This window comes from Phoca vitulina, unplaced genomic scaffold (assembly GCF_004348235.1).
Source record: "Phoca vitulina isolate PV1807 unplaced genomic scaffold, GSC_HSeal_1.0 scaffold2, whole genome shotgun sequence".
In the NCBI taxonomy this organism is placed as follows: Eukaryota; Metazoa; Chordata; class Mammalia; order Carnivora; family Phocidae; genus Phoca; species Phoca vitulina.
Window position 1 is genome coordinate 35,986,720 of NW_022589705.1, and position 72,089 is coordinate 36,058,808.

At 34.9% G+C, this 72,089-nt stretch overlaps 1 pseudogene; it reads left to right on the forward strand.

Moving 5' to 3' along the window:
• Positions 1-36,791: 36,791 nt before the first annotated feature.
• On the forward strand, positions 36,792-36,946 carry LOC116627323 (annotated as a pseudogene).
• The last annotated feature ends 35,143 nt before the right edge of the window (positions 36,947-72,089 follow it).

Below are 72,089 nucleotides of genomic sequence, written 5' to 3' on the forward strand. Positions count from 1 at the left end.
ATACAGGAAACAGTGTATGTCTAAAAATTCAAGTACTTGAAGAATAGAGAAACAGGAAAATTTTGCATAAGCAAATGGAGCGGGATATAATGAGTAAGCTAATATGCAAATCTTATGATAACCAATGATGGTAAAATGTCACCCAAAGTATACTTCTTATTCAAAATCATTTGTTTTATTCGGGTCTTATAAGTATAGAAAACTGAATATAGAGGTATTTCTAAAATTATCAACAGATCACTAATTACCTTTTTGTAGAGTTAGAATGGTATTTTCCACATTCTTTGTGTTTAGAAAACAGATATACTTGGGACAATGTGACATGGTAAGTGACATTCTTTATGCCTAAATTGCTTTAAATTAAACTATTATTTGCTCCAAAATGAGAGGTACCTCAGGTAATAAACATCAAACAACAACAACTACTACAACAACAAACAACCCTCACGTCTACCCTTCTCCTCTCTGCCCTGTTAAAATATGTTTATTCCTCCACATCTCAGCACATTCATCTCTTGCTCTGATTTTTCTGGGAGAACAGTGAGTTTAACTCAAGCATTGTAAATGGCTTTGAGGACCTGAGTTTTTGTCTATGCTTTCTACTGTATTGTTCACACTTTTTACCTGGGAGGGTGGATTTTCATTTATAATCCCAAATTAAAGAAAATGAACTTAGAGGTTAAAAATCATGAGGAAACACTGAATCTTCTTAAAGCAAAAAGAGAGGGGAAAATATTAACAGAGATTAATTTTTGTATTATTTTTTCTGAGTGTTCAAACCAATGGTTTTAAATTAATATGTGCCATATACAATGATGTATGTGTAAATAGTCAACTTACTCTGCCTCCCTCAAGTGAAGCAAAAAGCCTTTTAGAGTGATGCCCTAGACTAACTCTGAAGCATACATTTACTGGAATAGGGCTTATTCTAAATATGATTGAGAGCAAAATGTCACTATTATTCCTAATGTTTGTAAAATATTACCATTTCTTATTAAAATGTCCAAAGATTTACATAATTTTTCGTGCATTCACATTTATACATCATAATCAGAAAGAAACTATTTCCTAGTAGTATTGATCATTCCCATCTCTATTCCAAAAGAGGTCATTCTCAGCAGATCCCTAATATTTCTCTGTCTTTAAATGAATCCCTTCTTTACATTTTAACTTAATGTATTTTGCAGAGAAGAATCCAAAGCTATCCAATATTTCTAAAAAATCATAGTGGAAAAAGCACAGCATACCTAAGTGTGTGTGTGTGTGTGCGTGCGCGTGTGACTGAGTATGTATGTATACACATATGAGAGAGAAGAAAGAGAGACAGACAAATGGAGAGGGGAACCCTTTTTACTTTGCTAGTAGGTGGATTTTAAAGATGCCATATCAAAGTAAGTTGACCTTTTTCATTGTCACTCCAAGCTTACATCCTGAATCTATGATGGTCCGACTCTATGAGGGTTATGAGTTATCCCTGAGGTTGTGATAACACTGAGGGTATATCATGGAAGCAACAACTACCATTTGAATAAGAAAAAAAAAAAAAATCATCTCAAGTCTGCATTTACACCAGAGCCTGCTCCATTGTAGTCCTAGGGATTTGTATATTTAACTAAACCTTTCTAGACTTGGACAGTTGAAATATTCAGGGAATAACTCAATTTTACCTGAAGAATCTTTGTGGGGTAATAACAGCTACCATATATTCACAACTTACTACCTGTACTCAGTGCTGCATGCACTCTTTCCAACAAGCCATTTAATTACAGATACATATATTCATTTTATATACAAAAAATCCTGAAGTTCAGAGCAGATAATAATCTACCCAAGATCACTCACCTAGTGAGTAACAGAGGTGGGACACTAACCCAGGTTCTTCTGAGTCCAAGATTTGTGCTATAAAAACAAATTCTATGCAGAAATGCATAAAGGAGATACCAGTAACTGTTCAGGGTATTTTCTTAAAGATCTTTTCATTTATCTGTAACTTTGGGAATTGGTATGAGGAAACAACAGCAACAATAATAATACCTAAAACCTACCATGTGCCAGACTTTTCTAAATGATGTATATATATAAATTTATTGAATTCTCCCCAAAACCTTTTGAAGTAGGTCCCATTTTGACCCCCATTTTAAAGATGAGCAAACTGAAAAGAAAAATGTCAACACTCAAATAGTACGAATTTTTAGTCTTCAATATAGAAGCAGAAATTTGCATTGATTTAATCAGGGTGCTATGTTTGCGTATGATTTGTCTAAAATATGTCATGAAACAAAACATAACTATACTGTAGGTAGAATAACTGTGTCTCCCTTAGTAAGACAAAGTAGTAAGTTAGAGCCAATAGCGAAATCCCCTTACTCTACTAGAACTATGGGAAGAAATTAAGCTAATGTAAATTAGGAGTCTCTATTCCAGTTCTAATCTGATAGTAGTGTGAGCAGGTTTTCTTTGGTGGATAGAAGGTGGGAGTGGAGGAGAAGAGGAGAAAAACATAAAAAAATCTGAGCTCTGTAGTTTCATTTCCATTTGTCATGTTAGATTCATGTCCTGTGGTACAGAACTACAAGTCTGTCTCTCCCTGAGACAAGAAATGTGAAGATCTGAGGCTCTCCAGGGTCAACAACTCCAGGCCCACATGACCTTGTGGACCTGGAGCAGAATAATCCTATGATCATGAGGATCTTAACGCTTATATCAAAGAAGGAAGCATGGCCAGTGCTGGGTAATTGAAGCCATTTCTATCTTTCATTTTTTCCAGGTAACCAAAGAATGGGTCTCTTTACATTGCATACATGCTAGGTGTTAAAAAGCACTGAATTACTTGAATGATGTGAATGAATTAGGCAGACATGGGATATAAATCACAAAAGTTATCCTAGAAATCATTCTACAATAGAATATAAATGTCAGGACTAAAATTAGAGAAAATAGCAGATGTTCTTCAGTCCAATGATTTTAAAATGGTAGGTGAATATTGGTAGGGCCCAGCGGCTAGTCATCAAGACAGGGCTGGAATTTCTTTTCCTTTTCTTAATTTTTTTTAATTTTAAATAAGTATCTAGGAGTCATCACTAGTTAGCAAAATAACTAAACAAGTTCTAATTTACAAGCCAGTTCTTGGCACATGAAAAGAGAGTAAGGAAAAAAAATAAATAAGCCAAAGTGAAAAACAGACAAGAACCCGAAAGGTATGAATTTCAGAAAAATCTACCTTCAGGACAAGGTGGATTATTCCAAATGCAAACAAACAACAACAACAGCAACAATAACAAAATCCCCACCTCATGTACGTGAATTATTCTCAAGATCTTTGGTCCTGACCTCTCTTCCAGAAAGAATTTACTCAAAGTCTTCAGGGCCCCTTCTGGTCACACTAAACCCTGGGGCCACCCACAGGCAGTTGGTGTTATAAAACAGGGCAGAGATCAAACATCCATGCAAGAGAACCAGAGCTCATCTATCTCATGCTTTAAAATGCGCCCCCCACCCTTTTTCCTCTGACTTCCCCAGACTCGAATCTTGCTTGTTCTCACTGCAACTGATTTCACAACTCAAATTTGCCTAGGGCAATGTTACCTGCTCTCCTTTGAGTCCTGCGTCAGCCTCCAGAATGCAATGTTCACTTCTTCCTTCCCACCCATCTTTACTTTCTATGTAATAAGACACGATTTCCATGAAGACAGAGACTACTTCAAGGTGTTCCACAAATATTCATATTGACTGAATGTATTCAGTCATGTATTTGGGAAATACTTTTTGCACACTTAAACCCTCTGTGCTTTACTTTTTCCCCTCCATATAAAAAGGGATATAATTGAGGTGACCCAGGGTTGTTGTGAAAATTAATTGAAATAAAATAAATGAAGAGATTAGCACAAGGTAATCATTATGGAAGTTTGCCATCATATAATTATCCCTGGATTTAATCAATCAAATGGATACTGAAACCCCAAATGCAGCCCGCGATCTTGCTACAGTCCCATTTCTCACCCTTATTGATCTGTCATGCAGACCCATAGGAACTGAGGGAGGCTGGTTGAGTGAGGGGGCTGATATCCAGTCCCTTCATAAGAAAGCACCTTTATCACTGAGACAGGATTTTGTCTGTTTGCTTGACTTTCTTTTTGGCCACAAGCTCAAAGGTTGAAGATCGTGTCTGTGAATGCAAGAAGCAATCCCAGCGTGCTCTGCCTGGCAGAACTGGTAATTGAGAACACCTGACTCAGGTGGAGGGCAGAAATATGTGCAGAGGAAAACAGCTGTTTCCAGCAGGCAGCCCCCAATGTTGGTAACATGAAGTTAGGCCTAGTCGAACTATTCCTAAAGCTATTCCTATAATGTGCCCAATCCTCCTTCCCACTTCATGTTGCCCTGCATTCCAACTGTTATTTTCCTCTGAATTTTTTGGTTTCGACTGTGTGTAAGACTGGTACAAGAGAGGAGAATTCTCACTTGGCAAAATTCATTGCTTCAGTGCTGACAACTGAGACACAAGACATCATGTTTTTTTTTTCCACTCTGACTCAGAGATCCCTACAGGATTTTGGCTTAAGAGCCCATTCCTGAAACCATGAGCAATTCTTTGGCTTGTCCTGATTACAGTTAACTCACCTCTGCTTCACTTCCCTGTTGGGTCCAAGCCCCTGCTCTTTTTCATTCCTGTAATGCTGAGCTGGAGCAACTCACCTGCTCCATCTTAGGCGACTTAGACAAAAATTTCAAACATTACCTTGCCGTGACACCTGCACTATCATATACGAGAATTGAGGATGAATAATTTAATTAATGGACAAACCAAGAAATCACAGAAAGGACGTAGGGAAAGAAAGTGAGTGTAAACAACATAAATGATTTAGACATTTACAAGATAAAAAAAATTTGTATTGGTGGTTACTATGGAATTTATAATTGCATAGCAGTATAATTACATAGGAATTCAATTTTTGCTTGGTGGAGATATTGGTACTTAGAAATGTCACTAAAAAACCCAGAGATCTATTAAAGTAAGAAAACAAGAGAGGAAGGGGATAAATTTCTGACCATTTCACATATGGGAAATTCTAAAAAGAGCGAAGCAAAAAGAGTGACTTTCGACTAGCCTCTTTGTCTGACTGAGGAGTTCTTAAGTGTGAAAATAACTTCTGCATTTCCTTCTAAATGCTTTCATATTGAGGATGAGGTGCCTCTGAGTGGGGAAAGAGTTTAAAGTCTCAGGTCTCTGATAGAGAAAGCTTTCCCCCATCTTGAGAGCTTAACCTTAGGAGCAAGATGTTATAACCCTGTGCCTCATAAAACATAAGCACTAAATGTAGTGCTAGCTGGGCTTGGACAGACTCCCATCCCTCCCCATCCAAGGATTTCGTCTAAAATGGAGTCCAAATTATATCTTCAGCAATTGTAGGAAATGGAAGGGAGAAAGGCTATTTGACCTGATCCTTTGAGTGAGATAGAAACAAATCTCTTCTTTCAAACTGCATTAACTCATGTCAAGTACCCAGAATCCGTTTAATAAATTGCTTTTTTCTAGTGACCAGAAAGAGTTAAGATACTTCTAAATGGCAAGCAGTTCTTGACCTTCTGGGCAGCAGGATGTGAGATGAGTTATTAAGAGAATTATGAAGTACAGAAGTTAATAAAGAAGAGGGGTGATTATCCAACAAATTCCTATTATGAATACCGCCTCCTAAGATGTACTTATTAAATAAAACAATAATGGACACACAGATAACCACACAAAGGGATCTGGAAACATAAAACAAGAGTGAGAGTAATTATGAAAAATAAAGTGAGATCATGAGAAGAGCTCTAACAAAATCCACACATGCATTTCCATTACAGTACGGTTGGAATTTATGCACACTCATTTCTTTGATCTCCCTCGCGGTGCCCCTTCCACTCCTTTGAAATCTTATTGAGGTCAAAGGAGACCTGGAGACAGTTCCTGTCTTAGGAGGAATAGAGGAAGAGAGGTCATTGATGGTCGACTCTGTGAACACAACCTAAACAGTGATTCTACCCTTTGGTGATCTTCCTCCTTCCTAATATACCTGAAATGATTAACTGTGATGACATTCAATTACATTTTGAATATATCAGGTCCTTTCTACAAACCCATCTTCTCCATAAAAAAAAAAAAAAAAAAACCCTAAGACTTTGTCAAAAGCAATCTACAAAATAGCCATAAACTATTTTATAATATATGTTTATCATATTCATTTTTCATCCCAATTAACCTAGGTAAATTTTATGTAATATGTAAGCCAAATTAAAGAGAGTAATCATTATTGTGTTCAGTTAAGTTAGGCTTTTGTGGTATCGTTTATATCGCAAGATAGGAAATTTGCATTCTGATTAAAAATATTTTTAATAATAATCATTATTTAATATTGTTAGTATAACATATCTATGCATTGATACAAATATTTATTGAGACATTTTATCAAGGATTTCACAAAGTGTTAAATATGGAACTATATCTTCAACTGTATTATTAATGCACCAATTTCTAGCAAATGAGACTAATGGATGCTATTGAACACCTACTGCCTACTTCTGGCATAGAGTACATGTTCAATAATCATAGCTCTTTCATACGACACTTATTGGTAAGAATTAATCTTTCTTTTATTCCCTCATTGTACGTAATATAGTTTTCTCATATTAGCCAATTTTACACATGTCTTTACTATTCTGAAATTTGGATGACCCTTGAGGGCAAGTGCCACTTGTATCATTCAAAAGAATATTTCAAATCTTCAGAAAGATAGCCATGCACAGGTTAAGATTTTTAATAAATGATACTTGAATTGAGTAAAGGACTCATCAAGCAGATTTCAAATGCTTAACGTTTCAGCATCTTTAGCCATCATACACCCGGAAGATATCTACTGGCCCTATATTAACTAATTGATTAATTAGAAAATATTTGAAGCCTCTTAAGAGATATTGGAGTAAAATAATGTACAAAGGTATTAACTATAATCCAAAAGTATAGTTTTATTTCTGGGTAAAATTTGCAAACAAAAATACAACTCCTTTTCCTTTGGAGTTGTATTTCATAGAAATGTCATATCTGATATCTTTTAAAATTTAGCTTTAGTTCATCTTTAAAATGTGTTTTAAATATTCACATTGTCCCAGACATGGAACTCTGTATCAGTGTTTGATGTGAAGAAGTAGGGGGGGAAAATGAAGAGCTCAGGGAATTATCGTTATTATTACAACTGTTATTATTATTTTTCTGAACATGAACAAGGTAATACCATGCATTTCCACCCAAGTGGTTATCAAAATTTCATTCTAAAATTGGGGAGTATGAAGGAGCTACACTATGGAGGGCTGCGTTAGGTCTTTTGTTTTTTATATTTTTATAAGATGATCTAAAGATGTTAATTACTATGTTTGTATGTTAATCTACCTATCCATAATTCCCTTTACTATGCCTTTAGCGAGTCTTGGGGACCATTTTATTTTCTTCAGTGAGCCTCTGAATATTTGATTTGTTCAGCACTGGCCCTGTAAACTATCACCATGTTGTATAGTAGTATTAGTGAAGTATATTCCACTGTGGTGCTGTTCTGGGCTCTCCAGTAAATACTGTGGATTATTTAAGCAGTTTTTATATATTACACAGATTTGTACATTTTTATGGTGGCTATACATATTTATAAGTTTTTAAAAGAATCATTTTGTTTACTTGTACAGTTCAAGTTTATTGGAAAATATATATTTATGAATGTTTTAAAGCATGTTATGGATTACATGAATACTCATTTAGTTACTTAGCCCCAAACTCTTGAAAATTTCTTTGCCCCAATCATTGTACATTTTATTTATGATAACTACTTTGCAGAGATCACTTTGAACATTTTCTCTTTTCAAATAACAATAATAAGAATCGCTAAGGGATAATTTATATTTTGTTTTTAGAAGTCATTTGGGAACTTTCTAAAAAAAGCACATAGGATAGTGATAAAATAATTTCTAATTAGAAGTAATTCAAAACTACTGGAAGGCAGGAACTTCTAAGATGTTCTGTCTACTCTTTAAAACATAAGCAGAATGCTGAGCTTCATTCAATCACGCAAATGTTTAGTGCCTACTTTGCTGCAGCTAACTCTGTTGGACAAAAATGGGGATACAAAACTGAAAATGATATTCCTCATTCTCCTGTTGTTTACATTTAAATATTATTAAAATTACCTATTAAAATCATTCCTATCAGTGTTACATGTTAAGTTATGACACCTATAAATACTCTATTATTTGATATTTCATTATGATTTGGCAAAGTCTAGAGGAATGTGCACCTCCAGTTAACATTCTATTTTTTCTCTTCATAGCCAAAATTTTAAATGGATTCTCATTCCTCATTATTTTCATTGCCTCGCGTCCCATTTACAAGTCAACATACTATTATCTGAGTTCCACTTAACACTTCATCAAAACAACTTCAACTAAAGTTTCCAAGAACTTCTAGGTTACTTAACCCAAGGACATTTACCATCTCTCATCTGCCTCAGCATATTGGCAGCCTTTGGTACAACTTCTTGAAACATTGTCTTCCCCTGGATTCTATCACATCACCCTATCCAGGTTTTCTTTCCTCTTCTTTAAATGCTAATACTATTTCCTTTGCATTTTTGCCATATTCTCCCAACAGCTGAAATAGCGGTGTTCCTCAAGTCTTAGTCTGAGGTAGGTCCTTTTAGTTTTTCATCAACATCATTGTCTCCCTCAATTCTATGACTCAGTGGCAAATCAAACAGTAGATCAAGAAGAACTATTACCCCCACCATCATACCACACCAAAACTGGTCATCTTCCTGTATTTTTTACCCTGGGAAATGGCACCATCATTCATCCAGTTGTTTTTTACTCAGAAATCTATGAACCAACAGACACATGAAAAGATGTTCAACCTTACTCATCATCAGGAAAATACAAACCCAAACTACAATGAGATATCACCTCATACCAGTCAAAATGGCTAAAATTAACAACACAGGAAACAACAGATGTTGGCAAGGATGCGGGGAGAGGGGAACACTCTTATGCTGTCGGTGTGAATGCAAACCAGTGCAACCACTCTGGAAAACAGTATGGAGGTTCTTCAAAAAGGTAAAAATAAAATTACCCTATGATCCAGCAATTGCACTGCTGGGTATTTACCCAAGGACACAAAAATACTAATTCAAAGGGATACATACACCCCAGTGTTTATAGCAGCATTATCAACAATAGCCAAATTATGGAAACAGCCCAAGTGTCCATTGAGAGATGAATGGATAAAGATGATGTAGGTATGTACACACACACACACACACACACACACACACACACACACACACAGGAATATTACTCAGCCATAAAAAAGAATGAAATCTTGTCATTTGCAAAGCATGGATGGAGCTAGAGAGTATCATCCTAAACAAAAAAAGTGAGTCAGAGGAAGACAAATACCATATTACTTCACTCATGTGTGGAATTTAAGAAACAAAACTAATGAGCATATGGAAAAAAAGAAACAGAGGCAAACCAAGAAACAGACTCTTAACTGTAGAGAATGTACTGATGGTTACCAGAGGGGAGTTGGGTGGGAGAATAGGTGAAATAGGTGATGGGGATTAAGGAGTGCACTTGTGATGAGCACTGGGTGTTGTATGAAAGTGCTGAATCACTATATTGCATATCAGAATCTAATATAACACTATACGTCAACTAACTGGAAGTACAATAAAAACTTTTAAAAAAGAAATATATGAGCCTTTCTTATCACCTAACTCTCCCTCACTCTCATTTCTAATTCATCTCCAAATCCTAAAATGGAATATCGCTAAATATTAGAATATCTCTAAATTGACCACTTTCCCCTATCTTCAGCATGACCACCTTAATAAACACTACCATTATCTCTCATTATGACTACTGTAATGCTGTACCATGTGATCTCCCCATATCCCATCTTCCAAACCCTTTCCCATTTTAGACAAAGTAAGCTTTCTATAAAGCATTCTGAACGTGTGTCATTTCCTTGTATTTACACTGTCCCTCACTCTCCACAGAGAATTAAAATTTGCTGGTTACTTTCTGATGATCTTTGGATAAAGATCAAAATCGTTAACCCAACCCATGAAGCAGAGTTTGGTCCTTATTTCTGTCTTCAGTGTCATCTCACAACACACTTCCTTTCCTTATCTGTTATCCCCCTGAGCATCTATCACCACATGGGGGAGGCCCTATTTCTTCTCACTGCAGGGCCTTTGGATCTACCACTCACTGTGTTCTGAATGCCTTTCATAATTTTCTTTCTCTGGTTAAATTTTTCCTACAGATGACTCTTCCTTAAGGCACACTCTAGAATGAGTTTCTTTGTTAAATATTCTCAGAGAGCTATGTTCCTTTTCCTAAGGCCATTATTTCAGTTTGCCTGATTGTATTGGATCCTGGCTCTGTCCTTGATTTACTGCGTGATCATGAGCAAGTTACTTAACCTCTTTTTCCCTATGTTTTCTCTGTTCTAAAATAGATAATGATAATAACATCTTTTTCACCACCATGTTTTAGGGATTAAACAAAATAATATATTTAAAACACTTATGAAAGTGTCTGGGGCGCCTGGGTGGCTCAGTTGGTTAAGCGACTGCCTTCGGCTCAGGTCATGATCCTGGAGTCCCTGGATCGAGTCCCGCATCAGGCTCCCTGCTCGGCGGGGTGTCTGCTTCTCCCTCTGACCCTCCCCCCTCTCATGTGCTCTCTCTCATTCTCTCTCTCTCAAATAAATAAATAAAATCTTAAAAAAAAAAAAAAAAAAAAAGAAAGTGTCTGACACACAATAAGTTTGATATATTTATATTAGCTCTTATTTGCTTTCACATTCATTACTGTGATTATCTGATCAACATCTCCCTCTCTAAATAGGTATGTAAGTTCTATAAGATAAGAATCACATTATATCCCTTACAAATGACTATGATTTTTGACACATAAGAATCACTCAATATAGATTTGTTGAATGAATGGATTAAAAGAACTACTAATGATAGTAATTGCATAGAGTCAAAATGCAAAAATGAAATGGTCATTACTGTACATAATCCAAAAACATGCATATACTACATTTAAATATACACATATATATGTTACATACATATATACATATACATAAACACATGTATTTGATGTGTATACATACATACACTAAGAAACTACATCAAATCTAAGAGAAAATCTTAGATATATTTTCACAAAATTCAGAAACAAGACAAAACTACCCACTATCAATTAGATCACTTAACACGTTTTTGAAAGTTCTTGATGATGTACTTTGCAAAGGAAATTGGAAAAAAAAAACTGAAGAAAGAGGATAAATAATTATTTGCTGATGATATACTCGCTTCTTAAAACTAACCATGAAATTCCCCTTGAAACAATTATAATATACAGAATTGTCCTCAATTCCAAGATGCAAAGTTTTTTTATACATTAATGCTTTCAAAATTGGAAATATTCCAAATGATTCCACAATTGGAATGTGCCTTAAAATTTATGTGTAATTATGATGCAATAGATTTTTTCTTTCTTCATTTTTAAATGTTTCTCATAAAAGTAGTTATCAAACCAATAATGCACTTTAAAAGGTATAACATCTTAAATATAAGATATATGATTGCTTTGTAAGATAACTGATTACAAAACAAATCATATTCAATAGTTTTCATCTATATCAAGAATAACCCGCTAATAAATATAGCAAAAACCTCAAAAATCCAATTTCCGTAATTCAAGTATGTATAACAAATTAGAATAAAATTAATAAAAAATGGTATATTACAAGAATAATGGAAACCACACAACTTTACACAGGAACAAAAAATATTGTAGTAAATGAGGAGATGTTTTATAAAAATCCTGGTTAAAGTAAAAAGAAATTTTTAAAATTCAGGATGTCTCAAGTAAACCAGTTAATACTATGGCTTCAGGAAGAAATGAAACAGGAATCTTCTCTCATTGTATATTCCTAGATATAATCATCCTTTAGAATTATAGCTTGTGCTTAGTTTCTCAATTTCTTTCTGAGTTTCTCAAAGATTATGTGCTAAACAATTTGAGATATATATATATATATATATATATTCAGAGAGAGAAAGAGGAAGAGAGAGAGGGAATGAGTTAAGGAATGAGAAGAGAATTCACTATAACTCTTAAAAGGTCACTTGATGTATGTGGGCAAATACAAATTCTTAGGCCCCATCCCAGCATCTTATATATCTTAAGTTTTTCTGTGTTTTTTTTTTTCTTTTAATTTAATTATCTTACATCTAGTGAACCCAGTCTCTGGGAAGTTAACAAAAACTTTCAGGAAATTAGACTAGATGGGTATATAGATTTATGTTCCCTCATTTTTAAGTTAATTTAATGCATCATATGAGCCTAAAGGGATTTCTAGCAAGATCTAAGCATATCATTATTCTATAAACTTATAGATGTTCATGTAAACTATGCTAATTAAAGTCATTTGATATTGATGAGATTTTTTTAATTGGCCATCTTGATGAAAAAAATTTAGATAATCTAAAATCATACTACTTGGTTCCTAGTAGCTGGATGAGAAAACCTTGAATATTGTAATATAAGTCATTTCATAAAAGGATGAGAGTAGAGTATTTCAGAAGTCTCAGGATACTATTAGTTCTGCCTAATTTGCTGTTAGAAGTGGGCACAGAACAGTGATGCTTAAGAAAAAAATGTGTAATCATTTATTTGGGATTTGGGGGGAAATAGCCATTGGACCTTCTCCCTTTTACTTGCTGCTACCTCTAATGCTTTTTAAAATTGCAAAATAAAATGCAGAAAACACAAAATTAAGTGTGCAGTTTAATGAATTATTATTATACCTTTTTATTTACTATCCAGATCAAGAAATAGAATTTTGCCAATCATTCCAGAAGCCTCTTGCAAGTACCTGGTTCCAATTGCAAAGTGCCTTAATCTCCCCTCTCCCTAAGTGATCACCATTTATAGCAATGACCTTCTTACATTACTTTATAGCTTTATTACCCAAAACTTCTTGCTTGGACACTATAGCTTAGCCTTTATCATTAAAAAGGTGCAAATTGTCCTCTCATTGGCCAGTGGAGCTTCAAGTTGTCTTGAATTCTTCTGACATGACCTTAATGGCATTTGAAACTTTCCTTATTGTCTACTATCACACAACCTTCTCCAGGCTTAGTTAGTGCATCTCCTGCCCCAGATCTAGAGCCAACAATTTCTCTAAGAAGCTATAATTACTTTTAGTGCAATATGATATTTTAAGATCACAATCTGCTCACTAGGGGTGTTCCCCGTTACTAAGCTGGTCACTGGGTCTAGACTTTCTCAGTAAGTAGAACAAAAGTTGATAAACATTTAAATCTTTTTTTTTAGATTTATTTTTTTATTTTTATTTATTCGACAGAGAGACAGCAAGAGAGGGAACACAAGCAGGGGGAGTGGGAGAAGGAGAACAGGCTTCCCACTGAGCAGGGAGCCAGATGCTGGGTTCGATCCCAGGACCCTGGGACCATGACCTGAGCCAAAGGCAGATGCTTAAGGACTGAGCCACCCAGGCGCCCCTGATATACATTTAAGATGGAATCCTTCATGAGCTCCTATTGACACCTCCATTTCAAATAGAGTTTTTACTTAATCTATTCTTTAACATACAGATAATATCTGTATCTCCTTCTTCCAACAGCAGAATATAGTCTCAAAATAACCCTACAAACACTACCATCAATATTATTACTGGAAATGTTAAAAAAAAATGCCTGTTTTCTCCATTCTCACTCCCCTTTTTTATACTGTACTCTCTATATAGTTAGAGTATAATCATTATGCACTGTACTCATACATGGTAAGTATGCACTGTACTATTTCTCTCTTAACACTTGCTTATTTATATTCTACAGGGAACTACATAGTTAATGCTCACCACCTGTCCTTTTGTATATGTCTGTAGTCATTTCACTTTTATGAATACCATTCTCTAGTAGATTTTTCAGGAAGGAAATAAAATATTCTGAGTTCTTGCATGTTATAACAGTTTATCTCTGCCCTTTTAAACATGGCTCACAGATTCTTTCCTTAGAAATTTTAATACGTTACTCATTTTATTCCAGAGCTGTCTAGAAATGGAAGATAATCTAATTTTCTTTGCTTTGTAGTCATGTGATTTTTTTTGTTTTTGATGCCCAAATAAATTTTTTTTTTCCTTTAAGGTACACTGACTCTACCAGAATGTGTCTTGGTTTTGTTCATTTGGGGTCACATTCTTAGGTCTAGTATGTTCTTTCATGTGTAGGGTTTTTTTTTTTTTAATTTTTTAAAAGTATATTTTAGGTATAGTTTTTAGAATTTCTTTTACTTCCCTGGTTTATTTTCTTTTTCAGTGACTCCTTTTATCAGTATTTTGGATCTTCTTTTGCCTGTCTTTAGCATTTGCCTGTTACTTTCAAGCTTGCAAAATTTTTCCTTCAGTTTTGTTTTTCTTTCTATTCATTTTTCCTTCATTTTAAATTTTTATCTGATATATCTCATAAGTTATAATCTATGTTGTTTATTCCTTTGGTTTTTCCTTCTAATTTTGTCTTCATTTCCAAAATAATTTCCCTTTATTTCTAATTATTTCCTGAATTATAATTATGATAATTATGTAATTATCTCCATTTACTCGTGTCTTATATCCCTGTTTTGGTTTGAATTGTATCTCCTAAAGATGTTTTGAATCCTAACCCCTGATACCTGTGAATAGGATTTTAACTGGCACTAGTATCTTTGCAGATTTAATCAAGTTAAGATCAGATCATACTGGATTAGAGCGGGCCCAAATCCAATCACTGGTGTCCTTATAAGGTGAGAATTTGGACAGAGACTCACAGAGCAGAGAATGCCATGTGAAGACGCAGAGATAGAGACACAGAAAAGGTGATGTGAAGATCAGGCAGAGATTACAGTGATGGGTCTACAAGCCAAAGATAGTGAGCAACCATCAGAACCTAGAAGAGTCAAGGAAGAGTTCTTCCCTAGAGCCTTCAGAGGGATCATAAACCTACTAATACATTAACATTAGACTTATTAGTCTTCAAAATGGTGAGAATAAATTGGGTTGTTTTAAGCCACTTGTTTGTGGTACTTAGTTATAGCAGCCCCACTAGGTTACAATTTTATTTTGTGGGTATGTCTTTTGGGGGTATTTTTATTGTTATGTTTATCTTATCCTTTTTTGTGTCATTTTAATTTACTTTTTCTTGAATTTTTGGAGTTGATATTCAGGATTTTTTATTCCTTTTTTTTTTTTTCCATTTCACAACATTCTCATCTATTGCTTTTGAATAGTGTTCCAATATATGGTGAACTTTTCTCCTGGGTTTTCTGAGTTCTCCTTGCCCATTTTAGTCTGGAGCTCCCTTTTCCTCATCTTTGTTGTCCCTGTCTTCTACAGTTTTGATTCCACTCTCAGAGTTTCTCCTCAAGTATGGAGCCTTGAAACATAAATGAGCCTTGACTCCTCAGTTTTGAGGCTGCTTCAGCTCCTTCAGATTTTCTTACTATCCGCCCTTGTACTCATCTACTTAGCATGGGGAAAATTCCCCCTAATTTTGACGACTCTTCATGTAGAACTACTGTGATCTCCAGCAAATATATATTAGCTCTTTGGGACTCTACCCTTGTCAGGACAGTCAGTTGCCACCTGCTACTTTCTTCTTTTTCATCCGGAGATGACATCAACAGCATGTAGGTCATGCAGCTATGGGTGATTTGTCCTCACTCTCTTGTGTTTTGAGATCCACTGGGACACACTGCCACTTAGTTTTATTATAAATGCTGTCTAAGAGCATTGGCTTTAAAATTCCAGAAATGAGAATCCACGCTGCCACCATTATCTTCCTAGAATCTGTACGTAGTACCTTTCTCAATAGTCACTGACTAACATTTATTGTGCACTTTCTATATGTCCGTCACCCAGCTAAGAGATTCACATACATTTTGTCAGTTAGTTCTCACAGTGGCCTTATCAAGCCGGTATTGTTAACAGCTGAATTTTACTGATCATTATACAAACATGTTAGCAATAAATAATTTACCAAATGTCACACAGCTACAGGTAGCTAAAACCGACTTCTAACTTAGAAAGTCTGATTCCAGGCTTCACACCCCTAGCAAATGTAATATGCTTTTTAAACAAACACAGAAACAAATAAACATGTAAATGAAAGGAAAAAGTTCTGAGGCTAAAGTAATGAAAAAGTCAAGAGAACTGGTCAAAATAGCATACAAGTGGAAGTGCCTAATACTGCAAAAAAAGACTCCTGTGGGATCAGATCTTAATGGCCTAGAAGAGTATTAAGACACTGAGCACAGGAAAAGTACAAATGAGGAAGAAACAGTGAATGCCAAGTAAGTTCACTTTTTCCTTTTGTGACAGACATACCCGGTCCCTATCCTACAAGACCTTGTAACTGAGACAGAGAACCAAAACTTCAACAAAGAAAGTAACAAAGTACACTGCAAATACAAATTCCAACAGCTGACCTTTCAAAAACAGCTGCGCTGACTCAGAGAGTCACTGTGTCCTGTGCTATACAAGGAGGGATCATTCATTTGGCATATTTCCTTCCCTCAGAGATGTTTCAATTTAGTAAGAAAGATAAGATGGGTTTATGAATAATTTAAGATAGTAAAAACTAAGAACCATTTATTGCTACAAATAATAAAAGCTTTAGGAGTTTAGAAGAAGGACAGAGCACATGAGACTCGGATAGTAATGGGCATGTAAATCAGAGCTCAAGGTTAAGTGAGACCTAAAAAGAAAATTAGAACCAGAAAGAGAGGCATAAATAGAACAGGGTTGGAACTATGAGATGATAGTAGTGAGTGGATGTCTTCAGGACAACAACAAAAAAAAAAAAAAAAAAAGGAAAGAAAGAAACAAAAGATCCTACAGGACTTGCTAAACATTTTAAAGAGTTTATCCTGATTTCATAGATCAAGGAACAGAAGATGTTTTAAATAGAGGGGAAAAAAGATAAAGGCTGTTACTTACATTTAAGAGTGGAGGAGTCTGAGGAGGAAAAGGGGAAAAAAAAAATAAAGACAAAAAGATTAGTAGGAGACTTTGGACAATAGCTTCCAGGAGGCTGGGATGGTGGAGAGTCATATGGTGCATAGAAGCTCCGGAGGGTATACCCAAGGGCTGGATAGATTACATCCATTTGCATATTCATAAGAATTACGAAAAGAGATGAATTAGATTTCCAGACATTCACAGTGACCTATGTGTTCCTTAAGCTTCCCCATAGTACAAGATTTTCAGTGTCCTTTAGCAAACTGTTCTTTACTGATCATCTGCCACCGATCATATTTGAAGCCAAGCTGCCCTGGGGGTTACTCTTTGAGGTATATTAATCAGGGCTGATATCAGATAAGATGGCTTGACAGTTCTGAATCTCAGAAATGGCCTCAGTAATAGAGACATAAAGCTCCATTTTAATGCTAATAAACACAATTCTGCTGTCATAAATCTCAGAAAAGTTATAAAAGAAAGGATTCAGGTTACTGAAAGAATGAGCGATATCAGATCCAGGAAGGTAACCCTAGACCCCATTTTAATATCATTTTGCACAGGAAACAATTCTACAAAGTAGAAAAGTTATAACGTTGCCTTCAAGTAAAAGAAAAAAGGGGAAAATGACCCTTGTGCTGTTATTTCAACTGGAAGCTTAAGCTATTTTGACCACAGATGCTAACCACAGAAAACACGTCCTCACTTTCTCTAATCTAATGAAAGTTTCGGTCTCTGGAGAGTTAAAGTGAATTATTTTTCAAAAAGATATTTTAAAATTTACATCCTCATAAAATGCAGTTACGGTGTTTTAAGGATGTCCATTTACATAGATTCTTGCACATTCATTGTGCATTTGCTGAAATGCATGAATGTGTACACATTTTATATACTCTTTAAATACAATTAAAGCAAATGTAGAAACCACTCAGAACCTTAAAATTAGTTTTATATTCAATAACTGACCAAAAAAGTAAAATGTCAATCATGTTTTCTAGCTCTATGCTATAATTCCAATCAAAAGAAATTGCTGTTTCACAATTTGATTTTAAGAGAGTACTAGATCAATGTTATTGACTTAAGAGATTCATTCATTATTTATTTTAAATTTCATTTATTACCCAAGTTTCATATAGAGACTAATTATTTAGATGGGAAACTGCAACTGTCTAAATTAATATTAGGAAAATTGAGCATTTACCCTGAGGCAGCAAAATTGGACTTTGTCAGGAAGCCGATCTGAGGAGGTAGTATGCTACAAAATGCTTAAAATTGGCCATTAAAGGGAAAGAGTCTACAGCCATTATTTCCCACTAGAGCATAATTAAATACAAATAATAAGGGCTGCATTGTCTCTTAAGTTTCACACTTTCCATTTGCAGAAAATGGATCCATGAATGGTAGCTGTCAGAGGGGTTGGGCTTCCTAACACTAACCACTGGAAGGGTTCTAATTGTGTAGTCCTAAAGAAATGGCACTTTTTACAATGGGATCACCTTTGACGAAAGCAGAGAATTCTGTGACCACGGCCAGTGGCAACTTAACAAAAATGCAGCTTTGAAACGCAACTAGATAAACAAAGACTCTAGACAAAGAAGGTCATATTAAGAACAAGCTCTCTCTTCATTCATTCTCAGTACTGCTAAAGCAAAATCAGCAGAGAGTTCACACCCACCCCTTTGATAATTAGCTTAGAGGGCTGGTGAGTCACAGAAGGATAATCACTCAAAAAATTTTGACAGCACCTCTCATTAGTAAAATCTTTTCCTATCATTATGCTGACATTTACAAATTCATTTGATGCTCCAAAAAATCTTCCAGGTAATTTTTTGTTTTGTTTTTTAACGTCCTCTTGAAAGCATGGGAGCAGATGTGAGCCCAGAGTTGAAGTAACAATGTGGTACAGATTCAATGGAGCTGGCTAATAATTCTAATACATACAAACCGATTCTTTTACTCCATGTGAAAATATATTATTTGGGGTCTATTCTATATGCCAGATATTGTATTAGGTATTGGGTATAGTATATGTTATACATATATAATACCAGTTATGCCCCTGTACTCATGGTCTTCAAAAGAATCAAATAGCTACATATTCCCTACTGAATAGTTGACTACACTTTTGTGAATCCTATGACTGGTATATGTCTAGATTTCTCTGTAACCCTATGCAGCCATGCAATTGAGAAAAAAAAAATAGTGGATAGACATTATGAATTATAGAGTATCAGGAGTAAACATCAATATCAAAAATATATGTACTTACTAATAAATGAATGACCACATAGAGAGTTTACATATTGCTTATCATTAAAAATATAATAGTTAGGGCCAAAATTTATATACCAGGATGGAACGTTGTCATGAAAGGCTTCATCTTTTTCCTCCTTCCCTTCCTGCCTCCCTCCCTCTTTCCATTTCCTTCGATCTCCTTCTTTTGGTAAGATTGGTAAGATGGCTCTCACTAAATTTTACATGAGACTTGGTTTTATTCACATATCATATATTATTTCATACTTTTTTGTGTTGCTAGAAATAAATTTAAAATAACAGAACTTTTAATAAATGCAATATAAATATGTCAAAATATTTTAGGGAGGTATAATGCAATTTATATACATTCATGAAGATATTCTTACTTTAATGTCCTAAGAAGTAGTTTAAGTAAGTTAATTTAAAGAGAAAATGATCACTGAAGATCTTCTTATTCATTGGGATACATCTAATTTCATACCATGTATATGATATACATGGCCAATGGCAGAACTAGATGGGAGACAGATGAGCTATATATTTTCGACATACATTTAAACTGTTCTCTCCCTCTCAGGGTCTATAGGCTTCGCCACATGATAGCATCAGAGAGCTGCTCCACCATAATGCACGTTCCAGCTGTTTCTCACACTTTGGTTTTCTTCCTCATTCAATCCCTCGTTGCTCTGGTTGCCCCCGCTGACCCTACAGCCCCTTTCCTGTACGCACAAAAAATACTACTACAGGAAAAACCAAATACCTATGTTATGAAACCATCTGAAATGTTTCTCAAGCCAGGATTCTTAAAACCATGTAAAGCATATCATTACGTAACCCATTCTCTAAGACATTTGGATCTTAAAATTGGATTTATTCCTTTCCAAAGAAGGTTTTCTTGAATGGGTTTCTTACAATCTTAAAGTGGCCCATTCTATTTTTGGCAAATTCCTCCTTTTTCCTAATGTGCATGCCATTTCCTCTAGAGATGAAATGTAAATTCAACAAGGGCATAAAAATTTTAGGGTCACATTTAGTAGAAAATCCTAGTTCCACAGCTGCCAGGTGTAGGGGCTCACCAATATCTACACATTAATGCTCACTGCAACCGATCCAGACTTAGACAAAAACACCCTCCGTTTCTTTTTCCCGCATGCCTAGCAGCAGCCGAGAGGCTCTGTAAAATACAGAAATAGGATTCTAACCTGAGATGACCGGGGTAGGGGAAGATCTGACATCATTAGAAGGATTTTGCAAAGCCTTGTCAACTTATTTTAATAATCTATCCCAAATCTAAAGAGCACTCTGAAAGAATTAACATAGTATAACAGATATAGTAAAAGCTGGAGGGTGAACTTCTCTTAACAGAATCTATTTTAGAGATATCTTATGCCCAAGGTACAACAGTATTGGGTACTGAGTCCACATTAAGCAAATAAACAAAATATTCAACCTTTATCTTTCATTTTACAAACATACAAACCTAAAAGCTTACCAAAATCAAGGCGTATATGAGAACCGCCATGTGAACAATGAGGCAAGGAGTGCCATAGGTTGGAGCAGTCAGAGAAGGTGTGAGCAGAGTATTGGTTTTCTATTCCAAGTGACCTTTAAGGAATAACAAGTTGAATTTTTAACAGAATTATGCGTTGTTCTATAACCTAATAATTGTCACCATCAGATGTACTTTAATAAATGTTCTAACAAATTGATCAGTGATTGACAGAAAATATTTTAAAACTTCATAACAATGAAAGGATTGTTAATCATTTTTAACATGTCAGATAATTTGAAATGGATTTCCAAGATCTTACAACAGATTTTCAACTTCTAGATTAGGTTTTAAAACAATAGGGCCAATTGAAAAAAATAAAAACAAAAACATAAAAAAAGTTCTTTCCAGTAGTTTTTAGGTCCATGGAATGTAGATTTCAACTAAATGGGCTCCATTCTCCCAATAGAAAATGATAGATTCTTTGACGGTTGAATGATAACAAATAGCGTATCTAATTACTCTTTGCCTTCTTTGGAATTTTAATGAAGAATTCTAGTAAATGATTATAAGTCAAAGGAATTTGGAAGGCAACTTGATCAATGTGATTGACCAATGTATTTGACATTCATTCTCTACAAATATTCTGCAGTAGCAATTAAAATGGCATCAGCCATAAAAACAAATCCATAATTTTGAAATAAATCCAAAAGCAGACATTTTTCTGAGTAGCAGTAATGACTTCAGTGAAGGACATTTCCTGGGGATTACTGACTGCTACAGCTTTATTGGATTCAGCTTTTGCAAAACCCTCAGATTTTCCCAAGCAGTCATTATAACCCTGAAATTGCCCTCCGTGTTCATTATTTGTACTTAATTAAGTTTCTATATTGGGGAAAATCACAAACAGTAAGGATGTAATAATATATAACATGGAGTTAATTTTCACCTCATGTTATTTTTTTCCTTGAAGTTGACAAATGGTACACAACAGAAATTCCTTTCCTGATAATTCTGAAGCAGAGGAAACTAGTATCCTTCTGAAACTGATACGATTATATTTAAAGGAGGAAAAAACGATTATGCCTACTGCTTCACACACACACACACACATATACTTTTAATTTTAATTTTAAATATATATGATAAATATATATGCTATCACATATATATCTCTCAAATAACGTATTCTTTCAAAAATTTGTGCTTTGTTGACTATTTTTGGCAGAGGCCCTCAGCAAGTACTTAGCCAACCTGCTCAGTAGGCCTTCGATAAAGAAAGATAATGTAGAATGAGCAACACAAAGAGACACATGCATCTCATATGTTTCCCATCACTTTTGCATTGTCGATATAGCAGCTGTGATTTTCTTACCATTAACCGGTTTTCAATTACAAAGAGTGACACTAGGGTATAGTGGTTAAGACTGCAAACTCGGTAGGCAGATAAAAAAAAATGTAAAACTTTGTTCCTCAATTTACTAGCTGCACAGCCTTGTGCCTTATTCAGTTTCTTCATCTGAAAAATGGGAATAGTAATCTACCTACTTTAGAGGGTGTCTTATGGTTAAATGAATCGTGCAGGCAAAGGATTTAGAAAAGAGTCTGGTATAGAGAAAACGCTCCGAGAATGCTAGGCATTATAAGGACAACACCCAAACGGATATTCCGCAAAACCAGAAAGTTTCTATCACCACTGCTCCTGATGATTTAGGGAATTCAAATGAAGCACTAATAACTAAAGTTATCACCCAGATTTAGGAGAAACTTCCACTCTACTCCAGGGAAGAATTCTGATTAGCAGCTGATGTCATCCCGGTAATGATGGGTACAGCAGACAGAGGTGGTCGCAGCCGCGTGATGGACCCGCGGAAACCCCGCAGGAAAATACGCATTTGAGTCACGGCGTCGGTCTGCTCCCTGTTGCCACCTTCTCCTCTACAGCTGAGGCTGCCTTGTCTTGCGGGGTGACTAATACCGAGAGAGCTACTTTTGAGCCCAAGGCCAGACAGAGGCAAGCTTCTCGCAAGGGTTTCGTAGCTGAGTCGATAGCCCCAAGTGTTGCAGCTGCACACGTTACAGCTAACTCCTGGGCCTCCCAGCCTGAGGGCACGGCTGCAGCTGGGGCCGCTCCAGGTCCAGGCCGGCACCAGACTCTGGGCCTCGGGGCCCAGGGCTCTCTGGTCCTTTGGGCACCGTGCTTGAAAGAGCCCGGGAGGGAGTGTAATGACTAGCCATTTCTTTTGCTGACAGAAGTTTTATTTCATCTTAAAACGGTTGTGCTTACATTCGAACGCTGTCATCATTCCAAATGTGGAGTCAGGGAAAAAGTGAAAAGCCTTTTGTTAACGTTCTTTCATCAAAATTTGTTTCTAGCAAATTAACTTTATAAACTTTGTGAAGCCTTTGATTGCACTCAGAGTTCATTTTTATTCAGTGCTTTGCATAAAATAAAGGCATGTTGTTTTGAACTGACAAAATATTATTCTCAATTTCTTTCAGTGCCTCGGAGTAGTTATTGGCTTGTTTGTTTGGGAATGCATGGTAGATGTTTGATGTATTTCCTTCTCTGGTATTTATTGTTGTCCGTAGAAAATTAAAACGCATCATCTCATTTTAACTTATGATTCTCCCTTTATCCACACTGTTGTTTCTTCTCACTGGCCACTACTCTTCTTGGTCTGAAGCACAACGCTAACAACCAGTAATAATCAGGTGTATTTCGATAAGGCTTACAGCTTACAAAGTCCTCCACATACCTGCTCTTATTTCAGTTTTATAAGCACCGTGAGGTGGGCAAATTAAGGAATAGTGTCTACATCTTAAGGCTAAGGAAACTGAGGTAGACGTGAGATGAAGAGACTTGTCAAAGAAGAGGGAAATGGCTTATGGGATCTGGAATCCCAATCATCTGCCATTCCAATCTCGGTTTCTAGGCAGGGTGGCCTAATAGAACAAGCATGGGCTTCAAATCAGAAATACCTGGGTTTGGGATCCGGTTCTGCCTCTTTAACTAGTTGTATTACTTACGGAAGCCAACCGTCTTATTTTACCTGAAGATAGAAAGCCCAGATAGTTCAACAGAGATGAAATATGGACCACAAAACAAAAAACAACACAAAATAACGAGGGCTTTGGGTGATTGGTAAGAATAACTGCCCATTATTGGCTTAACTATATTCTCTCTCCTTGCATATTTTCACGTAAGCCTGCAATTCAAATAAAAGTAAAGTGTTTGCTACCATATGGAGCTGCAAAGTTTTAAAGAGCAACTGGTCGAGTATCAGCAATTCCATATGGTTCCATCTAATTCTCACAGAGGCTTGAAGCTGTCATCTTCTCTCCTGCTTTCATGATGTTTACATTTTGTTTTTTGTTTCGGCTTTGATATCTGTGTAGTGTGTTTTTTTTTTTTTTTTCTTTTCTGGATAGGTTTCATATACATATTTTAGAAAAAAGTAAAAGGATCAAAACAACACTGTACAGGAAAAATTAAGTCCCTCACTCATCACTGGTCTCTAGTCACCACGTTCTCCTTTTGAAACAATCACTGACGGAAGGCGCCATGCTTTCCAAAGATGCTTTGTTCATTGACAAGAAAACATAATACATCAGTTCTCTATTTTTTTTTTACCATATGTTTGTCTAATACATACATTTTACCTCTTGACCAAACAAGGCCAAAAAAACCCGATAGATATTCCGCACAGATGCATGTAGTAGGTGAAGGGAATTAATTACCCAGTAGAAAATTGATACAGTGTTCTTAAAGAAGAGAAGCGATGCCATGCAGTCAAAAACAACAGATGTTGACTTACTAACCAAAGGCCCCGGGCTGAGATAGTAGGACCAAATCAGTGTTCCCAGGGCCTCTTTAAAAGCAAGTACACATAAAATGCTACGTGTATGACGGATTCTCCCACTAGACTCAGAGCTCTCAGAGGGCAGGAATTTGAATTTATTCATCCCTGTACCCACAACGCTGCAGACTTAGTTCTTGACAGATAGAAGGCATAAATACATTTTGAGGGCAAAAACGAATATTTTGCTACTTACTGAAATTTGTCTCAAGTTTTTAAGTAAGACCTACTTAACATTGTCACAATATTAGCATCCACTGTTTATCTTTTATAAGCAGATGTTTTCCCACGTGTAACTTACCTGTTTTGTAATTCTTATTTCTCTAAATCTCAGTAAACAATCTAAATTTCATGTCCTTAAGTTAGGAGACTGCAGTGGTTATTTCTTTTAAATATATGCTACGGGCAATAAAGGCTTCATCCAGCACAAAGCATATTTTGGACATTCTTTGTTAGCATAGCCGAAATGAGAATAGGACATGGAGCCTGGATAGCTGTTCGGCTAACTCACTGAGCAGTAGATATGGTAATCCATTTAAAAGGGAGTACCACAAAGTATAGGCTAAAGTGTACTTTTGAATGTAAAAACATTTAAAAGAATCCATAAGAGTCTTTAAAGTCTCTAGCAAATATAGGTACAAATATAGGTACCATACAGGTACGATATCTATCATAGAGACTGGCACCCACTTGTCATCCTGTATCGGGGTCACTAGCACAGACCTGAGTATCACTAAAATGCAAGAGCACAGAGAACCATTTTCCCTTCATGCGGCAGGAATAAATGTCCAGTTTCCTTTCATGGGACAGGAAAAAATTCTTTCCCCAGGACTGTGTACTAGTTTTAGAACATTGACGTTCAATTCAAGAGGAGTACACAAAGCAGTGAGCCAAGAAGTGCTTAAACACTATCCAGGGCTGATGGACAGACGGAAGCCTCAGACATACAAGCACACGCTCTTACATTCCAACAAGACCACGTGTGCTGGATGTCAGTATCGGGGACTGGCTGAAAGAAAGGAGTTGCGGAAAAAGGGGACTAAAAGAGACCTTGACTGGAGGCTAGCAATGAAAAGAAAGAAAGAAAGAAAGAAAGAAAGAAAGAAAGAAAGAAAGAAAGAAGAAAATGAAAATGAAAACAAATGTTGTCAGCTTCCTCTATACATGGCAATTATAGGTTTAATTCAAATTGCTATTAGACTCAATAGTTACATCTATAAACTTCAAATTGTTACTGGGATTAAATGAAGCTTTGTAAACTGAAAAGAATCACTTTATTATTTTGTTTTCCACAATATCTAATACATGCGTTGTATGGATGAGTGTGCTCAAATGCTGTGGGTTGAATAATATAAAATTTAGATCCTAGTTATCTTAGAATTGAAAGTCTTCTGGCTTAAACTTCCTTACCTATAGTTTATGTGTTTAAATGGATGGAATTTTAAAGGGATATACATTTAACCAATTAGAAGGGCTTTTTCTTTTTAAATGTGGACCCATCATGTTGCAGGTATGTAGCTCTCAGCTATATCTTGGCCATTTCATTGAAAACTCACCCTCAGCGCCTAGTCTGGTCCCTTTCACACAGTCAAGATAAATATCTGTTGAATGAGCGTTTGAATTAATAATAGTAGATGTAGTTATAAGTAAGAAATCAATCTATTATTAGTCAAAGTCTTGAAAAGCAGACTGTAGGTATGAAGTGTCTGAAAATCAAACTGAGCCACTATCTCCTGCTATTTCAAACCCAACCACTGTGAAACAATAGTAATAGAAACCAAAGCGGCCTATTTCATGATGAGAAAAATCCTAACACCAAACTAGACTTTGTGATCCGAATAGCAGCCTAGCAGTTGCGTGTGTATATCTAATATTTACAGAGTTTCTTTTTCTGCTCTAATTGAATTTGCCCTACACAGTACTGGGCACTTAAAAAACAAAACAAAACAAAACAAAACAAAACAAAACAAAACAAAAAACAGTCTACTATTTGTTGAATTAAAATGACAGTCACGGGGCGCCTGGGTGGCTCAGTGGGTTAAGCATCTGGCTCTTGATTTCAACTCAGGTCATGATCTCAGGGTCATCAAGAGCTACTTCAGGCTCCATGCTCAGCAGGGAGTCTGCTTAAGACTCTGTCTCTCTCCCTTTGCCCCTCCGCCAAAATAAATAAACCCTTAAAAATAAAATAAAGTAAAAGAGAATAAAATGATAACCTCAGAAGTCCAGCCATAACTATTGCTGGGAGCTACGATTTACCTACTCTGTAATGTCAATGAGGTTATCTGGTTCCCGTCCTGTCACTTTCCCTTAGGGCTTCAAAATGAAAGCTATAGAGGACAAAGTGGGATCATCATATATGTGGCTAGAATAAGAAGTACACTGTATAGGTTCTGAAACATATTTCAGCAATTTCATAAATGGCCTGTAATTCAATAATCATCATCAAAACTTTATATTAGCTTCATTTTGGTTGAGCTATAAATCAGTTTGTTTCCTACTAAATCACTCACTTCTGTATTTTCCACTATTTTAGTGGTAGTTATTATCATAACGCTGCTGGTCTCTACAACAATTATGTTAGACAAGTTCAACCATTCCTGTAACTAATTAATATTTTTTTACATAAAAAATTATTTCTTTTCAAACAAGCTTCCTTTTAAAAATATGTTGCTTTGCATTCTTTTGTTTTTGTTAACCTCCCAGATTAGCAAATCCATTATTCACGGGTCCCTTATTACAGGAGAATTGTCAGCTCATAGTTCCTATGTAATGTGCCCTCCTCCTCCTCAGACACACAGTTATGATACAGTTTGATATGTTTATTGATTATATTTTATTTTTTATTTTTTTTAGATTTTATTTATTTGTTTATTTATTTGACAGAGAGATAGAGAGTACAAGTAGGGGGAGAGGCAGAGGGAGAGGGAGAAGCAGGGTCCCCGCCTAGCAGGGAGCCTGACATGGGGCTTGATCCCAGGACCCTGGGATCATGAAGGCAGCTGCTTAACCAACTGAGTCACCCAGGCACCCCTACTGATTCTATTTTAAAAAACAATATAGGGAGGAAAGTTTAAAACTGTTAACAGTATAGTTTAATTGACTTAAAAGATTAAAGAAAAAGAGTAAAGCTGGTGTTGAGTTTAGTGCTACATCTTTGTTGACTTTTAACTTGTTTGTTTACAAAATAATATTTACCTTCAGGGCCTTGCATATTCGTGATTTGTAGTACATAGAAAATTATTTCTAATGGAGAATCTATTTTATTCCTTAAAGAGAAGGTTAACAGATGTTTCTTTGGTATCACTGTATAATAATATATAGTAATCTAGGAGGTACTGTTAGGTTTTTAAGTAATGATGTAATATAGATATCAGAAATTGACCAAAATACATACTTGCATTTATTTGCTTTTTTGTCAGCATATACCAGTGATGTTAAAAAACAACAACACAGAAAACCCCACACTTTTTAAATAAACCTCCAAGCCCCTGAACAATAAGCAGGAACTTATTTTGACATGTAATTTATCAAGCTGTGAGACTTCTACTATTGTAAACAAAACAAGACAAAAATTTAAAAAAAAACACAAAAAATGAATAATAAGACTGCAATCTTGGGGAAATTTCTTTGAACAAAATGTGAATTTGGGTGTTTTTGTTGTTGTTGATATAAACTGTAAAGCTGACCTATATAATTTAACCTTTTTGTTTTTTAGTTAAATAATTGAAAAGCAGTAATTGGAAAGAGTTGCATTATTTTCACTAAATGTAGTGGAAATCAGCTTTTGACCATGTATTTCTTTGGTAAATCCTTTAAAAATACTGAATTTTTCATAAACCTTTGAATTAATCCTTAATACTTCAGAATGCTAAGGCGAGATTGGCATAGGATTTGAAACAGAAGGAAATTTAGCTGATTTTGAAAGGATTATTTTCTACAGCTTATATTAATGTTTACCACACCAAGTACTTCCCTGATGGTGTTTATTCCTCTGCGCTATGTAGTCTATCTTCTGGTTAAATAATCACAGCTTAAAAAAAAATCTTTTAAATCATTCAGACCAACAAGGGTGACTCTGAATTTGGATCATGTCACTGTAGTGTGAGGATTCAGTGGAAGGGTAGGGTTCCAAGCTCAGTTTTGTTCTTTTTTTTTTTTATTCGAGTTCTAGCTTTAATATCAAAATGTTGCCCTTATCTTTACGAATTCCCTTGCTTTTCTAAATAGTCAAAATGGAAAGCTAGGACTCTTGGTAAAGTGTCAGTTGGATATTATCAGCCTTGGAGAATTGATTTCTCACTTCTCAATAATTCAATCTTTGCTCTCCTTCAAGAAAAGCACAAATAAACTAATATTTGTGGATCTGGAAGCTCTTTACTAAATGTATTAGTCTTTTATTTAAATCACATTCTAATTATGGAAGCTCCTGTAATAGCCAAAGGCCCCCTCATAGTCATTTAAGATGTTTTGGTGAGCCTGCTCATTTTAAGAACTTAATGGCCCATGATATTTTCTTCAAATCCACTATGATCTATGGCATGAGTGTTCTGGAAAGACTATTTTCTTGACCTTCCATTCTTTGGAATCAGCCCAGCAAACACCTGACAAATCCAAACACTAAACTGTACAGCCACTTTTAATTCAAATAAATAACACTCTTCGGTTATTCAGATTTCATATTCAGATTTGATTTGTACGGATGGAAAAGACGAGAATAAATTGACCCTGCTATTAGGTATGGAAATGTTTCAGGACTTTCTCCTGATATGGCCTATTTGTATGCAGTTCTAGATTTAAAGCTCAACCTAATTAGTGCAGCTATTTGGAGAAGCTGAAAGACCACTGGCCTGTACTGTGCCCCTAGCAAATGTTAGCAACTTCTCCCAAGAGCTGTGGAACTTAACTCTTCATCAAATGTATTAAATGCAAAAAAAAAAAAAAAAAAAATAGAAGCAGTGGACCACCAAAAACAACTTCCCCACTCTGTAATTGGGAATGGGTATGTGTGCCATGTGAATGGGTTTATATTTATTATTTCCTGTTTAAATGTATCTGTGCTGGAGATGTGTGTGTATCCTGTGTGTGGACACATCAGCATTCCTTACTGAAACACACGGAAGTCAAATGCACATATTCCCACGTCTTATTTTTCAGAGAATTTCATTTTTTGCAAGTTATTCTAAGTAAGCATCAGGCATTGTGGCGTGGAGTCTGGCACTACGTAATTCCTTATTTAACAGAAGAATAGAGAGCATTTACAGGAAAATATTCATAAATTGTCAGCACATCTGTTGTTACTGCCCCCAGGGCCACATTCATTTAAGCCTCCTGTTTTCCAGACATTTTTCTATTTTCAAATACACGCTTTACTTTGATCTGGCACATAACCAATCAAGCTGCCTTTTATAACCTGGCTACACCTGTTTCTGCAGGTGTAGTAACGGAGAGAGGTCATTTTCAGGATGGAGGGAAAGGACTACCTGGGATTCATTTTGAGCTAGCCATTTCCTCAATGCAGCCCAGCGGGCAGCTTCTGGAAATTTCTCATGAAGCACATTAGTAGAATTTTTCTCTTTCATATCAGTGTGGCTTCATTTAGAGGGAGAACGTCTCCTCTGATGTGTTTTTCAAATGAAAACAGGTATTTTGGAAGAATTATTATTTTTTTCTTTTGTGTAACATTTTGACTTTCTTTTACCCCCTTTTTATTAACACTGTTATATGTAAATGTGCATGTTAGTTTTTTTTGTGTGTAAATGACGTTTATATTACCATATTATTTTATGGTACTTTACTTCATCCATTTATTGACTGACTTGACTTGTGCTGTTGGTGCATGATCGACCATAACACTCATGATGTAATAGGGCTAATTTTACCCGGCCTTCATTTGATCTGTTCCCCCCAAGATCAGGCACATTTCTTTCCTCTGTCAAGCATAAGTCCAGGTGCTCACAACACACTGGATCTCTGCAGCCATTTCACTGCCTCTAATATGTCTGTGATTGGGCTTCTACCAGTTGAGTTGTATGTTTTCCAGGAGTTAGAAGCATTGTTTCAAACCATTTATACTATTGGAACTTTCTATCACAATTAGGTAAACACAGTAACTACTGCATGAACTTAAAAGAAAAAAAAAAAAAGAGTGTGAAATATTTGCTATTTTTGCCCATTAAAAACCCAAGTGTTTTGCAGTAGCCTAGCCATTCATACAACTGTCCCAAATGCTATTTAATTTAGGTGTGAACAATGAAATAATAGACTATTTGATGTGGAGGGGAGGGGAGTTGGAAATGTATAAATCAATAAAATAGCCACTAGCCACATCGAACTCTTCATATTCAAATTCAAATGAATTAGAATGAAATAAAATTAAAAATTGAGTTCTTCTGTTGCTATGTGTTCAATAGCCACATGCAGCTTGTGGTTACCAAATTGAACAGCACAGACATATTTCCATTACCACAGAAAGTTCTATTGGACAGCACCTAAGGGAGACTACATTCAGATAAATCTGCAATTGTCTAATTCCTTGCTCCAAATGAAAGAGATCAAAACCAAAAATTGTAGATGAATAATATCTTTTGTGTTTTAGGCAAGAAATGATTCATAACTCTGAAAGATTGGGAAAGTATATATGTATATATTTTAGATTTAGCAAAGTGAATTTTTGTTTATGATTCTGCATTTTAACCCATATTTCAATTAATTTGCTGTTTATTCCCCATGCTACTACCAGATAAAGCACTTTTACTCAGATGTACGGGATAATGATGAAGCATATCTCTTCCAAAGAGTGGTGATTGTACCATGGCTCTTTCACCAAGGCCCTGTGGCATTTTGGGAAGGTTTTGTTTCCAAACTTTTGTTTCTTTACCCATAAAATAGGAATCTTAATAAAATTTATGTGTTAGGATTGTTATAAAAACTAAATGAGTTAGGGGCGCCTGGGTGGCTCAGTTGGTTAAGCGACTGCCTTCGGCTCAGGTCATGATCCTGGAGTCCCTGGATCGAGTCCCGCATCGGGCTCCCTGCTCAGCAGGGAGTCTGCTTCTCCCTCTGACCCTCCCCCCTCTCATGTGCTTGCTCTCTCTCATTCTCTCTCTCTCAAATAAATAAATAAAATCTTTAAAAAAAAAAAAAACAAAACTAAATGAGTTAATGATGGTAAAACGTTTCTGTCTGTGACTAGCATAGAAAGGGGAATGAATAACTAAAGAGTTGTGAAAAATTTGCACATGTATATCATGTATATTATTTCAGTTAATTCTCAATTAATTAATTATTATATAGGAAAGAGATCTTACAGAGCTACAGTGAACTGCTAAGTTTGATGTTTGGTAATTCATTTCTCTGACTTCAAAACTTACATCATTATGTTCTTCTTATGTAACACTTCCCCTCATGAACTACTCAAAAAAACAAGCATGCTACTAAATTATTTTCATTTGAATGAAGACTTCTGGTTTATTTTTCCTTTACAGATTTTATCAATAATAGACATGATGGCAAAATGTCATGATTTGAGAAACAGAAGCCTAGTAGTTCTTTTTTTTTTTTTTTAAAGATTTTATTTATTTGACAGAGAGAGAGAGACGGCGAGAGAGGGAACACAAGCAGGGGGAGCAGGAGAGGGAGAAGCAAGAAGCCTAGTAGTTCTATTTCACTTGATGTTGTCTAGTCAATAAAACAACTCAGTTGTGTTTTGAAACAGAGAGAATAACAAAATCATTTTCCTCCAGCTGAGCATTCATCAATGAATTTATGTAAACCTATTTCAGAACAGTAGAAAACAAAGAGTTTGAATCCATACTTACCTTAATTTTAAATCATAGACTAGCTCTAGTATAAGGTTTTCTATACCAAATCACCTAGATCCTTGCTGATGGAGACAGATTTCTACTATAATCCAGGTTAATATCACAATAAAGGACAAAGACAAGCTCGGCAAGTAGTAACATTTGAATGTTAATTTCCTAGCTAATATTGAAAAACACATATTTAATCCCTAATGTTTGTGGTTTATACTAGTTGACTCCCTTCCAGAAATCTACAGACTAGTGAAAAGAGATAAGACTTTCAAAAACTACTGTAATACAAAGAGGAATATGTTAAATACAGTAAGAGATGCATATGGTACTATAGGGAGTTTAAACAACATTGAGTTTGCATTATATTAGAGGTTCAGGATTCAACTTCATGGAAGAAGTGACCTTCAATATAAGTATAAAGAAGAAATAAAGTGTGAAGTGGAAGAGATAAGAAAAAAGCTATTCCATATCATTTGGGTGAGCTAAATTTTCTTTTGGTATCTTTGCATCATTTCTGACATTTTCTACATTTCTCCTGTATTTCAGAATGTGAGAAACTGAATTTCTCAGATCTCCCTGCCACCGAAGTTCTGGTTTAAATTCTAACAACGGGAGACCATGGCATGCAATTAGAATGCAGAAGGTACTTTTTCCCCCACGTTAGTACCAGTGGCTGCAATAGGCAGGCCCAGTTTGTACTTACACAGCAATAAGACCATACAAACTAGGCTCCCTTAGCTGCTAAGTGTGCATCCCTAACATGGCAGCCACCGAGGAATGTGGAGGCAGGTGGCGGCCCTCATAGCTTCCTATAGCTCCTGATCTGAGTAATGCCGCTCCACCTTGTTACTCTTTCCTACAGTTTTATATCCTAGTTCTCTTTCTGTTTGAAATGCTTAAGCAGATTCCTGTTTTACTGGTGGAACACTCAGTGATAGAGTTAGGGAAAAGCAAAGCAAAACAAAACAACAACAACAACAAAAAAAAAAACAACAAAAGCAAAATCCATGCAGGTAAAAAAGTTGAGACATGTTTTGGAAGAAGAAGCCATTCTGGTTTTCCTAGCAATTAGACTAGAACCGCACTTCAGAACTGTGTTAAACAGAGATTGTAATGCTCAACTGTTGAGTTTGTGATTTAGTAGTTTGTGGTCCTACATCTCTGGCCATTCCTTTTTTTTTTTTTTTTTTTTTTAAGATTTTATTTATTTATTTGAGAGAGAGAGAATGAGAGAGACAGCACATGAGAGGGGGGAGGGTCAGAGGGAGAAGCAGACTCCCTGCCGAGCAGGGAGCCCGATGTGGGACTCGATCCCGGGACTCCAGGATCATGACCTGAGCCGAAGGCAGTCGCTTAACCAACTGAGCCACCCAGGCGCCCTGGCCATTCCTTTTTAGAGGAAGTGCTTCACATAGTCACTTACGCCTTGTTTTCTTTGGGTTTGAAAAAATGCGAACTCATTAAACCCAAGGTAACTGAAAATCTTCAAAGAAATGTATTCATAAAAACAGGAGAGAAGATAACAAACTAATGCCTATGATTTAGCTCACTGAGTTTATATGCTTCTGTGGACACAGTGGGACTAGCAAAGTGTCATAAGAAAATTGAGGCCCAGAGATCTGAAGTAAATCCGTGTTGATAGTACACAAAATTTCTAATGATATAAAGTGAAATCCCCAGGTAATATGTACAGTGGTTTGTGGGTTGGGTAGGGCAAAAAGCCAAAGTAAGTGAAAACATTCCACAAAACTTGGCTTGGTAAGAGACAGCTATAGATACTCATTAACATTTGATGTTGAAACATACAAGTTGAAGTAAGTGTGTTATGTATTTAGGGATATAAAATAAGAGTTTAGAAGAAGGGATGCCATTCAAAGTATTTGAGTGAAAAATCAATTCAAAGAGCACTCAGCACTCAACAAAAGGTAGGAAGGAAGCTAAGCCAATAACAATGAGACATGGCAAACAGGAAACACAAAGTAGGTATCAGTTGGGATAAAGATATATTATCAGTATTCATTACTACTATTAATGGTTTAAAACCAGCATTTCTCAGATTAAATAAAAACAAACAAACAAACAAACAAAATCCACAACCAAATTCAAGGCAAAATGGCTTAAATCTGTAAAGACATATAATTTATATTGATATAAATAGCAATATATTAAGACAATGCAATAGTCACAAATATTCATGCCCCTAAGGAAAAAATTCTTTAAAATTACCTTAAAGTTTAAAAAGTGACAACTTTTGAAAAATTCAAATCTTTAGCGAGGTATTTTATTGCATCTTTCTCAGAAATCAATAGATCAAAGAGAATAATAAAGAAGCAGCATATCAAATATTTCAATAAAACAATTCGGGTGTTTACCCTAGTAAGTGGATATGTGTTATTTCAAAACAAAAAGAAATTTCACACTTTTTAAAAGCATCAGAGAACATTGATAAACTATTTGTTGATTCTTTTCAATTAACAACAATCTATTCATTTGACAGATAGTTACCAGGTATGTTCTAAGTGCCACACTCTGTTCTCTTTCTGGGGAAACTAAGTTGTAAGAACATGACAAATGCCAGGGTAAAAAGATTGGGAAAATGTGACCTACTTTACATTTCAAAAGGATCAATCTGCTGCAGTAGATCATAAACACAATTTTAACTTATAAGAGCTCCACAAATTTTTTTAATTGTTTATATAAAATAGAAGACTAGAAAATTTAGTGCCTATCCCTTAGCTCAGTTAGCTTGTATCTCAGGCAAGAGATAAAGGCTTCTGACAGACTTATTGGAAGAAAGAAAGAAAAAAAAAAAAATGAAAAAAATGTGCTGTCCTTGATTTCTCATTAATAACTAAAGACAAGGGGCGCCTGGGTGGCTCAGTTGGTTAAGTGTCTGCCTTCAGCTCAGGTCATGATCCATGATCTCAGGGTCCTGGGATCCAGCCCCACATGGTGGGGAGGGTGGCTCCCTGCTCAGTGGGGAGTCTGCTTCTCCCTTTCCCTCGGCCTGTCGTTCCCCCTGCTTGTGGTCTCTCTCTCTGTCAAATAAATAAATAAATTGTTAAAAAAAAAAAGCAAAAAACTAAGAACAGGTAAACAATACTTAAAGATAACTTAGAAACACTGATAAAAATTTCTATGGTATTGTATATAGAGAAACCAATGTATTTTTAGAGGTAAATTTTCTTCTTTACACTATATTCCTCTTTCTTGATGACTTTAGAATTTAACCCTCGAAAGATGGCAAAATATTATATTTGTTTTCAATATTTACCAATGAGGTTAACTGTTTATGTGGGTAGAAACTAGAGCTCCTTTAGAAGGCAATTAAAATATATATTTTCTTATTTACCTGCATGATCGAGCAATTCCAATTCTTGATCTTTACCCTAGATATATGTTCATAAATAGGAAGAAAGGGAAATATTTATAAGAAAGATCATTCTAGCATTGTTTGTAATGAAAAATTGGAAGAAGCCTAAATGTCTTTTAATAGATGAATGCTTATACAAGTTATGGCATTTTCTTATCATAGAACACTCTGTAGCAGTTAAGAATGAGGAGTAAAATGGAAAGGTCTTCATGACATATAGAGCAGTCTGTTTCACATAGTTTACCACTGTTTAAGTTAACATAGGCACATATGGATATGTGTAAATGCATGAAAAATGTTACAGTGGATAAACACCAAACTAGTAACAGTAGTTACATTTGGGAAGTGATCTGGTATAGCGGCATAAGGTAGATTTAGAGCAGAGTCGGGGGGGCGGGGGAGGGAAGGATTTAGGCTTTATTTAGATTTAGGCTTATCTAGAATATTTCATTTTTTTTTTTTTAATTTTTTTTATTGTTATGTTAATCCCCATACATTACATCATTAGTTTTAGATATAGTGTTCCATGATTCATTGTTTGTGCATAACACCCAGTGCTCCATGCAGAACGTGCCCTCCTCAATACCCATCACCAGGCTAACCCATCCTCCCAACCCCCTCCCCTCTAGAACCCTCAGTTTGTTTTTCATAGAATATTTCATTTTTTTAAAGGAGAATTCATTCTCATATGAATGAGGCATTCACAGTGTAGAAGGAAATAGAACACTGGATTGTCAAGGTATAGTTTCAAAGATTAAAAACATGACTCTCCTACAAATATAGAATGGACATGTCAGCTATTTTATCAAACTCATTAATTAATAAAAAAAGTAATATGAAAAATACTTTGAGGATTGAGGTTTATATAACCATCAGAAAGGGGCACCTGAGCTTTGTGCAGTGGCAGTATCGTAGCCAATGAGGTTTATCGGAGGCGCGATTATTGCTAATTGAGAAAGGGGCACCTGGGTGGCTCAGTCGTTAAGCGTCTGCCTTCGGCTCTGGTCATAATCCCAGGGTCCTGGGATCGAGCCCCACATTGGGCTCCCTGCTCAGCAGGAAGCCTGCTTCTCCCTCTCCCACTCCCCCTGCTTGTGTTCCCTCTCTCACTGTGTCTCTCTCTGTCAAATAAATAAATAAAATCTTTAAAAAATAATAAAAAAATAAAAACCATCAGAAAAATATATATTTTTAATATGGATATTAAAATAAAATTGTTAAAATATCCTTTAAGGCACTAATTAAAACCACAACTTTTGGAATTATATTTTCTACTGGATAGAAATCTACAAATAACATGTAACTCCAGTCAAAGAGCAAAACCAAACACAAATATGCTCACTAGGAGAATTAAACAATTCTTAGGTGTGCTTGTAAAACAATAAACCAGTATAACATTAAAAGTTTGTACCACCCTCTTTTTGCTTATTTCCAATATTGTATAAGTTCTTAATGAAGTAAAGAAAAACAGTAAGACATGGCACCATTAATAATGATGGTTGAAACAGACATTATTTTAATCCTGTATTAGGGAAATGTGATTAATTTCAGGAAAATTTCATGATAGAAGTATCCAAATACAGATGATGGAGATGTATCAATATGAAAAATATTATTAATTGTAGAAAGAGAAAATCAAAATTCATTGCAGTTGATGTGTAAGGCCTGATACTAGGAAATATCCACTCAAATGCCAACAAGGTCATAACAGAAAGAGATAAAAGCTTTCAGTAAGACCAGAAGAGATTGCCATTAGCTACACGTACCTCTTTATTCCCAGTGAATGAGATTTATTATTTTATTTATTGTTTTTGAATCTATTCCGTATGTTATTTTTAATTTACATATTTTCACATCAAAATTAATTATATAGTATATTCCCATAGGTCATTCCACATTTTGTGTGTTTATGTATGTTTTACACATTTTTCTGCTGTAATCAGAACATGATAAATGTCTCCAGTTATAGATAAAGTGATAAACTAATTCCCAATTACAATCAAGATTCAGGTGACCACACTGAGTTCTGCATACGAAGAATGATAAACTAAAAAATTTGCACTGTGCTCGGTGGGCCATATAAGTGTAAAACATTTGTTTAAAAAAGTTTTCCCATAATTTACATAAACCACTATTTTCAAATAGTAGGCTTAAATCAGGATTAGCCTAGTGAAATACTTCCTTATACATTTTTATTGAGCTTATTTGTCTTAACTACTTGAAGAGATTTTGCTTAATAGACTGTAATACAAATAAAGGTTGATTGACTCTATGCAAAGAGATAAAAAGAACCCTGGGGGCCCCTAATAATAAAGAAATATTAGTATCTTTACATTTCATGATCTTAGTTGAACTTTCTGATATGTTTATCCTGTCTGCTGGAAATCTAGCAAGAGAGGCTATCAAAGTCAATTAACAAAAGCAGAGCATCAGGTTCTATCCTAAAATTGAGAAAAGAAAAACTGAATGTGCCTCTTATGAAAGTTAGTTGGAGGGCTTAGAATTATTGTTACAGGGTTACTTAAAATATCAAAGGAGATTCTTTCCCAGTAGTATTGGAAAACTAAAGGAAAACTCTAAAATAAAGAATCTTGAAACCCTATCTCTTTCAAGGAATCTAGGGCATGCATATTTATAGGGCTTTACATTAAAAAAAAAAAAACCCACAAATTTGATTTACAGAAATTTGCATATACCACGTAAGTATGTAAAACCAGTTAGTACAACTGAAAACAATGTATTCAAGATTCACATTTAAGGTCATTCAAAGAACTGTGGTCAACCAAGTTTTGCAAATTAGGAAATCTGACTCCAGCAGGGTATTTCTCCCAAAGCAGAGATCATTTTCAAAGTGCTTTGCCTAACAAGCAAAGGCTTCCAAGATGGTGACTCTGTAAAAACAAATGTCTACTTCCCCAATGTTAAAGTAGGAACCCCCTAAATATTTTTAGTATGCCTGGGGCTGCTAATCTCATTGACTCCCTCTTGTCTTGAGATGGCATGTTACATCATTCTGTCTGGTAGCTGAGGAGCCTAAGTGAGCTGCCTTGGACTGATCAAGTCCCTGATAGGAGGCATTCAGTGCTCTAAAAATGGCATACAACCCCAAAGAGAGTCTAAAATTGTCAGCTCTGCTTTTAAACCTTAGTGGCTTAAGCTGTTTATAAAGGATCCTAAAATAAGAAAGTTTTCTGTTTTAAATAGATAACCTATGAAGTTTTAAAAGGTGCAACATTTTGGGCATTATATTTTCTTTCCCTGAGTTATGAGGGAACTTTAATAAAAAGTGTCAATAATCTCAAATCCATTTAAACTTGCTTCCTGGGATATACTGATTTACCGAGCCATGATCTGCCAGTGATGGATCATAGCTGATCAGGTCATTTGCTGATAAATATATTTCAGGGGATTTTCCTTTCCATTTTCTGTTGAAATTCTTACACTGTAATGGTATGTCCTTGTAGTCTGACCTGACTCCCAACTTTTCTTCTTTCAAGAAAAGCCTATTTTCTGTAAATATAGCTTATCCTGTAGAACTACCTTTGCTATTTATTTAAGACCTGGACCCTGTTAAGTAAATAAAGTGCTAAACATTGAGATACAAAATACATTTAATCAAGCAGTCAAATTTTGAGCTTATTGATGCTGTTTTTGGATATTTAAGATCATTGAGGTACTTAGCAGGAATTTTCCTTTTGCTAGGGGATGAGTTTTTGTTTTTGTTTTTGTTTTCCTTGACTTGGAATTTAAGCATATGTTTTCTGATTTTCTGATGATTTTTTAAGAACGGGCTCCTTTCTCAGTCCATTATTGGCACTACCGCCAAAATATTGCATTTATCTTTCTACCACACCATTCAAAAACTTTTAGAGGGAACTTATCCGTTACTGTAGGGGAGGAAAAAATTTCCCTCAACCCTCTTAGGGTCCCTGGTAAGGTCAGAAAATTAAAATGATAGAGACATATTAATACAAAAAAAGCATAAAGAAAACTACTTAATATAATTTTTCATAACATGGGAACCTTCATAAGGATATCAAGGTCTAAAGAAACTGTTAAACCTGAGTACTTTTAATGCCAGGTTTGATGAGCAGTGGACAGTGTTGGAGAAATATAATAGGGCAAAGAGTATGAGCAGGAGTAGTGAGCTGCAGAAAATTAGCAATGCCTGTTTGTTCATTCAGACTCTTCTTGGCATCCCTTTGTCTTCAGAGATAAGGATCCCCCTTTCCTGGAATAAAGGGAGGGCACTTCTCACATGAGGGTTTTATAACCTCTGTCAGGGAAGAAGGGGAGGGAGAGGGAAAGTCAGAGTGACCTTCCTGTTTCTGCCATTTTGTCAAAATCATTCATTTAGCTTAAAATATTCAATATGCTGTGGTGCCTGTTTTGGGGTATCATGTCCTGAACCCCATCACTACCCGGTGCATCAAAACTCCACTGTCTGGCATTAGGGGGCCTCCATCTTCTGTCCCTGTCAATCTTTCTTTGGGACTTGACTTTGGGGCTTCCACTGTCTAAAATACCTTCACTGGTTCTCCTCCTTTTCCACTTCTTACCCATTTGTTTTAGGGTACAGCCTACTTCCCACTTTCTATAAAAGATTTCCGTGGCCACTTTATTTCATCTTTATCTTAACGATCTCTCAAGTCCCAGCTCACATTCTCCCTCTTTAATAAAAGACACTTCTGACTTCCCTTCCTTAAGCCATATTATTACCTATAGTAATATAGTCTCCCATTTATTGTACACGGATTATATGATTTTATAGATAAGAAACTGAGATATAGGGAGATTAAGAAGACTGCTCAAAGTAACAAAGCTGGGATTCATACCTGTTTTGTTTTGTTTTGCTCTCTACAAAGCCCTTGCTTGTAATTACAATAAATCTATTGACTTCTGAAATAGTATTCATTCATTTCACCTTTCTTAATATGTTATTTTTATCATCTAATAAAATCCCTTATTTTGTTTAGTAGCACTTGTGCATTCATGAAATGTTTAATATATTTTATGCTTCTTTTTGTTTTCTAAAACTTAGGTGCAGAGGACCAAATAAAACGTTAATATACTTCTTATCTTAGCTGCATTACAGTCATTTCAAACTAGTGATATGTTCAATATAAGAAAATAAATAGAGAAGTATTGGGGCATCTTATAAACTATGAAAAAATTCACTGAATTTTCTTGGTTCTTAGATACCACTGATTATAAAAGTAATCATAAATTTAATAATATTTTCAGGAAAAAACCCTGGAGCATTATAAAACACTTTGATGATAAAATACACACACACACACACACACACACACACACACACACACATTTTCAGAACATTTGCCAATTAAATAGTGTTTAAAAAAATGGAAAGATAGTAACTAAGAATGAAACTTTTCAATTTTCTACAAGTTCTTTTGACTTATGTAAAGATTTTTAAAAAATAAACAAAAAATTTCCCCCCAAATTCTGTGTATTATTCATGGATAACATATCAAACTCAAAGTTCTCTGATTATTCCTGATTCTGGATATTTAATGCATCCTTAACTGTCATTAAGTGTTGTAATGAACAATGTGAAAGAAACAGATGAAGGAATGTATCTGACTTGTCTAATTCTCTTCAATTTCATGTAGATAATATTGACTTCATCTTCATCTGATGCTTATAAAAATATTAACTTCTGGATTCTAGAGGCAAAATCTTAGGAGGCCACTAAGATGCAAAAGAAAATTTTATTTTTATATTTCTGGTACTGTGTCTTTTTTAATCCTTTCTGTTTCTTTCTCTATCTTCACTCTTTTTCTTTATTACATAATTAATTTTGTTTATTATTTTTTAAGTTTTTATTTTAATTCCAATTAGTTAACATATAGTATTATATTAGTTTCAGGTGTACAACATAGTGATTCAACACTTCCATACATCACCCAGTGTTTGTCATGACAAGTACACTCATTAATTCCCATCTCCCATTCAACCCATCCTCCCACCCCCTTAACTAATTTTATTTTTTATTTTTTAATTTTAATTTTATTTTTTTTAGAAAAAGAGAGAGAGAGAGAGCACGTGTGTGCAAGTGGGAAATAGAGGGGCAGAGGGAGATGGAGAGAAAGAATCTTAAGCAGGCTGCATGCCCAGCACAGAGCCAGATGTGAGGCTTAGTCTCATGACCCCGAAATCATGACCTGAGGTGAAATCAAGAGTTAGACCCTTCACCGACTGAGCCAGCCAAGTGCACCACTAATTTTATTTTAAAATTAAAATTCAATAATTGTATTTTGTCTCTTAATTATTAACTTAGGGAACATCTAAGAAAATATTTGTAAACTGTGTATATGACAAAGGAATATTATCTATAGTATGCAAAAACTCTCAAAACTTAGTAAAAAGCAAACAATGCAATTATAACATGGGCAAAAGACATGGATAGCTACTTCACTGAAGAACATGGTAAATAAAGCACATGAAAAAGTGTTCAACATCTCAAGTCATCAGGAAAATACAAATTAGAACAATAATGAAATATCATTAAATGCCCACTAGAATGACCAAAAGGAAAAACAGAGGTAATACCAAAGGCTAGTGCAGATGGAGAGAAAGTGGATCATTCATACATCACTGTCAATATTGTAAAATGGTACAGCCACTTTGGAAAATAACTTGGCAGTTTCTTAAAAAGCTAAATATTGAATCATCATTGACCCAATTATTGCACTCCTGTGCATTGATCCCACAGAAATAAAAACACATTCACACACAGACAAATGAATAATCCAATTTAAAAATGGGCAGAAGACATGAATAGACATTTTTCCAAAGAAGACCTACAGACAGCCAACAGACACGTGAAAAGATGCTCAACATCACTCACCATCAGGGAAATGCAAATCAAAACTACAATAAAATATCATCTTACACCTGTCAGAATGTCTAAAATCAAAAACACAAGAAACAACAGATTTGGAGAGGATGTGGAGAAAAAGGGACCCTTGGACACTGTTGGTGGGAATGCAAACTGGTGCAGCCACTTTGGAAAAGCATATAGAGGTTCCTCAAAAAATTAAAAATAGACCTACCCTATGATCCAGCAATTGCACTTCTAGGTATTTACCCAAAGGATACAAAAATACTAACTCAAAGGGATACATGCACACTGATATTTATAGCAGCATCATCTACAATAGCTAAATTATGGAAACAGCCCCAGTGTTCAAGAAGATGTGGTATATGTATACAATGGAATATTATTCAGCCATAAGAAAGAATGAAATCTTGCCATTTGTAACCACATGGTTGAAGTTAGAGAGTATTCTGCCAAGTGAAATAAGTCAGTCAAAGAAAGGAAAATACCATATGATTTCACTCATACGTAGAATTTAAGAAGCAAAATAAATGAGCAAAGGGAAAAAGAGGGAGAGGGAAAAGCAAACCAAGAAACAGACCCTTAACTATAGAGAACTGATGGTTACCAGAAGGGAGGTGGGTGGGGGGATGGATTAAATAGATGATTGGGATTAGGGAGTGTACTTGTTGGGATGAGCACTGGGTGTTGTATGGAAGTGTTGAATTACTATATTGTGCACCAGAAACTAGTATTACACGGTTTGTTGGCTAACTGGAATTTAAACAAAAACAAAAACAAAACAAAACAAAACAAATGAAAGTGTAAAAATGAATAAGTGAAATCATCAAGTAATCATAATTCTGTGAGTCAGTCTCCCTACATAGATATTGGTATTTAGTAATAGGAACACATATACAGATACCCATTTTATAGGGCTGGAGCCAATATTAAAGTGGAGAATGGATTTGGAAGTATTGCTATGCCAAATAAATGTATAAGAATAGGAAGAGAAAATGTTTGGGATAAAAAGGCAAAGTGTGTCAAGTGAATCATTAAGAAATATTTAGGTCAGTGGCTCTGAAACTTTACTGTGCCTAAAAACTACTTGGAAAACTTGCTAAATAAGCAGATGCCAAGATACAACCCCAGAGGTCTTGATTCAGTAATCTGGGATGGGGGTCTGGTATCATCCATGGTGATCTCCATGACATCAGTTCACAGATGACAATTTAAAAATCATTGATTTACAAAAAATTAATCACAGGATAATAGAGAATGTACTTTTTAATTATATAGAGATATACAGAAGATCACTACCATCAATGAGTTTAACATCAATTGAAAACTGAAATTCGAATTGAAAGAAATCTGTATTTTAAATACATATTGTATCTGTGAATAAATAGATTATCATATCTACTGATTGCATTAGAAAAGAAAGACTATATTTTTACATTAGAAATGCTTTTTAAAATGAATTTAAAATAGCTTTCTCTGTCAAAAGAGTTATCGTAGTTGATCGACTAACTTATTTCTTATGACTATTTTCTAGACCAGATTCTTAAGCGATCAGTAGACTTGTTATATAAACAAAGTAAGTGCAGAGCACTCATGTACAAAGTACATGGATGTTTTTCTCTATTTTTCAGAATTTTATAGTGGTTTTTTTCGCACCTACATTCATTTTTGAATATAGATGCGTCTTTTAGACTTTCTTTTAGCAGCTACCATCGCTGTAATACTGAATAACAAATATACCCAAATACAGTGGCTTACATTTATTATTATGTTTATGGGTTGCAAGTGATCTAGGATGGTGTCAACCTGGGCAGGTCTGCTTCAAGGTGTTGATAGGTGGGTAGGCTAGAACAAATCCTCTCCACATGTCTCCTTTTAGGACTCAGTCTGGAAACACGGAATATTTTTCTCATGACAGTGACAGAAACATAAGAGGACAAGGCCAACCATACAAGCACATTTTCAGTATTTGTTCACCTCAGTTCTGCTAACATCCCACTGACCAAAATGAATAACATGACCAAGTTCAAAGTCACAGAGCATGGAAGTTTGCTTCATCTACAATGATGCTATGGCAAGAGTGAAGATGTATAGTTCTATTCCTAAGGAGTGTAAATTTAGGTGAGATCAGTAACTCAAATGGTCAAAGGATCACATTCTTGGTATGCACTTAGACATAGCTTGTTTGGGAATTATAAGAGATACCATATTTATTTCAATTGTTTGTTAACATATGATTTTTATAATTAGCTCTTTAAAAATATTAATTTTAACTAAAATCAACTTTGAGCTTCTTACTCCACTCCATCTTTTACTTATGGAATACTTGCCTTCTATAATAACATTTGTATCAATTATCCTTTGCAATGTAACAAATCATCCCAAAGTTCTTGACTTAAAACATTAATTTTTTATATGCTTATGATTTTGTGGGTCCACAATTTGGGCTCTGCTCAGCTTGAATATCTTGCTCATCTAGGGCCTCCACTGGGATGGCTGAAGTGTCTAGGAAGACTGGATCCTTTTCTCCACAGGTCTCTCATCCTCAAAAAGCCTAGGCAAGACTTGTGTTTCTGGCAACAGCGTTCCAAAAGGACAAGAGTAGAAAATGCAAGACACCATGAGGCCAGGACCAGAATTCAAACAATGACATGTCCATTACATTTTATTAGTCAAAGCAAGTTACAAGGCCATTCCTGAGATGGAGAATGAACAGTTATGGTCCCTTGTATTAAGGTGCTAATATAAACTATGTAATTTTGATAAATGAAGTCCATGGAACGTCCTTTTTCAGGCTCCTTGAGCTAGCATAACATTGTTAAAATGCTCCGTTCTTCAAATTTTCACCAGTGGATTTTTCCTATACTTTACACCTAGAGCTGGATCTTTGATCAGAGATGTCTAAAACTTTTTAATCAAGTTTACCATCAAAATTCTTTTGACTTTCATCCCAAACAAAATATGTAATGTATTTAAGAACTACATATTACTGGGGCACCTGGGTGACTCTGTCACTTAAACATCTACCTTCAGCTCAGGTCATGATCCCAGAGTCCTGGGATCGAGCCCCACATCGGGCTCCCTGCTTAACAGGGAGCCTGCTTCTCCCTCTCCTCCCTGCTTATGCTATTTCTGTCTCTCTCTCTCTCAAAATAAATAAATAAAATCTTTAAAAAAAAACCTACATATTACCAATAAGTCATATGTTAAATGACAGTAAAGTTTTCCTTTCAAATTAATGAAGACTTGGAAACTTTTATTACATTTTTTCATTCCCTCTCAACAGATTCTTTTGCTCATCCCTAGCACTGTGTTAGATTATTAGGCAGCTTTCCTAAGAAGCTAATTCTCATAATGAGTAGGTATATTATTCTGAATAGGCTAACTGCGGTTAACAGTGAATCTGAAAGTATATGATACTTAACACAATAGAATTTTGTTCTAACTTACCTAAGTAGTACTAGTGATTGGCAGGTGGTCTATATAATAATGACAAGATCAGGCTCCTTCTGTCTTATTGTTCTGCCCTCTTCTAGGTCATCTTGGTATTCTCTATCGATCCAGTGGGTGAAATAAGGGGGAAAAAAATACTTTCATGGGAGATAGTCCAGGCCTGGAAATAGCACATATCCCTTGTTCCTGTAGCCCATTGGCAGGAATTAATTTACACAGTCACATCTAAATGCAAAGAAGGCTGATAAATGTGTTCCAGCTATATACTGAGAGGAAAAGGACATGGGCTTTGGTGAAAGCATGGCATACTTTGCCATAGTGGAAAATAAGTGACAAATTATCCTCTACTCTTGTACTAGTAATCAGTGATGTGTAAAGCTATTGCTATGCCCTTGAATTTTGTCTATCTGATTGTTCAACTCAATGAGTAGAACTTTTTAGAGACAAGGCAGGATATAAGTCTAGCCACAAAGAATTCCCCTCCATGTATGTTTCCCGGGACTTGTTAAAACAGACCCCAGCTGCTATTCTTTAGACTATAAAGTAAGTTTCTCATTAATTCTGCCCCTTTAGCAGCTGACAGGCAATTTGACTGCTTGGAAAACACACTGGGTTTTTATGACCCACACGTAAGTAATCATAACCAGCCATATGTAAAACCACAAAGCATAAATTGATGGAACTAATACAATTTTAACCAACAATATTACAGGTTATATTTTAGCACTACAAAGTCCCTTTTAACATTTCAGTGTTGTCCTATAGAGGTACACTGGATTTTGTTTTCCTATTAGAAAGATACATAGTTTCACTAAAATTGTTCATTTTTTTCAGTTTAACCTTTATCTTCGCCTTGCAAATGTTGTTTTATTTTTAGATTGCTGTGTAGTATATATTGAGAGTTTGTGTTAAAAATATAATAATCAACCTATAAACATTTTAAGAGCTATTTCAGAGAGGAATAATTAATACACAAATTCACTTCCTTGTTTTCTGTCTAAGGATTATGCTTTTTTCACCTATTGTTTTTAGAACAAGTAAGTCAAATATTTCACAAATTTTCATCTTGGTTTAAAGTAAGTAATTTTGAGAACAAGGAGTTATTCATAATAGGGCCATAGGGCATTATGCTATGCAAATATATGCATGTGTGTGTGTGTGTGTGTGTGGGTGTGTGTGTGGGTGTGTGTGTATGGGATTGAATTGTGTGCTTCCAAGTTCATATTTTGAAGCCCTAACCCCCAATATCTCAAAATGTGATTGTTTTTGGACATAGGGCCTTTAAAAGAGATGATGAAATTAAAGTGAAGCTATTAGGGTGGACTCTAATCCAATCTTGCGGGAAGAGGAAACTTGAACACACAGAGACACCAGCGATGAAGACACAGAGAAATGACAATGTGAGGACACAGCAAGCTGCCATCTACAAACAAACAGGAGAGGTCTCATAAGAAACTAAGTCTGCTGATACCTTCATCTTGGACTTAACAGCCTCCAAATTTGCGAGTGAGTAAATTTCTGCTGCGTAAACCACCTAATCTGCAGTATTTTGTTATGGCAGCTCTAGTAAACTAACAGTAGTAATATAGGCTTATATATATATATATATGTATGTATATATATATGTATATATATGAAGAGAGAAAGATCCTATAAGAAAAAAAGCAGTATTAAATATAGTAAGTATTTAATAGCTGTGTTAAATATAACAAATATTCAGTAGCTGAAGGTCAATTCATTTTCGTAATACCTTTGGAATAGTAAATATTTGCAAGTTATACTAAAGTTGATTATTTAATAGCTAAAGTTAGTAGTAAGTTTAGTTACACTGCAGAAAAGAAATGAAGCAATTTAATAAGTTGTCTAATGTTATCACAGATGTATGGAATTGTTGGTATTTTTCAGAGCAAATCGTTGCTGATCCACTCTGTCCAACCTAACAGAAAATGAGAGGAAAAATATAAAATCCAAATTTTATAAGGATTTTATTGTTAATCCAGTTTTAAGACTTGAACAGTATTTAGAATGAACTCCTTCATGTACACAGCAGAAAGTAGCTCTATGAAAACAAACACACTGGTGGAAAAGGATAAACCACTTATATATCCATTCCTAATCCCATCTCTAGAGACTTGTGACCCTTTCAGTCAATAAATTTTATAGGAACTCTGCTCAAATATCACCTATCCAAAGAGACTGCCTGCCCATCTCATCATAATTTCATCCTTATTCATTCTCAACTTCCTTAATGTATTTATTTCCATGTAATTTACTTGACAGTATATTATATACTTGTTTGTTTAATATTTGTCTAGCACACTAAAGGAAAACAAAGATTTGTGATTGCCTCACTCCTACACCCTTAGCCTCTAGGTTTCTAGCACACAGAAAATGCTCAATAACTATTACTGAGTGGATAGATTAATTAGTATTTACCCATTGTTGTTTATGCTTATTTAAGTCAGTATAATTGTAATAGTCACAGAGTTTCATAACTAAACCCCGCCTGAACCATGAAGATCATAATCTAATTGGCAAGATTAGAAGACGAATGAAATAGGATAATTCAGTTTTTAGGCAGTGTCCTAGGTATCCACAGTCACTATGGAAAATGGCAATTCCTCTAGTATTAAAATATAACTACCATATGATCCAGCATATACCCAGAAGAAATGAAAGCAGGGGCCCAAACGGAAATATGCACAACATGCTCATAGTAGCATTATTTACAAGAATCAAAACATGGAAGATATACACGTGTCCATCAACAGATAAAGGATAAACACAATGGTATATACATACAATGGAATATTGTTCAGCCTTTTAAGTGGAAGGAGATTCTGACACATGCTACAAGCTGGATGAAACTCAAAGACATTATTTTAACTGAAATAAGTTGGTTATAAAGGGACCAATATTATATGATTCCACTTATACAAGTTATTTATAGTAGTCAAACTCTAATCAAACAGAAAGTAGAATGGTGGTGCCAGGGTTTGAGAGGAGAGACAATGAAGAGTTCTTATTTAATGGGTATAGAGTTCCAATGTTGCAAGATGAAAAAGTTCTGGAGATTGGTTGCACAAATATATAAATCTACTTAACACTATTGAATAATAAAGTAAATGGGTAAGATGGTAAATATTATATGTATTTTACCACAATTTAAAAAAATGTGTGCTACCCGAAAATGAATCTATGTAGTTCTTAAAAGAGCAAAATACTTCTGCCATTTGTTCTTTAAGAAAAGAGTGGGAATAAAGATCATATAAATATAATACATTCACTCCATTAAAGTGCCTCTATTAAGATCCAATAATACCATAGATTTTCATACCATCTCCTGGATTATGATTCCAATACAAAAGGAAGAATAAATTGAATGACTCATAAACAAACACATTTTGCATCTCTTAAAAATAATCATGTTTAGTAAAATATTGAAGACCATTAAGCTTGAGTTCTTCAAAATTACATGGATGAGTGAAGTAAAGCCTGAACTCTAAAGTCAGTTGAGAAGAAGCTTAAAAGCTAGTCTCCAGACTCACAAATTCTTTCTACTATAGGTTACCTTTTTCTTAACAATATAAAAAAAAACAAGAATTAGAAGTTCATATACATAATTTAATATGTATTTGAGATTTACACTTTTATTATTAATACTTTCACAATCATTATTAATGTTTTTGTTGTTTTTCAAACAGACTACTAGACAGTATATTAAGACCAACTCTAAACTACTTCTAGATGTATTTATGGTCCTATCATGGAGTCATTGAAGTTGAAAGGAAATTTTCAAGTAATGGCTTATTTGAAATAATAACAATAATAGAAATAATAATAACAATAAAATAGATCTAAATATAATCATTGTCATTGTTAGATTTCTTTTGTTTTTCATTGTTAGATTTCTAATTAATGAATAGCATTTCAATAGATAGTATTTTCAAATGCCATTACACATGGTTTTCCTCTTAGGTCAATAAAAACATTTGAATATTACCATCTCACAAAAAAGTATACTAACAGATTACATATTTTGCAATCCTATTCTACTTTTGAATAGATATTTTTCATTTTAAAATCTCTAGGAAGTGGTGTGTCTGGCTGGCTCAGTTGGTAGAGCACACAACTCATGATCTTGGGGTTTTGAGGTCAAGCCCTACATTGGGTGTAGAGATTACTTAAAAATAAAATTTTGAAAAAATCTCCAAGAAGAATAAAGCTTATTAGAGGTTTTCCTAGAAAACAAGTGTAAGTATAAATATACGCTGTCATTGTGAATATATAATAATGCTGCGTAAGGAAGAGACCAAGCCACAGGCTCAGTGTTTGAGCCCAAATTCGTCCTATTTGACTATAAAAGTCTCTGACCTAAGATCTGCCCTGATGATAAGGCCTTTGCCTTTGAATTAGAGATAGAGTATCCAGCTTCAATTCAGAACTCTCCTAGGCTTTCTCTGCCTTCATCTCTACTCTTGAGAAAATTCATATGGGAACACTCTGAAGGATGACCCAATGACAATGTGTGTGTGTTCTGGGAGAACTTGGGTTCAAATAGGTTTCCGTTATCAAGATCAACTGTTGCAAAGATTACCTAATGCAAAATTATTAGGACTCTTTGAAAACTGCTAGGTCAAGTGCTAAGTAAAATCTGCCCTGAACATGTTTTGAAGACACGGGGCACATTTTGCAAGTGGAAATGTCTCCCCTCTTTTCATATCATCAGTACAAATACTGTTTTCCTAATCAAGCCCTATGTTTTATGATGATGACAAAAGTTATCAGTCAAGTAAATTGTGACAGCAGGAGAGAAAAACAATCAGCCTGGGGACCAAGAATTTCAAAATCTATGCCAGTTTTCACTTATCCAGTCTGGGGAGTATCCAGTCTTGCTCCTTCTCATGTTTTCCATTTTATCCATCTCACTGATAGATAAACATCATCATCATCATCATCATCAACAACAACAGGAAAAAACTTAAAGCAGAAGAGGAAGGAAAAGTAGCTAAAGGCAGCTCTTAAAATAGAATGGCTCACTCAAAAGCATTTACTCAAATTGAAGCACCTGAAATAACAAGTGGTAAAGCTCCTAAATAATAAATAATGTTAGCCCAGAGTGCTGGTGCGCAAGCAACACAAACTACAAAGCAATGAGAATTCTTACTGGGAGTATTCTGTATTACCCAGAACTTATGATTTATGTATTGATCTCAGTGTTTCAAGAGATTATAATATAGTATACAAATAGATACAGAGAGAGTATACATATACAGCATGGTGTACATATGGATTAAATGTTTCAAACATAACTAACAGTAAGGGTCACTTTACACAGTAATTCATTACATAGATACATAGACATGCATTCATATACATTAATATAACAAGTAGTTCATGTTTATTTTTATGCTAAATGCAGGCAATGCACTTTGATCTTTGTTCCCTTTAATTTTTTTTTTTTAATGTTGATGGAGAGCTACTAAATGATTTCACGGTTCATTAATGGATTGCCACGGTAGTTTGAAAAGAATAATGTATATGCATTAACATGAACCAAATATGATTTCCCCTACTAAGTCACTTTTATTTTTTTTTTTAAAAGATTTTATTTATTTATTTGAGAGAGAGAGAGAGAGAGAGAGCGCAAGAGGGGGTAGGGTTAGAGGGAGAAGCAGACTCCCCGCCGAGCAGGGAGCCCGATGTGGGACTCGATCCCGGGACTCCGGGATCATGACCTGAGCCGAAGGCAGTCGCTTAACCAACTGAGCCACCCAGGCGCCCCTAAGTCACTTTTAAATCATTTTCAACTTATTATGAGATTATGAGGAATACATTGTTTGATATTAAAATGTTATGCAAAAACTTCATTATGTTATTATTTTCAATTCTAAATTCTACTTAATTAAGAGTTCATCTCCTCTACTCACCCTTCCCTATATCCACAATCAAAAGTACTCTTTGAATCATTAAAATTCAAGAGTAGTATAATTGGCTTTTCTCTTTCAGCGGACACTTAAAAATCTACCTTTTAATAAATCAACAGGTGTATTTGCTTTCTTTATTAGATCATAAGCTCTTTAGGACTTTATACACATTGTGTAACTCATCTTTGTATTCCTCATGGTACTAACATGATGATTTCCATGTAAGCACTTAACAAATGTTCAGTGAATTCAATTTAGGAGACAAGAAAAGAGCAAACGGTGAATGGGATTTCAGAAAATTATGATAGGTAAGAGTGAATTTTAAAAAGTCAGAATTATGGGGTGCCTGGGTGGCTCAGTCCATTAAGCATCTGCCTTCAGCTCAGGTCATGATCCCAGGGTTCTGGGATCGAGCCCCATGTCGGGCTCCCTACTCAGCGGAAGCCTGCTTCTCTCCTCCCCACTCATGCTCTCTTCTCGTTATCTCTGTCGCTATCTTTGTCTCTCTCTCTCTCTCAAATAAATAAATAAATAAATAAATCTTAAAAAAAAAAAAAAAGGTCAGAATTAGGATTTCAATTTTCTCCCTTTTAAGTACCTGTAAAATGTCCTATCTGAAGATTTTTTAAAACCACTTTGTATGTGAACATACTTTTAGGTTCTTCCTCGTAATTCACATTGCATTGCTAGTTCTACTTCTATATGATTCACATATGAGCTCACGCTATTTAGTTGGGTTTTGTTTTTGTTTTTGTTTTTTCCCTACCACAGTCACCTGATCCTCCTCTCGCTGCTGCTCTACTATATTAATGGCACCTCCATTGTATGGAGAGCCTTTACCTACCTTTTCTACCTGCACCTCATGGGTATCTGACATCAGTCTTTTTGGTTTCAAATATTAACTCATTTTACGGGTATTAACGGATGTATTGAGCCATAGATAGATCTATAACTGCTAAAAGGTCCACATACAATCAGCTTATTTCCAAAACAATTTAATTTTTTTAATTACAAATTTTGATACAAACTGGGAGAAAAAAGCATGGTTTAAATAATCGAATATGTTCTGAATTTATGTGTTTGTTTTACTGATCTGCATTTCCAAGTGGAATATGTGAGTATTCTGGCTAAATTGATTTATACAGTTAATTCATTTTAGGAGCCAAGCTATGTCAGACCCTTAGGCTGTAACTAACATAGTATATGCACAGGGTGAACTCAGCTGACATCCATCCCTCAGTGACCGAAGGTGGGTTATGAGAGAATTATGCCAGGTATCAAAAATAATTTAAAAGGAAAAGACACAGTAGGGATTAAACAAAAAACAAAACAGAAGATGGGCCCTTAACTCTCACCCATGAAGACAGGAACAACTATTTAGGGAAAATTTGCAGTTCAATGCAAAGCAGTAAGGGAATGTTATGGCATCCTTCAAGATTAATCAGGAAAAAAAAAATCCCCCATCTATTTCAAGTAGAAAGAGGTTTAATATAGAAAATATCGTGCTTCAACACATTAGGAAAAATAGAGAACTGAAAATCTGCATGAGCTCTGAGTCGAGGTCCAGCTACGGTCCAGGGAGATGGAAAGTTGCAGTTGTCACCTAAAGGTTAGGAAGCTACAGAAAATCGCAGCAGACATCACAGTAACTCAATCACACATGACCCTCAGAGTACAGAAATTCAGTCAGAAACTGAATAAAACTCACATCTATCCAAATACTGGCCACATCTTTCAGAAGAAAAAAAGGTGATTTCTACCTCTTCCTCTGTCTTGTAAGTATCTCATTAGTACATTTCATGTTTAACAGAACCTGAAATGTATCAGGAATTCTGCAGGAAATTGGAGCTGGAGGGCAGTCAAGCAAACAAAGGCAGATGATAGCATACAGGAAAGCCTGTTGGTGAAAACTCACAAAGGCAGAGTTGGACCTCTCTTGCCATGGAATTCTAGAGGTAGCACACAGAAATCGGGCAGGGACAAATGTCAGATTTTAAGGAAGAGGCTCTGAAACTTCAGCTGTGTGGGTTTTATTAGAGACTTCTGATGAGGAAAATAATGGCAAGATGAGAGACAAGGATATAATAGCAATGTGGTGTGTCAGATCACACCACTTGGCTGTAGTCACATCATTTTAGCTCAACATACATGCAATTGAAAGTACTAACCCCTCCCCTGGTATGATCAAGAGGCTGTGTGCATGCCTTATGATTGCAGTTACAAAACTTGTTGAACGAATGGCATTACTCATTATCTTATCATGACTGGGTGAGTACAAGCTCTCCTCCTGATGTAACTAAAGGAGCTAGAGTCCAAATATTGCAATTGACCAAGATAGAGTGCTTTAATTATTGGAGGAGAGTAGTTGGCTTCCATGAAATCAAATCTTTTTGTGTCTTGGACAAGTTCACATTTACTATGCTCTTCTACTTCCAACCTATATTTCTTTTATCTGTGAAGACTTGTTTCAGAAACAGATTGAAATTTTCATTACTTAAGATAACATTATCGTGCAAATAGTATGACTTAAGTGTATTGTTTCCAAATCTTCCATTCCTACCTATTATAGTAGTATTCATTCATACCTTGTGACATATAACTGTACCTCCTGCTCGGGTAGCCAGAGTATATTTCCTTGCTTTTATGATATTGGACTTGGCCATATGACTTGCTTTGACCTGCAGAATGTTGGCAGATATGACGTAAGCAGGAGCCTTAAATATGATTGGTTATCTGTAGTCTGACATAAAGATCATATTCCAGGGGACTATCTTGCTACCCTTTCAGCCTTCTTACAGAAAACTCAGAAGAAGACCCAAACCCTTCCAGAACTATGGATCAGCTTTCTTAGTTGAGTTAGGCCCAATTAGCCTAACCTCAGCAGACTTAAATACAGTGAACATGAGAGTATGACATTTATTTTTGTTAGCCATTGAAATTCTTAGGTTTGTTGTTGTTCTTGTTTTATTGTTACTAGCAAAACTAATACCGTTTTGTTGGTTGCACTGACTACTTTAGTCTTCAGTTATATTCACCTTTATTCTTCCTCTGGATATGGTAAAAGTTGAGTATCTGGCTGAATACTTTTTGCTGTATAGTAGTAATCTTATTTGCCCAAGATAATCAGGATTATGTCAACCAGTAATTTTTTTTTTTTTTCCTACTGGTCCAATGCCATGAAAAGTCCAAAACGTTTCAGTCTCTTTCTACTTCAGTGGGAGCATTGCTGTGTCTTCTGGTGGAATCATTCATCTCTTAGTGATGATGGTCTTTGTGGCAGAGAAAATTAGGACCAACACACATTAAGACCCTTCCTTGAAGTTGACTTAGGGCCATGTGGTTGAGTTCTGGCCTATGGGAATGTGATTGGAGACATATCACATCTGGTCTGTGGCACTTTAGAGATGACATGTTTTCTTCATTGTCCTTTCCCTGCTGTCAGTTGGAAGCCATGTATTAAGAAATAAGTGCTACAAAAAGGTTAGAGCCAGTCCTTCCACATAATAAGACAGAAGAGAGCTTCCACCAAACTTTACGTGAGCAAGAAATAAACCTTTGTGGAGTTAAGCCACTGGAATTTTGGACATTGTTTACTATGTGACTAAAACTAATAAGCGTGATTACTGTAACATCTAAACTAGCAAAGTCCAAAGTTTTGAGGACTGTGAGGAAAAAATTATTTAATGAGTTATACACTATAGCTATACTGACTTCCATTTTTTGGCACCCAGGAAAATATAGTCTAGCTATAAGAAAAAGATCACCATATGTTACTCATTTAGACATATTCAGAAAGGCACCTGAACTTCCAATGTTTTTCTCCTAATTAGGCAGTAACTGAGTCTTCAGTAAGCTTATTTCAATATTCTTCAGGGCCAGCTACATCTTGATAATAGAGTAAATGTTAAGACCCATACATTGTATGAGGTAAAATGATTGCTTCATTTATTTTGCTCTAAAATCAGTAGAAGCAGAATTTTTCATGTAAAACTATAATGATGAACCATGTCTATAGATGTTTGTGCTAACAAAAGCTTTACAGGAAGAAAGGGCAAATACACAACCAGAATGATTTTCTTTTATAGTGAGGCATAGAAATTCTCTCTATGATTAAAGAGGTCAAATTAAATTAACTTGCCTACCATATGGCTGTTTAGTTCCAGTGTTTAGAAAGAAGGGAGTAGCTAATCCAGTGCAAGTGATGATTAGCCCGATGTTATTACTCATTGGCTCTTTGAAGAGATTAATAGTCAATAAAATAATCATAAAAGTTTATTCCATCTTGATTATTCAGTATTTATTTTGGGAAATCAAGATTATTGGGTTTATGTCCTTGGTGGATATCTTATTAACAGAATATGGCAGAAATATGTTAGCTATTTCTAACAAATCTGTTTCTTGCTAGGCACACAGCTACATTACCGGGGCAAGTTGCATTTTCTAAAGATGATTGCAACAGAATCTCCCATTGCCCATGCTCTCATTCATTGTGATCTTGCCACTCTCCTGTTGAGGAAGTGGTATATATTTCTCTAATATTGCCAATAAAATATGGCAGAGGCAACACTGTGCCAGTTACAGCATAATTCTATATTGAACAAGCAGTTTCCTTTTTCCTGCTCCTTGGAATACTTGCTCTTAGATGTTTCCTCTAGAAACTTAGCTATCATCTTGTAAGAATCCCATGTCACATGAAAAGGCTACTTGAGGATGTTCTGGTCAACAGCCACAGTTGAGTTATGAGTAAAGAGCCAACATCAATTGCTGTTGGCATTTGTGATGGGGCTATGTTGAATTTGAAGACCATTGGCTAGACTTTTTATGGTTACTGACCCAGCTGACATCAAATTACAACCACAAATGGCCCTACATGAAAACCATCCAACTGAGTCCGGTTAACTTTTAGAACAATGAGAGATAAGAAGGACTCCTCCTTTGTAGGCATTAAAATTTGGGGTGGTTTGTTTAAGATTTGACGTGGTTTGTTAAGCAGTAATAGATAACCACAACAACAACCTTTCCAACCATCTACATTGTGTGATATGACTCCAATGAGATGTTAAATACTATTTTCAGGCTTGGCCCATTGAAAAAATTTTCCAATACTCTCTCTCTCTCTCTCTTTCTGGAAGTTGGTACACAAGATGAATCTGGAAACCACATGGTGAAGAAGTCAGAGTCTAAGTCACACCGAGGCTTTGAAGAACTATATAAAGCAGAGCCCCCACTACCGGCACAAATGAAGCTTGGACTAGCTTGACAAAGCAATACATATTTGGGAGGTTAAACAGTTACTATTTGGGGGTGTATATTAGAGCAGACAGAGTTATATTAACTTATATTAACTTATATAATGTGATATTCTGGCATGCCCCTTAACTTCCATGTCTACAAAGTGGAAATAGTAAGCCCTGACCCTCATGCCTCACGGGCTTCTTATAAATAACCGATTCTATACTGGTTCTTAAGATGCTTTTTAAAATAAAAAGTAGAATAAAATAGCAATCATATTGATAATTATGGTTCTTGCTCTTGAAACAAAGTCTTTTAAAAGGGTTACAAACATGGACTTTGGAATCAAATGTATTTGATCCATCAGTCCTTACTGTGTGACTCAGAAAGATATTTGGGCTTTTTGTGAAAATATAGTAAGATTATAATGTATAATTTGCTGTAATTAGAACCTATTAGCCACTCAATGTACAAGGATTTCCTTCTTAAAAATAAATATGTCAGTAACTGAAAAGAAACATTAGCAGCCATGCTTCTAAGAGCAGAAATCCTGGTTTAACTATCAGCTTCAGAACTTAAAACTGTTCTGAGAAATCCTCACTTGACTTCAGTTTTTCCTTTTTTTTTTTTTGCTTAATTCCTTCCTTTTTATTGGTAACTACTAGAAAATAAATGAATACAAATTTTGCTTTTGATTTAACACTTCTGTAAACTGAGGGAGAAAACAAGAAAACAATCCAATAATTCACTCTTATCTTAGCAAAAACAATATGATATTCTTCACCAATCTAACAAGTGATTAAATAATTAGGTATAAACAGAAAATATAGGTAAATGAGGGAAAGCAATTGTCATGAGGGCTCCAAGCCTGGAGAGATCAGCATTCTTCTGTCAAACACAATCCCTAAGGAAGAAAAGGAGAGAGTTCTAATTTGGGAAATGCATTCTAGAATACAAACTGGAAAAGAAGGTTATGTAAAATAAAGGCATTTATCTCAGAAGAGGTATGCAGTTAAAGGAGATGGTTTTGAAATGAAGAAAGAAATACAATGTTTGGGATTTCAAGGAGAACGAATCATGAGTTATTGACTCATTAAAATGACTGGAGGTTCACATCAACCCTGCTTTAATCTACAATATGACAAATTTTCAAGCTTATAAATATTTAACAACAATTTAAGTGATCATTATAAAGACTATGGCCAACTGAAAGTGCTATAGACTGTATAATACAGAATGCAGCAACTTTTTTTTTTCAGTTTGAGGTGATGGTATATTGCCAATAGTTTGTGACTCCACCTGAATAAAACATTTTAGCATTTTGTGTCATTCCATGTATAATTAGGGAAAGGAACACTTGCTCTTGATGTGTGGAGCAGTGTAGAAACCATTTTATATGTGTGGTCTCCTAAAATATTTTTAATTGCAAAGATACTTTACAAATTTAATATCTCTTCATCTCTGTTTCATAATTAACTTGAAAATGGGAGTCCATATGGCAGATGAGCAACATTTAATAAAAATGGCTGCCTAGCTTGCCAGAAACGGTGATGTTATAGTGAAAAGATTTGCACATTACATAATTCATGATTTTCATGGGAGACATAGGGTTAGTCATAAGAACCCTTTTGAGTTTAGAACCTAACCAAGATATACCACCGTTTCAATAATGAATAATGCAGATAACATCTACCCTCCATGAACTACAGAGCAGAGAAAGCAGCTAACTACAACATCTCGTTACGAAAAATAAATAAATAAATGTGAAGAACATCTAGCTTGATGGAACTTGATGGAAATCTGAAAATTTTTTTTTTTCTGTTCTTGAGTAATTTGTAAAAACAAGTTTGCACATCTTCTAGTTCGTAAAGCCTTTGGCAAACTAAAAGCTAGTTAAGCAAAATGATCTTTTTTTTTCTACTTTTCAGATGAACTGGTGCAATATTTTATCGTGAAGTTTTATTCGTGCAAATGATACAGGCCATCAACATGATAAGCCTTTAAAAATAAATAAATAAAAAGCTCATGCCTGGAAAGACACAATGAGCCCAACTCATTACAGCGCCTTCCCAGCCCCAGGCTGGGGTTTGCGTCCTGTCAGCATTTCCAGGACTCCTGATTCTGTTGATTACACGAATGGAATTACAAAGATTCATTTCAGATTCCAACTCAGACTTCAACAAATAAAGTGTACTTTTTTGGTCAACTTCTTGGGAAATTCAGAATATGATGCATTCTTTTCTTATTATAAATTTGAGAAAGCATAATTCTTCAGACCAAAAAAAGGAAGGGCTTCCCCAGCTGCCCTCAACTATGGCCTCAAGAAGACAAAATTGATTTTTTTCTCTATAGTTTTATTTATTGTGCAACATTTGCTAGTGTTTAAAAGTAATTATATGTTTATACAGAAAAAAAAATTAAATGACACATCGAGTCACTGTCCAAAAATCTCTGTTGACGATTGTTTGAACATGGGTTAAAAATCCAGACATTACAGACAGATATCAAAAACTGTCTTCCCTCACTTCATACTTTTCCAAAAAGGTAAAACTGTTAACCAACAGATCTATGTTCATCTTTGCAGTAGAACTTTTGATATACATAAAAAGGAATCACACTAGGTGCATTATTCCACATCTTGCTTTTTTCATTTAAGTGCCTATTGTTTTCATCCTCTGTACCAGTATATATGTAACTATGTGACTCTATGGCTACATCATATTCTGTTGGGTGGGTATGGCAAAATTAATCAACAAGTACTATCCAGATGGATAATTTGTGTGGTTAATGCTTCTTTTGTTACTATAAACAATGATATGTTGACCATACTTAGATATCACACTACCTTCTGATTAGGATGTGAACTCCTCAGTTAGTTACACATATTGTATTAAAGGACGTTATCTTCCTTGTTAACCTTTTTTCTTATCAGCCCAAAGAATATTTCTGTAAGTAGGTGAACTTCAATAAACATTATATATTGGTAATAAATACATTTATATAATTTGTGTGGCTACTAGTTGAGTAAATTTCTAGCAGTGCAAGCTAAGTCACTTGGTATACACATGTTTAATTTTGATAGCTATTGCCAAATTTTCCTCCAAATAGCTGGCACCAATACTAGTTGAAACTATATATTTCTCCATTCTCTCACAAGCTCTAAATATTATCAAACATTTGCATGTTTCTGCATCTATTTTGTAAAAAAATAAGTAATAAATGTAATATATAATTTTTATTTTATTATTTTAATAATATATATATTATTAATATATAAATTTTATTTTATGAAAATAATACTTTCTAATGCTTACTGAGCATTTGTAATTTCTTTTTATTCAACATGTCTGTTTCTATGGCAGGCTACTTTTCTTGAATCCATTGTAAACTAACGAAATTAGCTCTTTGTCAACATTTTTCTTGGTGAGTTGTGTTTTTTTCTTTCTTTCTATGCTTCTCATTCCAATATTTATATGTTTTATCTTCTGCGTAGAGTATGTTATAGAAATTCTATTTTTTTCTCCTACACATTTCATTTTTATGAAACATATATTTATTGACTGTCTTTATGTGGCAGATACTCTTTTGGGTGCTTTGGATATATTACTTAATGAAATAAAAATGTTCATCCTTGTAGGGAAATATTTATTGCATCAACAGATATGTGTGTTGATATTAGGAATAACATGGGAAACCCAGTTTAATTTTTCCACAAAATTGGGTTGTCTTTCAAAAAAAAAATCTACTGAATTATTCTCATTAATTAGAAATTAATTTATCATGAATTAAATGTATTCTAATCTATTTATAGCTCCCTACTCTGTCTTAATTTCATTTTCAGCGATAAGAAATCTAGAAGATTTCATAATACATTTTAATATATGGAGGTGCTAATCTTTCCTAATTATGAATCTTATTTTTCAATCTTATTTTCTTGCCTACATGTATATTTTTTGTCTAAATAAGCCTCAGTACTTTTTTTCATTTCTCCCAAATCTACAAAAATTTAATTTGTTATTTTTATTACTATAGCAGTGGATGGACAAATTAATTTTGAGAGAATTATCTCCTGTTTCCAACTGTGACTTTCTAACCAAAAACATACTATAACTTTCTGATTATTCAAAGGTTGTATACTTTTCTCATTAGCGTTTTAAAGTTTTACTCAAATATGTACTGGACATATCTAAGCAAGGTTAATTTTTTTTTTTTTAAGATTTTATTTATTTATTTGACAGAGAGAGACACAGCGAGAGAGGGAACACAAGCAGAGGGAGTGGGAGAGGGAGAAGCAGGTTTCTGGCAGAGCAGGGAGCCCGATGTGGGGCTCGATCCCAGGACCCTGGGGTCATGACCTGAGCCGAAGGCAGACGCTTAGCGGCTGAGCCACCCAGGCGCCCCTAAGCAAGGTTAATTTTTAATTACATTTATTACATTAAATTAAAATTTAACTTTTAATTTTATTTTGAGTGGTATTTTTCTTCCCCTATATTTTCTTCCTGGTTGTTATATAGTTATGTAGAAAAAAACATCGATTTTTGTATTTCACGTTACAAAAAGGTGCATTAGTTTCCTAGGATGGCTGTAACAAGTTACCAAAACCCAGTGATTTAAAACAACAGAAATGTATTCTCTCTCAATTTGGAGGCCAGAAGTTCAAAGCTGTGGTGTCAATAGGATTGCCTCCATCTTAAAGCTCCGACGGAAAATCTGCTCCTTGTCTCTCCAGTTTCTGGTGGTTGGCAATCCTTTGGACTCCTTGGCTTGTAGGTGCATCACTCTGATCTCTAAGTCTGTTATCACATGGCCTTCTCTCTGTCTCTTCACATGACTGTCTTACTTGAAGAACAGTTGTAAGATTTAAGGCCCACCCGAATCCAGTATGACTCATCTTAACTAATTACATCTGAAAAGACGCTATTTCTAAATAAGGTTACATTCAGAGTTTCCAGATGGCCATGAATTTTGGAGAGGCACTGTTCACCAACACACCAGGCATTGTACTAAAGTTTCTTTTTATGTCTCTCTGTGCCTCTTTTCAGTGAAAACCACTACCTCTGCACTAGAAGCCACAAGTTTGATTTATGGCACTATAGATTAGAATTTTCTCTTCTAGAATTTCATACAAATATTTCTTATTTTGTGTCTGGTCTTCCTTAACATTTTTTTGCAATTCATTCATGTTGCTGGGTGTATCAGTGATCTATTCCTTACTAATGCTGAGAAGTGTCCCATTTTACAATTTATTTCTTCATTCACGAACTGAGGAACATTTATGTTGTTTCTAATTTTTGTATATTATGAATAAAAGTGCTAGAAATATTCATGCATAGATCTGCAGGTGGGCATAGGTTTTCATTTTTCTTGGGAAGATTATGATTGATAGTTACATGTTATAAGTATTTTTACATTATAAGAAACTACCAGACTGTTTCCAAAATTGTTGCATGATTTTACATTCTCACCAGCAATATGTTACAGGTCAGTTGATGCTGCATACTTTTTTTACCATAGGAATTAGCATAATCTGTAGTTATATACATAATTATATAATTATCTCCATGATTCTATGTAAGTTTTATAAAGGAAAAAGAACTGTCTATTTTTAATTTAGTCTAGTAAAATCCCAGGCATGTTGTAGGCACATAATAATTGTTAATACAGAATGAGCTGAATCTAAATAGTGACCTCAAAGTTGATGTGAGAATATGTTTTCAGATTTTATTTTATTTTTTTTATTTTTTTATTTTTTAAAAGATTTTTTTATTTATTCATGAGAGAGAGAGAGAGAGGTAGAGGGAGAAGCAGGCTCCCAAGGAGCAGGGAGCCCAATGCGGGACTTGATCCCAGGACCCTGGGATCATGACCTGAGCCAAAGGCAGACGCTTAACCATCTGAGCCACCCAGGCGCCCTGTTTTCAGATTTTAAAAATAATAGTCTAATTTCTTAGGTTTGATGTTTCTCACAGATAGTAAAAAAAGGCTGGTCTTGTCTACACTGCATTTCCAAGCCAAACTTGTGGCTTTAATTGCTAATCTAAGGATACTTGATTGTATATTCAGTGTGCAGAGTCTGGTTTGTGCAGCTCATCCCTTATTTTCTTTTGGCCATAACAAATATGTCCAAACACAAAGATAACCATAATCAACAAAGGTGTTGATTTCCAAATTAGAAAATTATATGAATACTTAGAATGGATTCAATCCATGAGACTGCCACTTAAAGTGCCTGGAAATGCTTATGATAATGGCATTTTAGGGGACATTTTACCAAGAACAGTGATAAATGCACTAATTGAACTGCTGTTTATACCAGAATATGAGAGGTGTATGGTAAACAGCTAAATAGTGATTTTGGAGTCAGCACTCCACTGAAAACCTTCTTAGTTTAACAGTCTTTTTTGCTACAAAACAGTTTTTCTTAGGGGAAAAAAGTGCAAATGTTTATTGAATAGAATTGTGTTTTACATGATGTTTTTTATACCCATGGCAACACTGAACAATTCAAGAAGTTACTTACTGAATAAAAATAACCATGATTATCTGCTTAGTCACAGGATAGAAACAGCATTAAACATTATAAAAAATGTGTTTGAAGAGATGAAACCTTCCAAGAATGCTTAAATCATTAATAATGCTATCAGGAGCTACTTTATTAAGTGTGTGGCATGACACTGGTGTTACTCACATTATTTCCTTATGTACCATGAGATCTTTAATATCTGCCTAGAGAATCATAGTAAACTATCATCAATTTACTGACATATATTAAGGCCAAGTCTTGAAACAATGCAGAACTTTTTCTCCCCCTTTACTCTGATATCTTTAATAGACATGAATTCATGGCTTAATATGAGCTTCAAACAAGGAAATAAAATTCCAAAAGAATACCAGCATTCTTTGTAACTTGGGGTGTGTGTGTGTGTGTGTGTGTGTGTGTGTGTGTGGTGTATAATATTTGCTACCTTTCTATTAGGGATTTTAAAGAGAGAATATGCTATCTTAAAAATTTTATAGTATGAGCACAAAGGATAGTCAGTAAACTAAATGCTTTAGTATACATGCTAAAGAGAATAGCCTGATTGATTTAAAAAATGATATCATTTGACAGAGTACATAAATTCCCAAAATATTAGGAATTGATAGTTAATTGGTTACCTGTGGGTTTTGTACACATTGGAAAAAAACTGTCTACCCATGATTTAGGTTAAGAGGTCTATATCTATAGAGATAGAAGATTTATGTACTCATTTTTTAAGTTTACTTTTCTCCCTCATGCGATTCTTTTTTCATCTTTAGGAATGGAAAACCAGATAAAAGACATTGGGTATATTCGGAATATAAGAAATGCAACAAAAGAAGTAAAAGAAAGAAAGATTGGAATCTAGCTTTCTGAGTATTTCAATTAATATACAAACTCTGAGATGTTGTAAATTCAAGACAGAAGTTTAAAAGGTAAAACAGTTTTTTTTATCTGTGTGTAATTTTATATGCTAATATTCAGGTGCTCCAAAGAGATATTTTCATTTGAAGATAATTTTTTTAATGCTTTGCCAATCAGTTGTTTTGAGTAACAGAAAAAAAAAAAAAAAAAAAAAACTAGTAGTTACAAGACAGTTCAGGAAATAGAGAAGTGTAGGTAAATAGGACTGAAGCATATGTTAGATGTAAAAGGAAAGTGCCTTGAATTAGTCTGGAGAGAAAAAGAGGAGAGTGACCAATTTTCAGTTATGGTGGTGGTAGTTACAGTTTTTCAAATAAATTTGATATACCCTACATATTTAGAGTGAGTTTTCTACTATAAAGATCCAGGTGTACTGAGACATATTACCAATAGCAGTAGTGTTGCATTTAAATGCCTATTTTTAGGGGCGCCTGGGTGGCTCAGTCCTTAAGGGTCTGCCTTCAGCACAGGTCATGATCCCAGGGTCCTGGGATCGAGCCCCACATCAGGCTCCCTGCTCAGCGGGAAGCCTGCTTCTCCCTCTCCCTCTCCCCCTGCTTGTGTTCCTTCTCTCACTGTGTCTCTCTCTGTCAAATAAATAAATAAAATCTTTAAAAAAAGCGTATTTTTAAAGGCAATGAGTTAACCTTGTTTTTTTTTTTTTTTCATTAAAATGTTGTTAAATAATGTCTTGTTTTGGGTGCACATGGAACATTCTCCAGGATAAATCACATATTAGGTCACAAAACAAGTCTCCACAAATTCAAAAAAACTGAAGTCACACCATGCATCTTTTGTGACCACAATGCCATGAAATTAGAAATCAATTACAAGAAAAAAATCTAGAAAGAGCACAAATACATGGAGGTTAAATAATATGCTACTAAATAATGAATGGGTCAACCAAAGAATCAAAGAAGAAATAAAAAATTACATGGAAACAAATGAAAATGAAATACAATGGTCCAAAACCTTTGGGAGACAGCAAAAGCTGTTCTAAGAGGGAAGTTTATAGCAATAAAGGCCTACATCAAGAAACAAGAAAAATCTCAAATAAACAACCTGAACTTACACTTAGAGGAGTTAGAAAAATTGGAACAAATAAAACCCAAAACAAACAGAAGGAAGGAAATAATAAAGATTAAAGCAGAAATAAATGATATAGAAACCAAACCAAAACAAAACAAAATAAAAACAAAACAATCAAAAATAGATCAATGAAACCAGGATCTAGTTTTCTGAAAAGATTAACAAAATTGATAGACCTCTAGCCAGATTCATCAAAAAATAAAGCAAAACAAAACAAAAAAAAAAAAAAAGAAAGAAAGAAAAGAGAGAGGACTCGAGTTAACAAAATCACAAATGAAAGAGAAGAAACAATAAATAATACAACAGAAATATAAATAATTGTAAGAAAATATTATGAAAAACTATATGCCAGCAAATTGAGCAACATAGAAAAAATGGATAAATTCCTAAAAATTATATAACCTATCAAAACTGAAGCAGGACATAATAGAAAATTTGAACAGACTGATTACCAGCAATGAAATTGAAACAGTAATCAAAAAACTCCCAACAAACAAAAGTCCAGGACCAGACAGTTTCACAGGCAAATTCTACTGAACATTTGAAGAAGAGTTAATATCTATTCTTCTCAAACTATTCCAAAAAATAAGAGGAAGGAAAACTTCTAAATTCATTCTATAAGGCCAATATTACCCTGATACCAAAACCAGATAAAGAAATCACAAAGAGAAATACAGGTCAATATCTCTGATAAACATAGATACAAAAATCCTCAACAAAATACTAGCAAATTAAACCCAACAATACATTACAAAAAAACAAACAAACAAACATTCACAATGATCAAGTGGGATGTATTCCTGTGATGCAAGTTTGGCTCAATATTCACAAATCAGTCAATGTGATATATCACATTAATAAGAGAAAATATAAGAACATATAGTCATTTCAATAGATGCAGAAAAAGCATTTGACAAAGTATAACATCCACGTGATAAAAACCCTCAACAAAGTAGGTTTAGAGGGAACATACCATAACATAAGAAAGGCCATATATGAAAAACCCACAGTGAACATCATACTCAATGGGGAAAAACTGAGAGCTTTTCCCCTAAAATCAGGAACAGGACAAGGATGTCTTGTCTCGCCACTTATTTCAACATGGTACTGGAAGCCCTAGCCATAGCAATCAGACAACAAAAAGAAATAAAAGGCATCCAAATTGGTAAGGAAGAATTAAAACTTCCACTATTTGTAGATGACATGACACTATATGTAGAAAACCCTGAAGACTCCACCAAAAATCTAGCACTGATAAATGAATTCAGTAAAGTCATAGGATACAAAATCAATGTACAGAAATCTGTTGCATTTCCATACACTAATAATGAAACAGCAGAAGGAGAAATTAAGAAAACAAGCCCATTTACAACTGCACCAAAAATAGTAAGATACCTAGGAATAAACTTAACTAAAGAGGTGAAAAACCTATACTCTGAAAACCATAAAACACTGATGAAAAAAAAAATTAGAGATAACACAAAGAAATGGAAAGACATCCCATGCTCATGTATTGGAAGAATAAATATTGTTAAAATATCTATACTACCTAAGCAATCTACAGATTTAATGCAATCCCTACCAAAATACCAATAGTATTTTTCACAGAACTAGAACAAACAACTCTGAAATTTGTATGGAACCACAAGAGACCACAAATAGCAAAAGCAATCCTGAGAAAGAAAACCAAAACTAGTAGTATCACAATTTCAGACTTCAAGTTATACTACAAAACTGTGGTGATCAAAACAGTATGGAACTAACACAAGAAGAGACACATAGATCAATGGAACAGAATAGAAAACCCAGAAATAAACCCACAACTATATGGCCAATTAATCTTTGACAAAGGAAGCAAGAATATGCAGTGGGAAAAGGACAGTCTCTTCAAGAAATGGTGTGGGGAAAACTGGACAGTTACATGTAAAAGAATGACACCGGACCACTTTCTTACACTGTATACAGAAATACACTCAAAATGGATTAAAGACCTAAATGTGATACCTGAAGCCATAAAAATCCTAAAGGAAGCACAGGCAGTAATTTCTCTGACATTGGCCCTAACAACATTTTTCTAGATAGGTCTCCTGAGGCAAGGGAAATAAAAGCAAAAATAAACTATTGAGACTACATTAAAATAAAAATCTTTTGCACAGAGAAGGAAACAATGAACAAAACTAAAAGGCAACCTACTGAACAGGAGAAGATATTTGCAAATCATATATCTGATAAAAGATTAGTATGGAAAAATATTTAAAGAACATATAATACTCAACACCCAAAAAACAAATAATCCAATTAAAAAATGGACAGAAGATATGAATAGGCATTTCTCCAAAGAAGACATCTAGATGACAAACAGACACATGAAAAGATGCTCAACATCACTCATTATCAGAGAAATGCAAGTCAAAACCACAATGAGATATTACTTCACACCTGTCAGAAAGGCTAAAATCAAAAACAAAAAACAACAGGTGTTGGTAAGGATGTGGAGAAAAAGGGACTCTCGTGCAGTGTTGGTGAGAATGCAAATTGGTGCAGCCACTCTGGAAAACAGTATGGGGATTCCTCAAAAAGTTAAGTACCCTATGATCCAGCAATTGCACTACTAAGTATTTATGCAAAAGATACAGAAATACTAATTCAAAGGGATACATGCACCCCAATGTTTAAAGCAGCCTTATCTACAACAGCTGAATTATGGAAACAGCCCAAGTGTCCATCAACTGATGGATAGATAAGGAAGATGTGCTATATATACACAGTGGAATATTATTCAGCTATAAAAAGAATGAAAACTTCCCATTTGCAAGGACATGAATGAAGCTAGAGAGTATAATGCTAAGTGAAATAAGTCAGCCAGAGAAAGACAAATGCTATATGATTTCACTCATATGTGGAATTTAAGAAACGAACAAATGAGCCAAGAAAAAAAAGAGAGAAAAAGGCAAACCAAGAAACAGACTCTTAACTGTAGAGAACACACTGATGGCTACCAGGGTGGGGGTGGGGTGGGGGGAGAACAGGTGAAATAGGTGATGGGCATTAAGGAGGGCACTTACCATGATAAACACTGGGTGATGTATAGAATTGCTGAATCACTAAATTGTACACCTGAAACTAATGTAACACTGTATGTTAACTACACTGGAATTAAAATTAAAAACAATAAAAAATTAAAACATACACAAATAATATTTTGTTTTCAGATAATATTAAGACTAGATCTGACCCAATTTTTCACATAGGAAAAATAAATTTAATGAGTAACATGCATTCTTCCTTAAAGAAATTCTATGGTTGTGTTTGAAAGTTTTAGCACTATAACTTTTAAAATAGCAGTATCTTTTCTGGATTAGAAGATCTTTGTGACCATGTTGTGGGATGAATACCCTAGTAGGCTATAGAATATGGTCCTATTGTTACATCTAATGCAATGGTTTATCAGCCAAAACTTAGTAGTGTTTGGTGCCAGAGGGCAAACATTTTTGAGCTAGGAGAATTATTAAAGCCACATCAAATGAGATTCTCGAGGACAAGTATCTTGTATGAAACAAATGGCTGGAAAACAAAGAAACCAAAAGAATGCTGGATGGTGATAAGACTGATAGATAATAAAATAAATAGACTCACCTAACTTTAGAATTTAAAATCTCTTCCATATTTTCTCTTTGTTCACAATGTTAATTCTTACATTGCAACATATTTCTCACATTTCTTTATTTGCTTAACGAAACTATGAAATCGCACTATAAATTATTCCCATCTGCAGTTCAGTGAATATGTCCTTTGTATTGTTTACACTTTAGCCATGGTAAATTCCTAAGTATATGGATTTTTCTATTTCTTATGTTGCATTTCCCAGATGCATTAACTATATGCTTAAATGAACACACATACAAGAAATATTTCTTGATTATAAATACCAGCATCTGGTTTTTAGAAGACAGAGGAAAATAACCTCTCAATGTCTCAAGTCCTGCCATCAAACAGAAGTTAATCAATTATGGATTTGGCATCCGACTATTGTTTTGTTTTCTAATAACTTTTCTTCTTGAGCTCTGAAATTATTTCAATTGAGTAATAAGAATTTACTTAAATACTACTATATGTCTGGAAATATACACAAAAAAAATCATGAAGTTACATCACAAAGATATATTGCAAATCTAGCTATACAAAAAGGCTATCTACATAAAAATATAACTTCCTCAGAGAGTTCCTTACCTCTGACCTCCATCTCTCTGAGCTTTCTTATTCATCACTGATAAATGAGATTTCTTAAAATGGAGCTCCAGTCACAACAACTCCCTGCTCAAAGATCTTCAAGGTCTATATTGAGTATAAATCCAATTAAGTGTAAGTATCACCTTTGGGAATTAAAACCTTCAACAAAGTGATCCAACATATTTTCTATGTAATTTCCCTCTCTTCCTCATACAAAGCTATGAATGTAGGTAAAGTATGGTTTTCTTATTCTTCCAACACTCTCAGTAAAATCTCCTGTCTCTGCTTCATTCTGTTTCTTTCTTTTCTTTTTTGTTCTATATGTCCTTGTCTCTATCACTTCTTGCAAAAGCCCCAGTCAATCTTTCAAAGTGTTCAAATACTACATTTTTTTGAATTTCTATTTCCTCAAAATGAATATAGTACTATTTCTTTACTCTGACCTCCAATGCCACTGTGAAATTATTTAATCACCCACACTAGAGCATGGGAGATGAACATATTGATTTTCATACTTAAATTAAGCAATTGATAAAATTAGGAATGTAATGTGAAGTATCAAATTAAAGTTCTACTCAGAAAGAGAACACAGTTACTAAAAGAAAAAAAAAAGATTCCTTCAAGACAAAATTGTCACATAAAAAGTATCCTTTCACATGGTTCTTCAACCATGTGTGTAGTTTTAATTGTTGGAAAGTTGCAAAAAGTAAATTTCAGTCAGTTAAAGAAACCACATATATACGTTTGTGAAGAAGAAAAGCAGAAGGCAGATTTGTGTGATAATGAGAACCTGATACTATTTGAATGGACGGGAAGAAACGGACAACTGTCAAATATTTGCTGGGTAATGAGTCAGATTTGTTACATCATTGTGTTGAATTTAACTGTCATCTGGAGTGAGCCGTTGACGGGACAAATATGTAATATTGCCAGACCAGAAGGGTTGATTTGGAGAAGAGTCGATGCCACGATGTGCTCTTTTAAGAAGAGTTTGCTGATGGACAAAATTATTATTTTTTATCACACATAGAAGAAGTTTAGAGATTAAATTTCCAAGCCAGGGTGATTACATGAAATTGTGAAGACTCTTCTTTTAGGCTGCTCCACGTTCTCTTGACTTCAAATCAGAATCCAGAACTCGAACCATCATGTTCATATAGCAAGTATCAAGGAAGAAGGGCTGAGGCAGGGTGTGACCTCTCCTCTGAAAGAAATGTCTTAGAAATATGTCAAGGCATTTCTGATTAAATCCCATTGGCTATGTCCAATGAGATAATAAGTTCTATGTTCACCCTTAACTAAAAGGGAATTGAAGAGGGCACATGATATAGTGAGCACTGGGTGATACTCTCAAATGAACCATTGAACATTATATCAAAAACTAATTATGTACTATACTTTGGCTATTGAATTTAAATTAAAAAAATAGGAAAAGAAAGGGGAAAAAAAGGAATTGAGACATGTGTTTATTCTAGGTTGTCATATACCTAACCAAAATTTAGGAATTTTCTTAGTTTTAAAAGAGAGAGCATATAGTGCGGTTGGAAGGGGCGCCTGGGTGGCTCAGTCGTTAAGCGTCTGCCTTCGGCTCGGGTCATGATCCCAGAGTCCTGGGATGGAGGCCCGCATCGGGCTCCCTGCTCCAAGGGAAGCCTGCTTCTCCCTCTCCCACTCCCCCTGCTTGTGTTCCTGCTCTCCCCCTCCTTATGTTCCTGCTCTCACTATCTCTGTCTCTGTTAAATAAATAAAATCTTTAAAAAATAAAAATAAAAAAAATAAAAGAGAGAGCATATATTACGGAATATTTTGCAGTCTGTCAGAAAAAGCTCCTGGGTTTCTTATAAGTAAGAAGATATCTTTTGATATCATTGAGAGTATGTTTTTAGTAGAATGATAAAAATAAAATTGTGGAGATGTTAAAGAGGGAATAGTCAGGAAAATGAGATATCA